Source organism: Odontesthes bonariensis, chromosome 19 (genome assembly GCF_027942865.1).
Source record: "Odontesthes bonariensis isolate fOdoBon6 chromosome 19, fOdoBon6.hap1, whole genome shotgun sequence".
NCBI lineage: Eukaryota > Metazoa > Chordata > Actinopteri > Atheriniformes > Atherinopsidae > Odontesthes > Odontesthes bonariensis.
Genome location: NC_134524.1, coordinates 468,100 through 539,574, shown reverse-complemented (window position 1 = coordinate 539,574; position 71,475 = coordinate 468,100). Strand labels below are relative to the sequence as shown.

At 51.3% G+C, this 71,475-nt stretch overlaps 3 protein-coding genes across 5 annotated transcripts in view; 1 reads left to right on the top strand and 2 right to left on the bottom strand.

The window, feature by feature from the left end:
- Positions 1-4,669, top strand: part of dlg4b (discs, large homolog 4b (Drosophila)) — a 69,334-nt gene extending 64,665 nt beyond the window's left edge. For all 3 annotated transcript variants that reach the window (XM_075450784.1, XM_075450783.1, XM_075450785.1), the window contains 3 exons: positions 2,878-2,987; positions 3,075-3,166; positions 3,990-4,669. In XM_075450784.1, coding sequence (XP_075306899.1) covers positions 2,878-2,987; positions 3,075-3,166; positions 3,990-4,096 — 309 coding nt within the window. In that variant the 3' untranslated portion in view covers positions 4,097-4,669. The remainder of the gene's footprint in view (positions 1-2,877; positions 2,988-3,074; positions 3,167-3,989) is intronic.
- Positions 4,670-10,785: 6,116 nt separating this feature from the next.
- tfr2 (transferrin receptor 2) lies at positions 10,786-33,626 on the bottom strand. The gene is made up of 19 exons (XM_075451792.1): positions 33,347-33,626; positions 29,430-29,531; positions 28,322-28,386; positions 28,039-28,249; positions 27,771-27,963; positions 26,315-26,455; positions 19,893-20,001; positions 19,580-19,822; positions 19,363-19,502; positions 19,120-19,295; positions 18,048-18,167; positions 17,892-17,974; positions 17,753-17,816; positions 17,594-17,661; positions 17,416-17,486; positions 17,247-17,331; positions 16,085-16,309; positions 15,865-16,005; positions 10,786-11,434 (listed from the first exon to the last, which is right to left on the bottom strand). Exons 1-19 carry the CDS (start codon positions 33,624-33,626, stop codon positions 11,189-11,191), a joined length of 2,763 nt encoding a protein of 920 aa, XP_075307907.1. The 3' UTR covers positions 10,786-11,188.
- Positions 33,627-33,772: 146 nt separating this feature from the next.
- On the bottom strand, positions 33,773-66,116 carry LOC142368543 (H-2 class II histocompatibility antigen, E-S beta chain-like). Its single transcript, XM_075450742.1, has 6 exons — positions 66,010-66,116; positions 64,906-65,178; positions 63,155-63,368; positions 62,112-62,179; positions 38,757-38,870; positions 33,773-34,275 (listed from the first exon to the last, which is right to left on the bottom strand). Exons 1-6 carry the CDS (start codon positions 66,062-66,064, stop codon positions 34,250-34,252), a joined length of 750 nt encoding a protein of 249 aa, XP_075306857.1. The 5' UTR covers positions 66,065-66,116; the 3' UTR covers positions 33,773-34,249.
- Between the last annotated feature and the right edge of the window lie 5,359 nt (positions 66,117-71,475).

Below are 71,475 nucleotides of genomic sequence, written 5' to 3'. Positions count from 1 at the left end.
GAGTCACCTGGGTTCTGGATCATCTGTGGGGGGTTCTGCAGCAGCAGCTGGTGTTAGATATAACCAGATTTACTGAGTCAGCATGGTCAGAGGAGGACTGGTCATTGAGAAACCTGAGGTGGGGGTTCATATTGTGCTGGATGGACCGGCTGGCTGGATGAGTCTCAGAGAGGTGAAGGCGGAGCTCCGACTTTAAACTGAAACAGTTAACGGGAACAGTTGGGTTTCGTCTGTAGAGCAGCAACACCAGGAGGTGGCGCCTGGTCCACAGAGCAGGGGTCCCAGCATGGAGCCCTGGGGCACCCCCCTTTGGAGAGGGGCCTCTCATGCAGTGCTGTTTGTTTCCATAGCGACACTTTGTTGTCACTCTCTGTTAGACTGCTTTTGTTGCCATGGTGACGCTATGATGACATCACAGTTTGTATCGTGAGGAGGCGTTGAGGCCGATGTTCCCTCTGATTTTTCATGTTTCTGGGCAAACACACTGTGGACCACTGTGAGCAGCATACTAAAGCATACACCTGTATCACACCTGTTCAAAACCTTGGATCATAGCAAGTTACACGGCTTATTAAAAGAATCAAATCACAGCAGCAGTTTTCATTAGTTTACTTTTAATATAAGTGATTTGGCCCACTTAAAATGAAAAAGACAAAAATCTTGTTGTTCATGAGATGTGTAGTATGTTATCTGTTATATGTGAGAGTCATGCGTGCAGCCTTGTTTTGCAGAGTAGACCTTTCTCAGATAGATAGATAGATAGATAGATAGATAGATAGATAGATAGATAGATAGATACTTTATTAATCCCGAGGGAAATTTAAGGATCCAGTAGCTTATACAGACAGACACAGAATACACAATACACTGATTACAAATCAGAATACAAAATACACAAAACAAGGAATGAACAAAAATGTAAAAGAAGAAGAGTGGGATGGTAGCGGATGCAAATGGTAGGGAGGTAAGACAATGTTTGTGTCGGTTGACTTGACTCGAAAAAGGAAAAATCTCCCCCAGTTTCACCGCTTCTGTTTGCACTCAGGCAGCCATTCCATCCTAAAAGAACCGCATTTCTTTTTTACTTTGGCTCAGTGAGTGGATGTGTCGCTGGCGCTGCCCGTTCATTTCGCCATGATAAGGGGCGTCTCTTAGCTCCTAACTCTGCCGCACTGTTGTTAGCTAGCTAACCTGCACGGCGCGTATGGGCAGGGCACATATGCAAGCACCATCAATGCTCTGATTGGCTGCATTGCGTAAGTAAACCGTATCGTATCATTGGCTGAACACCTGTCACTCACTGCATTACATTTTGTGTTTTATTGTCCTTTTTACCATGTATTTAGACTTAAGCTCTTCCTTAAATTGACCTTGGAATGTCATGATTTGTTTTCTATGTCCGATGAGTGCAGACTAACATATTTGTTTAGCGAAATAGTGTTTTATTTAGCCTAATATGTGTTGGAAGCTCACCAACTTTATGTCTGAGTGGGGTTGTTGTCTACTGAGGACCGTATATGTTGCATTAGCTATTATGGAGATGTTCTTTTGACTTTTGCTTTTTATTACTTATGGTGTGTCTTGTAAGCCCATGCTGGCTGGGCACCTTTTTGGTGTATGACACCGTTTAACAAAATAAACAAAAACAAAACAAACAAACAAAAACATATTGAAAAATGGTACAGAAAAATAGCCTGGGAAATCCCATGCTGCTTTGCGCTCGATTTCATTCTCACTGCAAAGTCAGCCTGGAAACCACCGCCCTTATTTTTGCCAGAGTTTGGGAACCAATCACAGACGGGGGGGGGGGGTGGCAGCAAGACGATGATGACGTCTATGCGCTACACCGAAGCTTGTAGAGTGTTAATCCAACATGACAGCGGACACAACGTTACCGTTCGATGCAGACTTAGAAAGTGTTTCGGAGTAGATTCACCCTGGGGTCATTTGAACCGTGACATCCAGCCAAGTAGCCCACCCGCAGTTTTTTCGATATTGGCCAAACATCAGCTGAGTTACTGAGTTATCCTGAATAGCTTCGTACAAGCGCTAACGGACCCTGGCAGTATCTCCAAAATTACCACACTAAAATCACATGCCATGACACCAAACTTCTACAGTTGTACAAATATGGTCTGTACTCACCAAACGATGCATTTGGAAGTTTGTACATAGTCCAGGAGTTTATTATTATCAACACAAGCCTGATAGCTTCTCTGCTGCTAAAGCTGCGTCGACGTCACTTCTGGGAGCTTTAAAGTAAGATGAGGGTTGATCTACTACTGTAGACAACAAAGCAAGGCTGCTCAATTTCTCCATTATTAAAATAAATTCACAACTCTACAGCATAAACATTCATGTAGAATATAGCATATAGGCCTACTTTGTTGTCAATTTAAGTAGCTTAGAGCGCAAGTTTACTTTTATTTTACTTTTTTTTCTTCTTCCTCGTCGAATTTCTGTCGTCATCTGGTATAAGTGATACAATTGGCTATGAATCGCGCGCAAAGCAGCATGGGAAGAACCTGACGTCATTTGATAGACATTCGTAGCGCCCAATAAACGGCTCTAGGCATTCGTAAACCACGCCTCAAATACGAGAAAATGCACACCTAGTTCCCAGACCACCATCTCATCGAGATTGTGGACGCGTCAGCCAGGCTAACAGAAAAACACATTTTTGGTCTAATTAATTAATTAGATCAGATTCGGTCTAGTATTGGATATTAATGAATACGTTTATGGTGAATCTTATTTTATTGTGCGCTGAGAATGTGCGAGCAGCTCAGAGGGAACGTTGGTTGAGGCGTGTGATAACTTGGTCCTGTCGTCTGAAACCGTTAGTTACCTTTGGCTTTGCTGCTGTGCGTTCGCCAGGGGAAGCACTGCATCCTGGACGTGTCGGCCAACGCCGTGAGGAGGCTGCAGGCCGCTCAGCTCCACCCGGTCGCCATCTTCATCCGGCCGCGGTCCCTGGAGAACATCCTGTAAGCTGACGCTCAAACCTCCCGGCACGACACCGATGAAACGCCCCGCATGAACGTGTGTGTTTACAGTGTGTGACATGTGTGCAGGGATCTGAACAAGCGTCTGTCGGAGGACCAGGCCAGGAAAGCTCTGGATCGAGCCATCAAACTGGAGCAGGACTTCCTGGAATGTTTCACAGGTAAAAACACACCTGTGGAAAGCAAACCAAACTACTACCCAGTCACTGAGATGGAAAGAATTTAATTGGAAGAATGTAATTCGATATTTTGTCACACCTAGAATCAAAAGTAAACAGATAAGTACCCACCAGCCACGCAGGAGATTGTGTAACCACGTAGATTCAGATCACACACACATCTTTTGGAAATGCACAGATATACGGCCCTTCCGGGGGAATGTCCACTCAGTTCTCTGCAATGTGTTGGGATATGTGATTCCTAAATCCTGTCTTGTTTTGTACCTCGGACATTTGGATGGATCGGTGCATGTAGGAGACTAATATCTGGCTAAGATTCTACTGGTGGCTGGAAAGAAGGCCACTACTAAAAACTGGCTCAAGACTGAACACCCCTAGCAACAAACAACGGATGTCAATTATAGACGATATACTAGCGATGGAACATCTCACATACAAGTTGAAAGTGAAAGAAGAACTATTCGCTAAAAGATGGGGAAAATGGTTGTCATATAAGGAAAAACTTGATTTTATATAATTACATACAGGCTCTGTTGAGGCTATTACTGCCTTTTTGTTTGTTTGTTAGTTAGAATCTCTTTTTGTTTGTTGTTGTTTATTCTCTCTGTCCTACTCCGCAATTCAGAGTTGATTGTCTTGCATTGTATTGTCAATATTGTAAACTAAAACTAATGAATAAAATTTGTTAAAAAAACAACAACACACCTGTGTGTGTAGCAGACCGGCTCGCAGCTCGCCGCTCACGCTAATCTCTGACGCTAATCTCTGACGCTAATCTCTGACGCTAATCTCTGCCTGTTTTCAGCCATCGTTCAAGGCGACAGCTTCGAGGAGGTCTACCACCAGGTCAAGCTGGTCATCGAGGACCAGAGCGGCCCCTACATCTGGATCCCCGCACGGGACCGACTCTGATTGGCTGCAGCCGCTGCCTCCGTAGGGCCGCCATCGACGCGCCCCCAGGTCCCGGTCCTCCCGGCGGCGCCACCTGACACGGATCAGACGCTTTGTTTTTATTAGTTTTGTTTCTTTTTACACGAGGAGGACGAGCGAGCTCAGTGATTGCATGAATGCCGTAACCACGGCAACCAAGAGATGTGTTTTTTTGTTGCGGGGAGCACAGATGTGTGTGTGTCCGTCACACGATTGGCTGATTGATTCTGTGTTCAGTGACTAATCCTGTATTATCAGTAAATAACACATCACAGACTGTAGAGTTCAGTTACTATCGAAGTATTTATATTAACCTATTTATTTATTGATTCATTTATCTATTTATTTATTTATGTGATGTGAAAATGGTGTGTGTGTGTGTGCGTGCGTGCGTGCGTGTGTAGTGTACATTAAGACTTGTGTGACTGTAAATAAAACGATGGGGCTCAAACACACAGTCTATTCAGGGCTTTAAGTATCAGAAAACCACTGGACTACATCTCCCTCAGTCCTTTTCTGGTGGACTACAAGAACCCACCCGTCTGGACTACATCTCCCACAGTCCTTTTCTGGTGGACTACAAGAACCCACCCGTCTGGACTACATCTCCCACAACCTTCACCTGTTTGGACTACAACTCAGTCCTTTTCTGGTGGACTACAAAAACCCACCCATCTGGACTACATTACCCATAATCTTCACCCGTTTGGACTACAACTCAGTCCTTTTCGGGTGGACTACAAAAACCAACCCCTCCATCTGGACTACATTACCCACAATCTTTACCCGTTTGGACTACAACTCAGTCCTTTTCGGGTGGACTACAAAAACCAATCTGGACTACATTACCCACACTCGTGCTAACTCAGACTGAAAGGCGTTCCTCTGTGACCGGGACTACAACAACCTTTTAATGGACTATATGACCCACAATCCATCTCTGCCTCAACATAAATGCTCATCATCCCTCAGTGCTGGGACAGACACCATAACCCCCCCCCCCCCCATTCTATGGACTACAGCTCCCACAATCCCATTCTGCTGCTGTTTGGATAATGCCTCCTCTTGGTTGCTCAGCAGCAACGAGGAGGTAAAACTAACTGAACCACTTTCAGTTTTCAGCAAAAAAGCTGAACTTCATTACCCAGAATCCCCAGTTTCTGTTGTAATCCCCCAGTTTACAACAGAGGCTTCATCTGATGGATGCTGTTGTTACAGGAAGCTTCATGTAGAATATGACTTTATTATCCGTTTGGAAGTGACAAATAAAGATAAAAAGGTGAATATAGTCACTCATCCTTCTGTCCTCATATTTAGGAATCAGCTAGTTTCTCTCCTAAAGGGCCCCGAAGGTTCTGAACACTCTGTTGGACCGGGCCCCAAAGGTTCTGAACACACTGTTGGAGCGGGCCCCAAAGGTTCTGAACACACTGTTGGAGCGGGCCCCAAAGGTTCTGAACACACTGTTGGACCGGGCCCCAAAGGTTCTGAACACACTGTTGGATCGGGCCCCAAAGGTTCTGAACACGCTGTTGGACCGGGCCCCAAAGGTTCTGAACACACTGTTGGACCGGGCCCCAAAGGTTCTGAACACGCTGTTGGACCGGGCCCCAAAGGTTCTGAACACGCTGTTGGAGCGGGCCCCAAAGGTTCTGAACACTCTGTTGGATCGGGCCCCAAAGGTTCTGAACACACTGTTGGATCGGGCCCCAAAGGTTCTGAACACACTGTTGGATCGGGCCCCAAAGGTTCTGAACACACTGTTGGATCGGGCCCCAAAGGTTCTGAACACTCTGTTGGATCGGGCCCCAAAGGTTCTGAACACTCTGTTGGATCGGGCCCCAAAGGTTCTGAACACGCTGTTGGATCGGGCCCCAAAGGTTCTGAACACTCTGTTGGAGCGGGCCCCAAAGGTTCTGAACACGCTGTTGGACCGGGCCCCAAAGGTTCTGAACACGCTGTTGGAGCGGGCCCCAAAGGTTCTGAACACACTGTTGGACTGGGCCCCAAAGGTTCTGAACACACTGTTGGAGCGGGCCCCAAAGGTTCTGAACACACTGTTGGAGCGGGCCCCAAAGGTTCTGAACACACTGTTGGAGCGGGCCCCAAAGGTTCTGAACACACTGTTGGACCGGGCCCCAAAGGTTCTGAACACACTGTTGGACCGGGCCCCAAAGGTTCTGAACACTCTGTTGGACCGGGCCCCAAAGGTTCTGAACACACTGTTGGAGCGGGCCCCAAAGGTTCTGAACACGCTGTTGGACCGGGCCCCAAAGGTTCTGAACACGCTGTTGGAGCGGGCCCCAAAGGTTCTGAACACGCTGTTGGAGCGGGCCCCAAAGGTTCTGAACACGCTGTTGGATCGGGCCCCAAAGGTTCTGAACACGCTGTTGGACCGGGCCCCAAAGGTTCTGAACACACTGTTGGAGCGGGCCCCAAAGGTTCTGAACACACTGTTGGATCGGGCCCCAAAGGTTCTGAACACACTGTTGGAGCGGGCCCCAAAGGTTCTGAACACGCTGTTGGACTGGGCCCCAAAGGTTCTGAACACACTGTTGGACTGGGCCCCAAAGGTTCTGAACATACTGTTGGAGCGGGCCCCAAAGGTTCTGAACACACTGTTGGACTGGGCCCCAAAGGTTCTGAACATACTGTTGGAGCGGGCCCCAAAGGTTCTGAACACGCTGTTGGATCGGGCCCCAAAGGTTCTGAACACACTGTTGGACTGGGCCCCAAAGGTTCTGAACATACTGTTGGAGCGGGCCCCAAAGGTTCTGAACACGCTGTTGGATCGGGCCCCAAAGGTTCTGAACACACTGTTGGACTGGGCCCCAAAGGTTCTGAACATACTGTTGGAGCGGGCCCCAAAGGTTCTGAACACTCTGTTGGATCGGGCCCCAAAGGTTCTGAACACACTGTTGGACCGGGCCCCAAAGGTTCTGAACACACTGTTGGATCGGGTCCCAAAGGTTCTGAACACACTGTTGGATCGGGCCCCAAAGGTTCTGAACACACTGTTGGATCGGGCCCCAAAGGTTCTGAACACACTGTTGGATCGGGCCCCAAAGGTTCTGAACACACTGTTGGACCGGGCCCCAAAGGTTCTGAACATACTGTTGGAGCGGGCCCCAAAGGTTCTGAACACACTGTTGGATCGGGCCCCAAAGGTTCTGAACACACTGTTGGATCGGGCCCCAAAGGTTCTGAACACACTGTTGGACCCAAAGGTTCTGAACACACTGTTGGATCGGGCCCCAAAGGTTCTGAACACACTGTTGGACCCAAAGGTTCTGAACACACTGTTGGATCCAAAGGTTCTGAACACACTGTTGGATCGGGCCCCAAAGGTTCTGAACACACTGTTGGACCCAAAGGTTCTGAACACACTGTTGGATCCAAAGGTTCTGAACACACTGTTGGATTGGGCCCCAAAGGTTCTGAACACACTGTTGGAGCGGGCCCCAAAGGTTCTGAACACACTGTTGGATCGGGCCCCAAAGGTTCTGAACACTCTGTTGGATCGGGCCCCAAAGGTTCTGAACACACTGTTGGATCGGGCCCCAAAGGTTCTGAACACACTGTTGGAGCGGGCCCCAAAGGTTCTGAACACACTGTTGGATCGGGCCCCAAAGGTTCTGAACACACTGTTGGAGCGGGCCCCAAAGGTTCTGAACACACTGTTGGATCGGGCCCCAAAGGTTCTGAACACACTGTTGGACCGGGCCCCAAAGGTTCTGAACATACTGTTGGAGCGGGCCCCAAAGGTTCTGAACACACTGTTGGACCGGGCCCCAAAGGTTCTGAACATACTGTTGGAGCGGGCCCCAAAGGTTCTGAACATACTGTTGGAGCGGGCCCCAAAGGTTCTGAACATACTGTTGGAGCGGGCCCCAAAGGTTCTGAACACACTGTTGGACTGGGCCCCAAAGGTTCTGAACACACTGTTGGATCAGAACTTCAGGGTAACACGCCTGGCAGAATGAGGCTATGACACCTGCACCCCAACCATTGGACTCCATTACCCACAGTGCATTGGGCTGATTGGTTTGCATTGGGCCTGCTGGCAGATCTGTTGGTTCTGGTGGGTTCTGGTGGGTTCTGGGCGGGTCGTGTGGATAGTTCTGATATTGATGATGCTCCATCTCCTCACCACCTTTGTCTGGCAGAAACACTCGTTCTCACAGTATTGGTTAGCTTTGACACGCGCACCTTGTCCAAAGGGGGCTGTTGGTTTGATGAATGACCTGTTGTATCATGAAATAAATTAGTTATAAATTAAATTCTACTGATGAAATATTGAAATAAATTCCTTATAAAAGCTGGACGTGGCTGCTGTCTGATTCGTGCACGATGCGACCCGCCTCAGCTCCTGCTGTTGGGGATAAAAACTGGCCGATTACCTCGTGGACCGATAAATCACAAGACTAATATTCACCACAGCCAAGTAAGTATTTACACCTGTTAAGTTAAAAAGTGTAGAAAATAAATCCGTTATTACAGTTTGTTTTCTAAAGGGTGGCTCGCCACAACCACTGAGGTTCCCCTCCATAGAAATGATATATTATGTCTAATGCTGTGTTCCAAACCGCATACTACTCCTACTACTCCTACTACTCCTACTAACTTTTTGAGTTAGTATGCGAGTTTGAGTAAGCAGAAGTTCCCGGATGCATCCTAGATTCTCCTAAATGTTGGGTATGCATCATGAGGTTACTACTCATACTCAAACTACCCAAGATGCAACGTAACGTGACGTCGCCGAGTATTCTGTCATGTTCATCACGTTCTCGCGCGGATTCTTTACAGAATACTGTCATGAACATGGGGTGCCATGTTTTTAGTTTTGTGTTTTAGTTTCTCATGCTTTGGTGGTTAGTCTTTAGTTTTCTAGTCCATGTTTAGTTAAGTTTTGCCATTTGCTTTTCCCTCACTTCCCATGCAATGCAATTTTATTTATAGAGCACAATTCATACACAAGGCAATTCAAAGCGCTTCACAGCTACATAAAATCACAAGAAGGCAATAAAATCATTAAAAAGAAATTAAAAAAATTTAAAAATTAAATTTTTTTTTTTTAAAAATTTAAAAATTTTTTAAAAAAAATTAAAAAACCCATTCAAAATAATCATGAATTAATTCATTTAAAAGTGAAGAGTGTAGATAAAATACTTTCAGGTGTCATATGCACTGCTAAATAGAACTGTTTTCAGCCTGGATTTAAACATTGTCAGAGCTGAGGCCTGTCTCACATCTTCTGGAAGACTGTTCCAGATGTTAGGAGCATAAAACTGAAACGCAGCCTCACCTAGTTTAGTCCTGACTCTGGGCCCCAGCAGGAGACCCCTCCCTGAGGTTCTCAGAGCCCCAGTTGGTTCATATGGCTTTAAAATGTGCCAGGTCATTAGTTTCATTCACGCCACCTGCACTCCTTTCCATCAGCTGCACTCATCAGTTCCCCACAGTACTCAGGTTCCCTGGTTGCTTTCGGTCATGGTGAGATCCTTGCGCCATGCACATGCACCTTCACGCCACGCCACGCCACGCCACGTCTTGTCTTTCTGAGTTAAGTATTTACCCATGCCATGCTTAGTTGTTTGTTTTAGCTCATAGTCCTGTTAATGTATTTTTTTATTCCACAGTTTAGGTTTCTTTGTTATCCGGCTCAGCTTCTGTTTAACATTTTGTTTTGTTAACATTTTTATCTCTAAACCAACACATCTATTTATTGATTCCTAAGATTTTAACCATTTTAACCATGTGAGACCATGTATTTAAAGACCTAGTAACCATGGTTACACACATTTATTTTAACCTACAGGACAGCGCTTCTGTCTCCGCCCTCAGGCAGTGAGAGGAATTACACTGTTCGTGTTTATCTGGATATCAGAAACATTTCAAAGATTCTTTAATGTTGTTAAAAACATCTGGAAGCCCAACAAAATTAAATAAAAAATGGAATAATAAGCAAGCTGTTTTTATTCCAGGTGCGTACCTGTGCACACCCAGGTACGCACAGCTGGAGGATGTGCAGGGAGGTGTTTATCCCCTCTGAAGTCTTCTTCAGGTTGTTCTCTCTGCGCCGACCCTCCAGCTGTTCCACCTCCTGAGGTGTTTATCCCCTCTGAAGTCTTCTTCAGGTTGTTCTCTCTGCGCCGACCCTCCAGCTGTTCCACCTCCTGAGGTGTTTATCCCCTCTGAAGTCTTCTTCAGGTTGTTCTCTCTGCGCCGACCCTCCAGCTGTTCCCCCTCCTGAGGTGTTTATCCCCTCTGAAGTCTTCTTCAGGTTGTTCTCTGCACCGACCCTCCAGCTGTTCCCCCTCCTGAGGTGTTTATCCCCTCTGAAGTCTTCTTCAGGTTGTTCTCTGCACCGACCCTCCAGCTGTTCCCCCTCCTGAGGTGTTTATCCCCTCTGAAGTCTTCTTCAGGTTGTTCTCTGCACCGACCCTCCAGCTGTTCCCCCTCCTGCCTGTAGTCGGACTCGTTGCTCCTGATGCGTCCAACCACAGCCGCAAACAATCAGACAGCTGCGATGTGTGTGTGTGTGTGTGTGTGTGTGTGTGTGTGTGTGTGTGTGTGTGTGTGTTTGTGCACGTCAGTGTGTGCGTGTGTGTGTGTGTGTGTGTGTGTGTGTGTGTGTGTGTGCACGTCAGTGTGCACGTGTGTGTGTGTGCGTGTCAGTGTGCGTGTATGTGTATGTGTGTACACGTCAGTGTGTGTGTGTGTACACGTCAGTGTGTGTGTGTGTACACGTCAGTGTGTGTGTGTGTGCACGTCAGTGTGAGCGTGTGTGTGTGCACGTCAGTGTGAGCGTGTGTGTGTGCATGTCAGTGTGCGTGTGTGTGTGTGTGCACGTCAATGTGTGTGTGTGTGTGCACGTGTGCACGTGTGTTTAACTGTGTGTGTGTGTGTGTGTGCACGTCAGTGTGTGCGTTTGTGTGTGTGCACGTCAGTGTGTCCGTGTGTATGTGTGTGTGTGTGCACGTCAGTGTGCGTGTGTGTGTGTGTGTGTGTGTGCACGTCAGTGTGTGCGTGTGTGTGTGTATGTGCACGTCAGTGTGCATGTGTGTGTGCACGTCAGTGTGCACGTGTGTGCGTGCTCCACACGTCCCCCCTCAGAGCGTTGGCGGCCCCCTGCAGCGTCCAGGTGAACAGAGCCAGCTGCCGTCTGAAGCGACCCTCGTTGAACCTGCCGGGGTCAGAGGTCAGCAGGGCCAGGTGCTCAGTGAGCGCGCTCAGAGTGTGGTTTCCACGGCCGTGGATCACATGACGGAACGGCGTCTCCATGACGGACACGTACTGAGACAGGAAGTAGTACTCCACCTGAGGAAACACACAGTACTCTGATAACTTCATGATGTGGGGGTTAAGGCACTCTGTAGTACTCTGTAGTACTCTGCAGTACTCTGTAGTACTCTATAGCACTCTGTAGTACTCTGTAGTACTCTGTAGCACCCTGTAGTATTCTGTAGTACTCTGTAGCACCCTGTAGTACTCTGTAGTACTCTGTAGCACTCTGTAGTACTCTGTAGTACTCTGTAGTACTCTGTAGCACTCTGCAGTACCCTGTAGTACTCTGTAGCACTCTGTAGCACCCTGTAGTATTCTGTAGTACTCTGTAGCACCCTGTAGCACTCTGTAGCACCCTGTAGCACTCTGTAGCACCCTGTAGTACTCTGTAGTACCCTGTAGCACCCTGTAGCACCCTGTAGCACCCTGTAGTACTCTGTAGCACCCTGTAGCACCCTGTAGCACCCTGTAGTACCCTGTAGTACCCTGTAGCACCCTGTAGCACCCTGTAGCACCCTGTAGTACCCTGTAGCACCCTGTAGCACCCTGTAGCACTCTGTAGCACCCTGTAGTACTCTGTAGTACCCTGTAGCACTCTGTAGCACCCTGTAGCACCCTGTAGTACCCTGTAGCACTCTGTAGCACTCTGTAGCACCCTGTAGTATTCTGTAGTACTCTGTAGCACCCTGTAGCACCCTGTAGCACTCTGTAGCACCCTGTAGTACTCTGTAGTACCCTGTAGCACCCTGTAGCACCCTGTAGTACTCTGTAGCACTCTGTAGCACCCTGTAGTACCCTGTAGCACCCTGTAGCACTCTGTAGTACCCTGTAGCACCCTGTAGTACCCTGTAGCACTCTGTAGCACCCTGTAGTACCCTGTAGCACCCTGTAGCACTCTGTAGCACCCTGTAGTACCCTGTAGCACTCTGTAGCACCCTGTAGTACCCTGTAGCACTCTGTAGCACTCTGTAGCACCCTGTAGTATTCTGTAGCACTCTGTAGCACCCTGTAGTACTCTGTAGCACTCTGTAGTACTCTGTAGCACCCTGTAGTACCCTGTAGCACTCTGTAGCACCCTGTAGTACTCTGTAGTACTCTGTAGCACCCTGTAGTATTCTGTAGTACTCTGTAGCACCCTGTAGTACTCTGTAGCACCCTGTAGTACTCTGTAGTACCCTGTAGCACTCTGTAGCACCCTGTAGTACCCTGTAGCACTCTGTAGCACTCTGTAGCACCCTGTAGTATTCTGTAGTACTCTGTAGCACCCTGTAGCACTCTGTAGCACCCTGTAGTACTCTGTAGTACCCTGTAGCACCCTGTAGCACCCTGTAGTACTCTGTAGCACTCTGTAGCACCCTGTAGTACCCTGTAGCACCCTGTAGCACTCTGTAGTACCCTGTAGCACCCTGTAGCACCCTGTAGTACTCTGTAGCACCCTGTAGTACCCTGTAGCACCCTGTAGCACTCTGTAGCACCCTGTAGTACCCTGTAGCACTCTGTAGCACCCTGTAGTACCCTGTAGCACTCTGTAGCACTCTGTAGCACCCTGTAGTATTCTGTAGCACCCTGTAGTACTCTGTAGCACTCTGTAGTACTCTGTAGCACCCTGTAGTACCCTGTAGCACTCTGTAGCACCCTGTAGTACCCTGTAGCACTCTGTAGCACTCTGTAGCACCCTGTAGTACCCTGTAGCACTCTGTAGCACTCTGTAGCACCCTGTAGTACTCTGTAGCACTCTGTAGTACTCTGTAGTACTCTGTAGTATCCTGTAGCACCCTGTAGTACTCTGTAGTACTCTGTAGCACCCTGTAGTACCCTGTAGCACTCTGTAGCACTCTGTAGCACCCTGTAGTACCCTGTAGCACTCTGTAGCACTCTGTAGTACTCTGTAGCACTCTGTAGCACTCTGTAGTACTCTGTAGCACTCTGTAGTACCCTGTAGTACTCTGTAGTACTCTGTACCACTCTGTAGCACCCTGTAGTACTCTGTAGTACTCTGTAGTATCCTGTAGCACCCTGTAGTACTCTGTAGTACTCTGTAGCACCCTGTAGTACCATGTAGCACCCTGTAGTACCCTGTAGCACTCTGTAGTACTCTGTAGCATCCTGTAGCACTCTGTAGCACCCTGTAGCACCCTGTAGTACCATGTAGCACTCTGTAGTACTCTGTAGCACCCTGTAGCACCCTGTAGTACCCTGTAGTACCCTGTAGCACCCTGTAGCACCCTGTAGCACTCTGTAACACCCTGTAGCACTCTGTAGTACCCTGTAGCACCCTGTAGCACCCTGTAGTACCATGTAGCACTCTGTAGTACTCTGTAGCACTCTGTAGTACTCTGTAGTACCCTGTAGTACTCTGTAGTACTCTGTAGCACTCTGTAGCACCCTGTAGCACTCTGTAGTACTCTGTAGTACTCTGTAGTATCCTGTAGCACTCTGTAGCACCCTGTAGTACTCTGTAGTACTCTGTGGCACCCTGTAGCACCCTGTAGCACTCTGTAGCACCCTGTAGTACTCTGTAGTACTCTGTAGCATCCTGTAGTACCATGTAGCACCCTGTAGTACTCTGTAGCACTCTGTAGCACCCTGTAGTACTCTGTAGTACTCTGTAGTATCCTGTAGCACTCTGTAGCACCCTGTAGTACTCTGTAGTACTCTGTGGCACCCTGTAGCACCCTGTAGTACCATGTAGCACCCTGTAGCACTCTGTAGCACCCTGTAGTACTCTGTAGTACTCTGTAGCACCCTGTAGTACCATGTAGCACCCTGTAGTACTCTGTAGCACTCTGTAGCACCCTGTAGTACCATGTAGCACCCTGTAGCACTCTGTAGCACCCTGTAGTACTCTGTAGTACTCTGTAGTACCATGTAGCACCCTGTAGTACTCTGTAGCACCCTGTAGTACCCTGTAGCACCCTGTAGTACCCTGTAGCACCCTGTAGCACCCTGTAGTACCATGTAGCACCCTGTAGTACTCTGTAGCACCCTGTAGTACTCTGTAACACCCTGTAGTACCCTGTAGCACCCTGTAGTACCCTGTAGCACCCTGTAGTACCATGTAGCACCCTGTAGCATCCTGTAGTACCCTGTAGCACACTAGCACCCTGTAGCACCCTGTAGTACCCTGTAGCACCCTGTAGCACTCTGTAGTACCATGTAGCACACTAGAACCCTGTAGTACCCTGTAGCACCCTGTAGCACTCTGTAGCACCCTGTAACACCCTGTAGCACTCTGTAGCACCCTGTAGCACTCTGTAGCACCCTGTAGCACCCTGTAGTACTCTGTAGTACTCTGTAGCACCCTGTAGTACCATGTAACACCCTGTAGCACCCTGTAGTACCCTGTAACACCCTGTAGCACCCTGTAGCACTCTGTAGCACCCTGTAGCACTCTGTAGCACCCTGTAACACCCTGTAGTACTCTGTAGTACTCTGTAGCACCCTGTAGTACCATGTAGCACCCTGTAGCACTCTGTAGTACCATGTAGCACCCTGTAACACCCTGTAGTACTCTGTAGTACTCTGTAGCACCCTGTAGTACCATGTAGCACCCTGTAGCACCCTGTAGTACCATGTAGCACCCTGTAGCACTCTGTAGCACCCTGTAGTACCATGTAGCACACTAGCACCCTGTAGTACCATGTAGCACCCTGTAGTACCCTGTAGCACCCTGTAGCACCCGGTAGTACCATGTAGCACCCTGTAGCACTCTGTAGTACCATGTAGCACACTAGCACCCTGTAGTACCATGTAGCACCCTGTAGTACCCTGTAGCACCCTGTAACACCCTGTAGCACCCTGTAACACCCTGTAGCACCCTGTAACACCCTGTAGCACCCTGTAGTACCCTGTAACACCCTGTAGCACCCTGTAACACCCTGTAGCACCCTGTAGCACTCTGTAACACCCTGTAGCACCCTGTAGTACCCTGTAACACCCTGTAGCACCCTGTAACACCCTGTAGCACCCTGTAGCACTCTGTAGCACCCTGTAACACCCTGTAACACCCTGTAGCACCCTGTAGCACTCTGTAGCACCCTGTAGCACTCTGTAGCACCCTGTAACACTCTGTAGTACCCTGTAGCACCCTGTAGCACTCTGTAGCACCCTGTAACACCCTGTAGTACCATGTAGCACCCTGTAGTACCCTGTAGCACCCTGTAGCACCCTGTAACACCCTGTAGCACCCTGTAACACCCTGTAGCACCCTGTAGTACTCTGTAGTACTCTGTAACACCCTGTAGCACCCTGTAACACCCTGTAGCACCCTGTAGTACTCTGTAGCACTCTGTAACACCCTGTAGCACCCTGTAACACCCTGTAGCACCCTGTAGTACTCTGTAGCACTCTGTAGCACCCTGTAGTACTCTGTAGTACTCTGTAACACCCTGTAGCACCCTGTAGTACTCTGTAGCACCCTGTAGTACCCTGTAGCACCCTGTAGCACCCTGTAGTACCCTCACCTTCATGATGCGGGTGTTGTAGAAGCGAGCGGTGGTCGGGTCGTGCAGGTCGCTGTAGTCGATGGCGCTCTGCAGCGTCTCGGCCGCTCGGCTGTAGTCTCCGCGGGCGCTGAACAGCCACTGAGGCGACAGACCTCTGGACTGAACGCACACAGACAGCGAGTGTGACATCATGAGTGTGACATCATGGCGGCTGAAGAGTGACGTCACAGTGAGTTACCTGCAGCTCGGCGGAGTGCTTGTTGAGCCGGGCGCTGAGCTGCAGCACCGTCTGTGCGTAGGAGGTGATGCGGAGGGGCAGGATGTGGTCGTGGACCAGTCGCAGCACCATCTCCCCGACCAGCTGCCCGGCGCTTCGCCCAGTGACCCCCAGACGACCACCGAGGACCTCCTGGAGGCGGGACACGCTGTCATAAGGCGTGTTGACGAACGGGTACGCTCGCTCCTGAACGCGCACGTGATCCAGCAAACAGAGACAAAATGGCTGTCAGCTGGAAGTTATGACATCACATGACCCTGTGTGTTTTAACTTTTGGAGGGACTGTGAACTTGCTATGTTGCTACACTTTGGCTGCTAAGCAGGCTTGCTGCTGTTAATCTGTGGGAGGGGTCTGCATGACCCAAGCTCTTTTTAGTCAGCCCAGGTAGTGTGTGCTGAGTCGCTGCCCACCTTTGGCCGCAGGCTGCAAACCCATCTCTTCAGGAAACACTACCCAGATCCGCCCTCTGAGGACATCACCTGTTTTGTCCCAGCTCCTTACGCACTTATTTGTTTCCTAAATTGTCCTCCCATTTGTCTCGGTACCTAACTTACTGCACTTACTCTAGCACTAGTTATGCTCTTAGCTGTTTGGTTTTGGAAGGAAATGCACTTATGATTTCTTGTGACCTGAAGTTCTTTTGCCTCCCGATGTGGAACACACTGATTGTAAGTCGCTTTGAATAAAAGCGTCTGCAGAATGACCGTAATGTGATGTAATGACGTCAGACTATATAACGTTTGATGGGACGTGACATGAAATAGTTTGACAGGATGTAACGGGACACGTGACCATTTACACATGATAAACCAACATGACCATGATGTCACATATGGTGACTTAACAGGAAGTGACTTAACAGGAAGTGACTTAACAGGAAGTGACATAACAGGAAGTGACTTAAAAGGAAGTGACATAATAGGAAGTCTCAACAGGAAGTGACTTTTTTTTCCAATTTTAGTTTTTTTAACATTACATATTCACAACTCCACATATAGAAAAAAATTGAAGGATCTTAAATGCACAAGATAAAAAAGGGGATAACAGGAAGTGACTTAACAGGGAGTCTCAACAGGAAGTGACATAACAGGAAGTGACTGAACACAGCAGCGGGAGGCCTACCTCAGAGAACCTGAGCTCCATGGCTGGAACTCCTGCAAACGCAGTGAAGCTGTAGGCGCCGCTGTTCAGATACAGAGGCTTCATTCTGAGGAGACACAGAGCGGCATCTCATCGGTCTGTCAGGTGAACCCACCTGAGCTCTTTGTGCTAAATGAGTTCGTGTCCTCACATCCTCCAGCTGCCTCCTTCCCTCTCAGCCTGGCTGTAGATGGTCTGCCCTGCATGTTTGGGATGTTCCACCTACGGAACACAGACCGGAACCAACGATCAGGGGGAAACAGAAACAGAAAAAGACTCAAATCTAAAGACGGAGAAGACGTTCTCCAGGTGTGGAAGCTCGGCGCCACCTGTTTGATGGCAGCGTCCAGCAGGTCGACCAGTAGCGGGCTGGTGTAGGCCGACAGGACGTCGTCTCCTGTTGATGGACAGGCAGGCGTTTGCTTAACTCTGCGTGATTGGCTGGCATAAAAAACGTGAGCTGTGATTGGCTGAGAGCCCAGTGTTACCCATGATGGCCTGATCCAGACTGAAGTAAGCCACCGCCTTCAGGTGCAGCATGGACAGGTAACCCTGCCGAGCAGAGGGCAGAGGTCAGACGCTTCCTGTGGCCACAGGACGGCGAAGCTTTCATTTCAGGGGACAAACCTCGAGCCATTCGGTCGCTCCCACGTTCCCGAAGTCTCCAGCGTCCCAGCTGACGAACAGCAGACTGCGTCTGGGGCTGAAACCTGAGGGGCGGACCGGTTACTGCTCTGAAACCCGTGGAACTGTCGCCCGCTCCTCCTGAGACCCCCGTCTTACCGTTCCTCGCCATGGCTGTGAAGGTTCGGGCCAGCTCTAGCAGGATCGCCGTTCCAACGCCGGACTTCACCGCTCCTGGACCCAGCGAGTCCCTCTGAGCTCCCAGTATGATGTACTGGTCTGACGGGGAGACACCGCGGTTAGCAGCAGAACAACAGAGTCGGACTGGGCGCTGTACAGCAGCTACCATAACAAGACATAACATGCCGTAACACGTCACGTTTTTAGACTGGCGTTCGAACTCTGATTAGAGGGCCACTATGCATCCATTCTATCCGCTCTTCTTTTTTAATTATCTTAATTTTATACAAATTTTATTCAATTCATTTTATTGCACTTGTGGAAGGCTTTTAATGCCCTGCAGCACTTTTAGCACTTTTAGCACTTTTACCATTTCTGAATCGTGTTGTTTTATGCTTTGTTGGCTATTGTAAAGGGCTATATAAATAAAGTTTGATTGATTGATTGATGTCATACCAAAAAAATGTACAAGACAGTAACAATAGATAGGCAATGTGGATACTACAATATACATTTTAACGCTAATTACAAGAGCTGTACTGAACATATAATACACATAATAGCCTATGTTATTCTAAGACCTATACTAACATAAGGTAAAATAAAAAATACGATATTGTGCAATATTGCAGGTTGCAGTGCAAACAGCAGTGGAGGTAGGCATGTGTAAAGTATAAAGTGTGTAAAGTATAAGTGTAAGTGATGAGAGTGCATTGTGGTGCATTTAGGAGCCTGATGGCCTTAGGATAGAAACTGTTCTCCATTCTGTGCGAGACCGGATGCTTCTGTACCGCCTACCAGAAGGCAGCATGGTGAACAGTCTGAAGGATGGTGAACAGTCTGAAGGATGGTGAACAGTCTGAAGGATGGTGAACAGTCTGAAGGATGGTGAACAGTCTGAAGGATGGTGAACAGTCTGAAGGATGGTGAACAGTCTGAAAGATGGTGAACAGTCTGAGGGATGGTGAACAGTCTGAAGGATGGTGAACAGTCTGAAGGATGGGGGATGGCAGTCTTTTAGGATCCTGCCAGCTCTACGAAGGCATCGTACCTGGCTCCACGCGGCCCTCCAGCGAGGAGAAGATGTTGTTGAGCTGGACCGGCGTCATCACGTTGTGGACCGACATCTGGACTCTGCGCCCGGAGCTGAACTCTGGCCCGAGCACGCAGCGCACGTACGGCAGCCGACCGCGCCAAGACGGAGGACAGGAGGGACCTGACAGCTGGCTGAGAGGGAACACGGTGAGGTCATCGTAACACACCTGGGCAGGTGACCTGAGGGGGCGGGGCTCACCTGAGCAACTTGGCGGCCACGGTGGCGGTGATGGGCAGCGCCGGGATCAGCGGCAGGCCAGAGGACTGGATGGGAGGGAACTTGGTGTGGTTGAAGGAGGGAAAGCCGGGGGTGAAGGGGTCACCTGACCCGAGGTGCACCTGCAGGGGGAGAAGCTGATTGGTTGGAGGCACAGAGCCGCGGTTCGTGCGTGTTGACGTGTGAGCGCGTGCGTTACGTGTTCGGACACGGCGGTGTGGGAGCTCAGTCCGAGGCGGCGGGGGTCCTGTGGCAGGTCAGCAGGGTCGGGGTAGATCAGAGCTCCGCCCGCCCCGTTCCTCTCAGCCAACCAGACCTTCTCAGCGAAACTGACCCCGCCCCCAACACGCATCACCGCCACATGACCAACCACAGACACGCCCACGCTCCTCAGCAAACTGAAATCCTCTGGGCGGCCGTAGTTGGCGTAGACCACGCCCCCCTGCAGAGAAACGGGTAAAGGTGAGGTCTGTGGTTTCCATGGTAACACGAGTCGTGTGCCGCGGCCTCACCGTGTAGTTTCCCGTGGCGCTGTACGGACAGAAGTCAGACGGGTTCAGAGGAATCCGCTCTGAGACCAGACCGGCAGAGTCCACGAGGTGCAGGGAGCTCCTCTGGGCCCTGCAAACAAACCACAGCGGACATGTTCACAACCAGGACTCACCTGCCGGGTACCTGCCGGACACCTGCCGGGTACCTGTCGGATACCTGCCGGACACCTGCCAGACACCTGCCAGACACCTGCCGGATACCTGCCGGACACCCGCCGGATACCTGCCGGACACCTGCCGGACACCTGCCGGACACCTGCCGGACACCTGACAGATACCTGCCGGATACCTGCCAGACACCTGCCGGATACCTGCCAGACACCTGCCGGACACCTGCGGGGTACCTGTCGGATACCTGCCGGACACCTGCCGGCTGCCTGCCGGACACCTGCCGGATACCTGTCGGACACCTGCCGGACACCTGTCGGATACCTGCCGGACACCTGCCGGCCGCCTGCCGGACACCTGCCGGATACCTGTCGGACACCTGCCGGACACCTGCCGGATACCTGTCGGATACCTGCCGGACACCTGCCGGATACCTGCCGGACACCTGCCGGACACCTGACAGATACCTGCCGGATACCTGCCGGACACCTGCCGGATACCTGCCGGACACCTGCCGGCTGCCTGCCGGACACCTGCCGGATACCTGTCGGACACCTGCCGGACACCTGTCGGATACCTGTCGGACACCTGCCGGACACCTGTCGGATACCTGCCGGACACCTGCCGGCTGCCTGCCGGACACCTGCCGGATACCTGCCGGATACCTGTCGGATACCTGTCGGACACCTGCCGGACACCTGTCGGATACCTGCCGGACACCTGCCGGCTGCCTGCCGGACACCTGCCGGACACCTGCCGGCTGCCTGCCGGACACCTGCCGGATACCTGTCGGACACCTGCCGGCTGCCTGTCGGACACCTGCCGGACACCTGCCGGATACCTGTCGGATACCTGCCGGACACCTGCCGGATACCTGCCGGACACCTGCCGGCTGCCTGCCGGACACCTGCCGGATACCTGCCGGATACCTGTCGGACACCTGCCGGATACCTGTCGGATACCTGCCGGACACCTGCCGGATACCTGCCGGACACCTGCCGGCTGCCTGCCGGACACCTGCCGGATACCTGCCGGATACCTGTCGGACACCTGCCAGACACCTGCCGGATACCTGCCGGACACCTGCCGGATACCTGCCGGACACCTGCCGGCTGCCTGCCGGACACCTGCCGGATACCTGTCGGACACCTGCCGGACACCTGTCGGATACCTGTCGGACACCTGCCGGACACCTGTCGGATACCTGCCGGACACCTGCCGGCTGCCTGCCGGACACCTGCCGGATACCTGCCGGACACCTGACAGATACCTGCCGGATACCTGCCAGACACCTGCCGGATACCTGCCAGACACCTGCCGGACACCTGCGGGGTACCTGTCGGATACCTGCCGGACACCTGCCGGCTGCCTGCCGGACACCTGCCGGATACCTGTCGGACACCTGCCGGACACCTGTCGGATACCTGCCGGACACCTGCCGGCCGCCTGCCGGACACCTGCCGGATACCTGTCGGACACCTGCCGGACACCTGCCGGATACCTGTCGGATACCTGCCGGACACCTGCCGGATACCTGCCGGACACCTGCCGGACACCTGACAGATACCTGCCGGATACCTGCCAGACACCTGCCGGATACCTGCCGGACACCTGCCGGATACCTGCCGGACACCTGCCGGCTGCCTGCCGGACACCTGCCGGATACCTGTCGGACACCTGCCGGACACCTGTCGGATACCTGTCGGACACCTGCCGGACACCTGTCGGATACCTGCCGGACACCTGCCGGCTGCCTGCCGGACACCTGCCGGATACCTGCCGGATACCTGTCGGATACCTGTCGGACACCTGCCGGACACCTGTCGGATACCTGCCGGACACCTGCCGGCTGCCTGCCGGACACCTGCCGGACACCTGCCGGCTGCCTGCCGGACACCTGCCGGATACCTGTCGGACACCTGCCGGCTGCCTGTCGGACACCTGCCGGACACCTGCCGGATACCTGTCGGATACCTGCCGGACACCTGCCGGATACCTGCCGGACACCTGCCGGCTGCCTGCCGGACACCTGCCGGATACCTGCCGGATACCTGTCGGACACCTGCCGGATACCTGTCGGATACCTGCCGGACACCTGCCGGATACCTGCCGGACACCTGCCGGCTGCCTGCCGGACACCTGCCGGATACCTGCCGGATACCTGTCGGACACCTGCCAGACACCTGCCGGATACCTGCCGGACACCTGCCGGATACCTGCCGGACACCTGCCGGCTGCCTGCCGGACACCTGCCGGATACCTGTCGGACACCTGCCGGACACCTGTCGGATACCTGTCGGACACCTGCCGGACACCTGTCGGATACCTGCCGGACACCTGCCGGCTGCCTGCCGGACACCTGCCGGATACCTGCCGGATACCTGTCGGATACCTGTCGGACACCTGCCGGACACCTGTCGGATACCTGCCGGACACCTGCCGGCTGCCTGCCGGACACCTGCCGGATACCTGCCGGACACCTGCCGGCTGCCTGCCGGACACCTGCCGGATACCTGTCGGACACCTGCCGGCTGCCTGTCGGACACCTGCCGGACACCTGCCGGATACCTGTCGGATACCTGCCGGACACCTGCCGGACACCTGCCGGATACCTGCCGGACACCTGCCGGCTGCCTGCCGGACACCTGCCGGATACCTGTCGGACACCTGCCGGACACCTGTCGGATACCTGTCGGACACCTGCCGGACACCTGTCGGATACCTGCCGGACACCTGCCGGCTGCCTGCCGGACACCTGCCGGATACCTGCCGGATACCTGTCGGATACCTGTCGGACACCTGCCGGACACCTGTCGGATACCTGCCGGACACCTGCCGGCTGCCTGCCGGACACCTGCCGGATACCTGCCGGACACCTGCCGGCTGCCTGCCGGACACCTGCCGGCTACCTGTCGGACACCTGCCGGCTGCCTGTCGGACACCTGCCGGCTGCCTGTCGGACACCTGCCGGCTGCCTGTCGGACACCTGCCGGACACCTGCCGGATACCTGTCGGATACCTGCCGGACACCTGCCGGATACCTGCCGGACACCTGCCGGCTGCCTGCCGGACACCTGCCGGATGCCTGCCGGATACCTGTCGGAAGCCTGCCGGATACCTGTCGGACACCTGCCGGACACCTGCCGGATACCAGTCGGACACCTGCCGGACACCTGCCGGACACCTGCCGGACACCTGCCGGCTGCCTGCCGGACACCGGCCGGATACCTGTCGGACACCTGCCGGACACCGGCCGGATACCTGTCGGACACCTGCCGGATACCTGTCGGATACCTGCCGGACACCTGCCGGATACCTGCCGGACACCTGCCGGCTGCCTGCCGGACACCTGCCGGATACCTGTCGGACACCTGCCGGACACCTGTCGGATACCTGTCGGACACCTGCCGGACACCTGTCGGATACCTGCCGGACACCTGCCGGCTGCCTGCCGGACACCTGCCGGATACCTGTCGGATACCTGCCGGACACCTGCCGGATACCTGCCGGACACCTGCCGGCTGCCTGCCGGACACCTGCCGGATACCTGCCGGATACCTGTCGGAAGCCTGCCGGATACCTGTCGGACACCTGCCGGACACCTGCCGGATACCTGTCGGATACCTGCCGGACACCTGCCGGATACCTGCCGGACACCTGCCGGCTGCCTGCCGGACACCTGCCGGATACCTGCCGGATACCTGTCGGACACCTGCCGGACACCTGCCGGCTGCCTGTCGGACACCTGCCGGACACCTGCCGGATACCTGCCGGATACCTGTCGGATACCTGCCGGACACCTGCCGGATACCTGCCGGACACCTGCCGGCTGCCTGCCGGACACCTGCCGGATACCTGCCGGATACCTGTCGGACACCTGCCGGCTGCCTGCCGGACACCTGCCGGATACCTGTCGGACACCTGCCGGACACCTGCCGGATACCTGTCGGATACCTGCCGGACACCTGCCGGATACCTGCCGGACACCTGCCGGCTGCCTGCCGGACACCTGCCGGATACCTGCCGGATACCTGTCGGACACCTGCCGGACACCTGCCGGCTGCCTGTCGGACACCTGCCGGACACCTGCCGGATACCTGCCGGGTACCTGCCGGACACCTGCCGGACACCTGCCGGATACCTGTCGGACACCTGCCGGACACCGGCCGGATACCTGTCGGACACCTGCCGGACACCTGCCGGATACCTGCCAGACACCTGCCGGACACCTGCCGGGTACCTGTCGGATACCTGCCGGACACCTGCCGGGTACCTGTCGGATACCTGCCGGATACCTGCCGGCTGCCTGCCGGACACCTGCCGGATACCTGTCGGACACCTGCCGGACACCTGCCGGATACCTGTCGGACACCTGCCGGACACCTGCCGGCTGCCTGTCGGACACCTGCCGGACACCTGCCGGATACCTGCCGGGTACCTGCCGGACACCTGCCGGACACCTGCCGGATACCAGTCGGACACCTGCCGGACACCTGCCGGACACCTGCCGGACACCTGCCGGCTGCCTGCCGGACACCGGCCGGATACCTGTCGGACACCTGCCGGACACCGGCCGGATACCTGTCGGACACCTGCCGGATACCTGTCGGATACCTGCCGGATACCTGCCGGACACCTGCCGGCTGCCTGCCGGACACCTGCCGGATACCTGTCGGACACCTGCCGGACACCTGTCGGATACCTGTCGGACACCTGCCGGACACCTGTCGGATACCTGCCGGACACCTGCCGGCTGCCTGCCGGACACCTGCCGGATACCTGCCGGATACCTGTCGGATACCTGTCGGACACCTGCCGGACACCTGTCGGATACCTGCCGGACACCTGCCGGCTGCCTGCCGGACACCTGCCGGATACCTGCCGGACACCTGCCGGCTGCCTGCCGGACACCTGCCGGATACCTGTCGGACACCTGCCGGCTGCCTGTCGGACACCTGCCGGACACCTGCCGGATACCTGCCGGACACCTGCCGGATACCTGCCGGACACCTGCCGGCTGCCTGCCGGACACCTGCCGGATACCTGCCGGATACCTGTCGGAAGCCTGCCGGATACCTGTCGGACACCTGCCGGACGCCTGCCGGATACCTGTCGGATACCTGCCGGACACCTGCCGGATGCCTGCCGGACACCTGCCGGCTGCCTGCCGGACACCTGCCGGATACCTGCCGGATACCTGTCGGACACCTGCCGGACACCTGCCGGCTGCCTGTCGGACACCTGCCGGACACCTGCCGGATACCTGCCGGATACCTGTCGGATACCTGCCGGACACCTGCCGGATACCTGCCGGACACCTGCCGGCTGCCTGCCGGACACCTGCCGGATGCCTGCCGGATACCTGTCGGACACCTGCCGGCTGCCTGCCGGACACCTGCCGGATACCTGTCGGACACCTGCCGGACACCTGCCGGATACCTGTCGGATACCTGCCGGACGCCTGCCGGATACCTGCCGGACACCTGCCGGCTGCCTGCCGGACACCTGCCGGATACCTGCCGGATACCTGTCGGACACCTGCCGGACACCTGCCGGCTGCCTGTCGGACACCTGCCGGACACCTGCCGGATGCCTGCCGGGTACCTGCCGGACACCTGCCGGACACCTGCCGGATACCTGTCGGACACCTGCCGGACACCGGCCGGATACCTGTCGGACACCTGCCGGACACCTGCCGGATACCTGTCGGACACCTGCCGGACACCTGCCGGATACCTGCCGGACACCTGCCGGGTACCTGTCGGATACCTGCCGGATACCTGCCGGCTGCCTGCCGGACACCTGCCGGATACCTGTCGGACACCTGCCGGACACCTGCCGGATACCTGTCGGACACCTGCCGGACACCTGCCGGCTGCCTGTCGGACACCTGCCGGACACCTGCCGGATACCTGCCGGGTACCTGCCGGACACCTGCCGGACACCTGCCGGATACCAGTCGGACACCTGCCGGACACCTGCCGGACACCTGCCGGACACCTGCCGGCTGCCTGCCGGACACCGGCCGGACACCGGCCGGATACCTGTCGGACACCTGCCGGACACCTGCCGGATACCTGTCGGACACCTGTCGGATACCTGCCGGACACCTGCCGGATACCTGTCGGATACCTGCCGGACACCTGCCGGGTACCTGCCGGACACCTGCCGGACACTCCTCCATCAGGGGGGAGGAGCTCCTCCATGGGTTTTATCTTTTGTGTGTTGACCTGAAAATGTGAAGCAGCCTCAGACGCTCTGACTGGGACTCGTACCTGTTGGGGAACTGCAGCGTGGCGTACAGAGACTCGGTCCAGGTGTGGTCCATCTGCAGCTGCCTGAAGCGCCGCAGGATCTCTGAGGCCAGAGCTGTTCCCTCCGAGGAGCCCGGAGGATGGTCCGCCCTGCTGACCCGGCTGAGCACAAACACAGCAGGTTCTGACTGAAAACAGCTCAGGTACCGTCCACATAGGGTTGCCAACCGTCCCTTGAAAAACTGAACCGGAAACAACAGCACCTGTCCCGTATCGAGCTGAAAAGGGACGCACTTTGTCCCGTATTACTGTGAGAGTCTAAAAATAGTCCGTATCATGCCAATGGAAGTGAATAATGTAAAATATTGTAAAATATGTAAAGTGCCAGCGGTAAGAACCACCAGAAAAAGCATGTGTGTGTCTGTGATCGGGGTTCGGCTCTGGAATGGGTTGAAGGAACAACTTAAGCAGTGTATTTCTATTCATCAGTTCAAGGCCAGATATAAAGTGGAATTAATGACAAAATACAAAACTGAAGAAATTTTGTATATTCACGGGATATTATGTCATCATCATATAAATTGTGATTAACATCAAATAAGAGATGAGAAGATATGTGTAAAATGTGTAAATATGTTAAAATTAGGTTGAAAGTTAAAAACTATGCCAATGCATGTAAGACGCATCCATATAAATTGTAATTTTTGAATGGGTGTGGGAGCAAATAAGTATTTTTACTTCAGCTCACTCCCTTTCGAGCGAGTATTGATTTCTGTTACCTTCGTTTTACATGAATATGTAAATTCATTTGTATTATGGAAATGTATTTATTTTGGAATCTGCCTGAAAATAAGCTCGAAATAAACACTCAATCAATCAATAACAGGGGGCTTTCTGTGTAAATGTACGGTAAATTTGTTCCTGCTCTGTGACCAATGAGCTGACAGCATATTGACACACAAGTATGACGATACAGAATACACTCATCCCATTGGTCGAGGAGTTATTTTTGCTCGCGGAGAAGATAGTGGAAGACACAAAACAAACAGAAAGTTTTCTACAGATTTTCTGTTTGCACTAAAAACGTGCACTATTACAGGATGAATCTTCTGCTTTCTATCTATTGTTTTATATTAATGTGTACAGTTTTAATTTAAGCAGGACAGCTTTCTGTTTAAGAAAAATACTGATTTTATTCAATTAATGAACAGTTATTTTTTTTACTAAAGTGAATTGCTGGATAATAATTTGTTTTCCTTGTGTTAATGTCACTCAAAAATATGCATCTAATTCGATTCAGGTTCGAGTCAAATAGTTAAAAAAATAATTTCACTCACAAAAAACAGGGCTAAAAAATTCACCGGGAAGAGTGAAGGCAAATGGGCCGGCCGGCCCTGCCAATGAGGGGTCCTTCATTTATTTTTCTGGGAGTTGGCAACCCTACGTCCACATAACCTGTGATCATGTGATATCTCACCTCACGGTGTTGTGGATATCTTCGTCCTGCAGCAGCCTCCTCATCATCTCCCGCAGCTCTCCCAGGTAAGGCCCCGCCCCCCCCTCTGCAGGTGTGTTGGCCCCGCCCCCCTGCTGTTCCTCCTCCTGCCCCAGCCCCCCGAGCAGGGAGCAGTGGTACCGCCCACTGAAGACGGCAAAGGCCAATAGGAAAGCTGAGAGAGAAACGCTCTGATCACATGACCAAACCGATCAATTCCATGGATTGATTAATGTGAGTGTTTGTTTACCTGCGGCGACGACCATCACGCCGCACGCACACAGCCCGCAGCCTCTCCTGTAACCATGGCAATGCCTCAGCACCAGCGCTCTGATGTCACACATAGGCCCCGCCTCCTCCTCCTCCAACGTCACAAACCTTAGCTCCACCCCCTGTCTGCCTCCCACCTCCTCGTCTTCGTCAGAAACCTCCGCTGAGCAGCGAAGAGACGCAGAGGGAGACTGCGGAACAAGAGACGTTGTAACCACGGTAACGGGCCGGAGGGGGCGGGGCCTGTGTCCGCTGTGACTCACCTGTGTCAGATGGGCGGTCAGCAGGTCCATGCTGCTCTGCAGACCAGAAGGGATGCAGGAGAAATCTGGAAAACAAACAGAGTCGGTGATTCTGATTCACCTCCATCATTCCTCTCTTTAGCTCCTCCCACCTGTGATGACGCAGGAGGAAGGAGGAGGAGTCACACCTGTACGACCTCCATATGAGATCTGTTAATGAGCCGACATCACAGGTCAGAGGCTACGGCTACACGAAAACGAAACGAGGTTTTTTTTTTTAAAACGGGTACGAAAATGATTGCGACCACACAGGAAAGCTTCTGTAAATAATCCGGTCCAGATGGAAACGCTGAAAACGCTGAAAACGATGCAGTACACACGCCACACCTCCAGGTGCGCTGTAAGACCCCCCCACCGGTTACACCAGAACAATAGAAGAAGCAATGCGCATGCGTGTACGCCCCTATTTCTACCAGCGCATCACCTGTAAATGTTCCTTCAACAACGCCGCTGTAGTCAGCAGTGTCTGCAGCAGTGCTGCTATCAGTGTTGTGGGGTCCATGATGATCGCTGTCTGTCCTTGTTGTGTTGTCTTCTTCTTCCGGATTTTGAATGGAAGCCGCTTTATGTTCTGGTCACTGGCGTATGTGTATACGTCACTGCGTTGGCCACGTGGCTGTGACGCAGATGTAAACGAATCCGTTCTGGCTGTAACAATGGAAACGAAACGACAGCGTTCTCAGATCTTCCCACTCTGGAACCCGTTCTCCAAAAATATCGTTTTGGGGTAGTGGGAACGCCGGCTCCGTGTGGCCGCGACAGCCCAACGATAAGAAAAAGTATCGTTTACGGTGAAAAACGTTTCTGTGTAGCCAGACCCAGAGAGATTTTACTTTGTGATTATTCTAATCATTCATCAGCTTCTGCTTCAAAAAGCTCTAAAACAACAACAAATGCAGACAAAACAACAATTGTGACATCTGGAAAACAAACTGGAACCAGCTCACATGAAGGTCCAGAACCTGGACCTGAGGTTCTGGAGTTCAGAGCGTCTTCACTGAGGCAGAACCACCTGGTTCCTGCTGCTGGGCGACTGAGCCGAGACTCAGGAAACAGAACCAGAACTCACCTTCAGTTGGGACCCGGGTCAGATCCAGAACTGCTTCGTGGAGCCTCTGAACAGGTCGGGGTGAAACCAGAAGTTTTGCCTCCCGCAGCCTGCTGTGATTGGCTGCTCGGAGGGGTCAGAGGTCAGCGTGAGCTCTCTGTTTGATCAGGCTAACTTTATTAACAGATGAGTAAACACACACCGGCTGTCACTCTGCTGCCACCTTAACTGCACCGAGAGTCCTCACAAAGGCAGACAGACCAACATCTGGGTCCTCTGTCCAATCAGGAGTCTGCTGTGAGTAAATAAAGTCTGTGACATCACGGGGAAGTCCAGTCCTGCCCCCCCCCCCGCAGGGGAAAGTTAATGAGCCCCTCCCTCACAGAAACAGCTGCCCAGCAGATGTTTGGAGTCCAACAGCAGGAAGAAGAACTTATTCAACAAAGTCTGCGATTCACCAACACTTCCCGGTTATGTTATTCTGTTATATCCATGGCAACGACAGAATCCGGGGACAAGAGTCCAAAAATCTTCAAACAGGGTGCATTTACTTAGCAAAGCATCGAGATACGCCGAAAAGATCTTGGCTCGGCTTGGCTCGGCTTTTCAAAAACATTTAAAAAACAGCGCACTTGCCTTTCTCAGCTTCCGCACAGGCGTGCGCACAAATTGATCACGGCGAAAATGGGTGTTGAAACGAGTCAGCTGTTCGATAGGAAACAATAACAAACATGGCAATGTGTAGTTCGGTCCCCGAGGGTCGTTTTTGGTGGACAAAAAGACAATTTTGGAATACTATAGTGTATGACTTCGGCGATCGATTAATGCGCACGCCTGTGGAACACGGAAGCTGAGAGAGGTAGGTGCGCTGTTTTTGAAATCTCAAAATGTATCATTTCTGTGCTAGCTAATGGTATGGTTAGCCGCTGGGTTGAATTGTATTGCTACTGACGCCACGTCCAATTCGGTAAAAAGTATTTTGATACACGTTAAGAGCCTCAGGAAAGGTTAAACGCTTGCCCGATAGAGCCCGCTTTCATGGAAATCACCGCAATCGGACAACTTTGCGCAGCGGGCATGAAAATTTCTCGCGTTTTTCCCTTTGGCCAACTTCCCTGGGTCTCCAACAGATGGGTAGCCTAGCAAGCCAGACCCGTACAGCAAAAAGCTGTACAGGGGTCTAGTGACGCTGGATAGCAGTGTGGGCGGGATAAACGGCTGTCTGTCAAGTTCAACGCCACGCAATAGGATGGCGCAACAACCAATCAGAGCGATGAAGGAGTTTTACGTAGTCAACGCGACGGAATGGTTTGTAGTCTATGGCCTGAAAAGCTGATTTCTCTTAAGCTCTAAACTCTGTAAACTTTAGCAACATTTGAAACATTTTCAGGAGAGAAAGTAGTCGTTTAGATCCCCAACGTGTTGAAAATCTGACAAAATACCGGCTATTTACGATTTTGTTCCCACGAATTCGGCGCTGCTAAAGCTAGCCGCAGTGAGCTAACGCACTTCCTGTTTCGCCGTTTTGACTGCTCTCGTCCCGTTAACGGAATTTGACCGTTCAAATGCCTTACCGGAGAGTTTTGTCAGCTCTGAGACGAAGATCGGTCCGCCGTCTCCGGTACATCATGCTCGCAATTGACTGATGTAAGTTTACTTCGTTTCCCTATAAAGCTTTCCCTATGAACTTTTTTTTTTTTTTAACCTCTCTCTGGAACTACACACTGAAACGTTGCACCTCTGTCGTCACTAGGTAGCCCGGCCTCCGACTCCGCTCCTCACGATTTGATTGGCTCGATCAAGTTTTGATTTTGATTTGGAACCTCGCAAAACGACCACAAGTGACTAGACTAGCCCCGGAGCAAATTCCATTTGCGGCCGCTAGGGGCGTCTAGATTTCGAGGCTAGTAGATGGGATATGTTTGTTAAAACGGCCGGAATTCTCCTTTAAGGCGTACAGTGTTAGCTTTCCTTTGCATTGCGCAATAAGATGTGACCTGTCCCCTTAAAGATGCCTTCAATGACTCCCAAACCATTGAGGACGACATTCCCGGGGTCTGATTATGGGCAAGAAAAAATTTGATTTCAGATTTAATGAAATTCACAAAAGCTTCTTCTGAAAGAAGCAAAGAATTAGGTTGCCATGGGCGATAACCAGGATCTGCACCGGGAATGCGCATCTTCATAGTCAAGGGGCCGCGGTCAGAGATGACTATGGACTGGTATTCACAAGCAGCTACCGTTGGGAGAAGTTTTTTATCGATAAAGAAATAGTCTATCCATGAGAACGTCTTATGGACAGGGGAAAAAAAGGAATAGCCCCTAGATGTAGGGTTGCGGAAACGCCAGACATCAGCCACACCATATGCCTGAAGAAGAAACTGGATTGATTGGGCCGATTTAGACTTGGATATAGTCTTAGAGGAGCTACGGTCCCAATCTGGAGAGAGCGCACAGTTTGTGTCCCCACCGAGAATGAGGTGATGTGTTTCCATGTTAGGAAGTCGGGAGAAGGTGTTGATTAAAAAAAAAAGCGCTGCCGTCCCAATTTGAGCATAGATGTTGGCCAAAATAACTGGGAATCCGTGCAGTCGACCAACTACAATAACAAAACGCCCCATGGGGTCAGATTCTATGCTAGGCATCACAAATGGTACATTCTTCCTGATTAGGATTGCTGCCCCCCTCGCCTTGGAGCCAAAGTTGGAATGATATGCTTGTCCTATCCATCCACCTCTGTCTGAATTGATCAGCAGTACGGAGACGGGTCTCCTGGAGGAATGCAATATCAGCCTTGAGATGATTAAGATGTGCGAGGACCCTTCTACGCTTCACAGGGTGATTTAAGGACTTGACGTTCCAGCTTACAAAGTTAACCAGGCAACCCATAGTCACTCCTAAGTTATTTGTTTCAGCCATTAGGAATGATTGTGAACGATACACCATAAATATACCCCAAGACTTCAAGACAGCGTACTTTAAGACACGTAAGACAGTTAACAAAACAAACAAATAGTATAACTATGGTGGGTCAATCAATCAATCTTTATTTATATAGCATATTTCATATCACAGGCAACTCAATGTGCTCAATGTGTCCCTAACCCCTGTCACCTGAGAGAACACGGTGACTGCCACACCCTTTGCAAACCAAACCACACATTCAGTGCTGGTAGTGGGGAACCGTTTAGTGTCCAGCGGGCCGGCTCCCGCCGAGCCTCCCGTCCAGGAATAGAAATAAAAAGTGCATCGAGGCATATAACATTCAGTAGTGCCAGTGGGACAAGCAAGGACTGCACATGAATAACCAGAGAAAATGATAGCTAGTAATATATATATATTTAAAAATAACTAAATAAAAGAGAGGGATTTTAGTTAATTAAAATAAATTATACATATATATATATATATACATATATATGTATATATACATATACACACACATAATAAAGAAATAAAATTTTAAAAAATGTTTTAAAAAACACACCCCCACCTTTCTAGGTACGTATCTGCACAGATAAAGCAAAACATAACGTATCCATAACTGCCATATATATGCGCATTAGCATGTACACACACCCCTACACTCCAATTAGAAGTGGCAAAATAGTCAAATAAAAACTGGTCTTCAGCATGAGAGTACACATACATGGGAACAAGCGTTAGCAGATGAAGTTTGGCAATAATAGGCCGAGGTTTCCCATTAGACTTTCTCGGCCTCTGTGCGAGCGATCAACCAGGATTTCTTTCTCCAAATGCAAAACTTCCTTCAGTAGTTTAGAAACTGAAGCAGTGGAGCTGGAACCGGGTTCCTCTGCAGCACCCACGATACGAACATTGCACCTCCGCATCCTCCCTTCCGCATCCTCATTCTTCTCCCTAAAATGAGCCATCTCAGCTTTAAGCTCAGCAACTGTAGCGCGGTTACCTCACCCGACCATGCTGACAGTCCATGTTGACGATGGTGGCCTTCATATCGTCCAGTTCAGAGCGAATGGCCGCTGTGTTGTTTACCATTTCAGACTTCACCTCTTTCAATTCACTTTTAAGAAAGTTAAAGTCTTCCTTGAGCGCGTCCTTTAGCTCTGACCTGATAGCAACAGAGATGTCCGCTCTCATGTCCGTGGCGTCCATTTCTGACTCCGGCCGTGTCGTGGAGGCGTCGGACCTCGAGCTCGAGGGGCCGCCGTATTTATATTTACGGAGCTTGGTCGTCATTGAAGTAACGTGCACAGCTCAAAGTGTGTCTCGTATGTGTTAGAAGGTGATATTCACATTCATTTTGCAGAAAGTGCGTGATAAAATAATATTTTTGGAAAAGCTAGACAGGAGCACGGCTAAAGACGTCCTACTCCATGTCTGAGTGAGAGTTTTCTGACAGTTTATTAAAGTGTGAAAAGGTTGAGTAAAAATGTATAAAGTGAATTAAAGGCGCTGTGAATCATGGACAGAACTGATTACATGTGATTGGTCAGCAGTTACAGATTCAGTCTGCAGACAGGAAGTGATCGATTCCACACGGAGAAGCAGCCGAGGCACCGGAACCGGATCAGACCCGATCCAGGACGGTCACGGTACACACCGCAGTCCTGGTGGAGAGCTGAAACCACCACCAGAACCACCGTGAGTCACTCTGTGCTGGTCCTGGATCAGGTTCTGACCTGCTGAGACTCCAGTTCTGGATCAGGTTTAGAGCAGTCCGGTTCAAAGGGATCATCTGTGTGCTGAGAAACAGGGAACAGGAAGAAGCAGCTGCTGTTTCTGCATCTGACAGAACCAGAACCAGAACCAGGACCAGAACCAGGACCAGGACCAGAACCAGGACCAGAACCAGGACCAGCTCAGTGGTTCGGAACCAGAATACGTCCTGTGAAAAAGACAAAAAAATGAACAAAAATACTGAAACCAGGTCATTCAAACTAGTCTGAACTGGTTTCAACTGGTTTCAACAGGTCTAAACTGGTTTAAACTGGTCTGAACTGGTTTAAACTGGTTTCAACTGGATTAAACTAGTCTGAACTGGTTTAAACTGGTCTGAACTGGTTAAAGCTAGTCTGAACTGGTTTGAACTGGTCTGAACTGGTTTAAACTGGTTTCAACTGGATTAAACTAGTCTGAACTGGTTTAAACTGGTCTGAACTGGTTTAAACTGGTTTCAACTGGATTAAACTAGTCTGAACTGGTTAAAGCTAGTCTGAACTGGTTTAAACTGGTCTAAACTGGTTTAAACTGGATTAAACTAGTCTGAACTGGTTTAAACTGGTCTGAACTGGTTAAAGCTAGTCTGAACTGGTTTGAACTGGTCTGAACTGGTCTGAACTATGTTTCAGTAGAGAACCATGTTTGAAGGTTTTAGGACAAACGGGTCAAAACCGGGTTTGAAATTCCTCTGAAACTGGACTTAAATGAGTGTGAATCCAGTTTGGGAAAATAAATGAAACGGGTCTAAAACCGAGTGGTCTGAAACTTAACTTTAGTGTTCTGATAGTGGACGTAGAGCCGCTGAAAGTGATGTGAAACTGGTTTAAACCGGCTGACCTGCAGTGACTCACATCAGCATGGAGGTAAAGTAAGTCATTTTAGAGAAAATGTTTAAAAACTCAGATGGTTGAATGGAAATCACTCAGTTTTTAGGGAAAGTTGTTTTAAAAAGAGCTGCAGGTCTGAATGGGTTCAAAACGTTAATGTCAACCGCAAACCAGTCGGTGTTACAGTTTCTGGTATCTTTCCAAGATGGCGCCGTTGTGTGTGGCTGCTCGTCTGTCATTTCCGCGTTTGTGTATTTTTATATTGTTTTTAACCTGCATTATCTATGGAACTGAATCGCTGCTGGTATACGATCGCAACACTCTACTGGAGCTCAAACCTTTGATCCAGGATATGGCGTTATTTGACTTTGTTGGCCAACAATCCCTGCCCCCACTTCTGTCGGGGATTCCGAGTCACCTGTGTCGGATTCCTGTGCAGCGTTCACGGCGGAGGCGTCGTCGCGGGAGGCGAAGCGGCCAGCTGGTGAAGCTGAAGCTTTCTCTAGCGCACTGTTCTGCTTCTACCCGTTCATCGCATGGCTTATCCCTGGACTTTCGGGTGCCTCGGCGTTTTTTGGACCCTGTTGATGTCTGCTTGGTGTCCGTGGTCGGAACAGGAGTCTTTCCAGGCCGCCACCGTTGCCCGCCCAAGCTCAACATGCGCCAACGGTGTCTCCAAAATCTGAGACCGCTTCGCCGGGTTTCTCAACCTGTGGAAGCCCATGCTACAGCCCCTGTCAGGATTGGACTGGTAAACGCCAGGTCGCTTGCCAATAAAACTTTTATTCTTCGGGACTTTTTCAGTCAACACAAACTGGATTTTCTATGTGTGACTGAGACGTGGTTGAGTGCTGGTGACTCCAGCGCTTTATCTGAGCTTTTACCAGTGGACTGTGCTTATTTTAACTCACCACGGGTTTCGGGGAGAGGGGGCGGCACAGCGACTGTTTACAAGCAGGGCTACAATTGTAAGAAGTGTTTTTTAAAGTCGTCCTTCTCCAGCTTTGAGTTTACGTCCTTTGAAGTAAGACACTTAAACCCAGTTTTTTGTGCTGTCGTTTACCGGCCCCCGAAATACAATAAGGGCTTCATAAGCGACTTTGCTGATTTTTTAACTTGGATTTTAATTAATTACGAATATGTTCTTATTGTTGGAGATTTTAATATACATGTGTGTTGTCCTGATAAGCCATTGGTAAAAGACTTTTTAAGCCTTCTGGACTCTTTTAACCTGGTTCAGGCCGTTTCCGGCCCTACTCATGAGCAAGGACACACTTTGGACCTGGTCATTTCCTGCGGTCTGCCTGTGACTAACCTGGAAATATGTGACTCTGTGTTCTCGGATCACTTGCCTGTCTTATTCAGTGTTAACTTGACACCGACTGCAGCTAAAACTCGTGCTGCAGTTCGGCGCTGTCGGATTATAAACTCTTCCACTGCCACTGAGTTTTCTACTGCCTTTCTCCAGCTCTGTGGATCATCTGACCTCGTTCACCCTGAGACAGAGGAGCTCTGCTCCTGGTTCAACTCTTCCTGCAAAACCATCCTGGACTCGGTTGCTCCATTAAAAACGAGGAAGCCAAAGATCAAACCCCAGCCCTGGTTTAATGACAGAACTCGTGCTGTAAGGAAGAAATGTCGTCAAGTTGAGCGGAGGTGGAAGTTGGATAAATTGCAGGTTACTTTTCAAATTTGGAAAGACTGTTGGCGTCGCTACCAGAGCACGGTCAAAGAGGCCAAAAGGGAATATCTGGCACACATCATCTCTTCAAACCGCCATAACCTACGTGTTTTATTTGACACCATTGACTCTGTGATAAATATTCCAGAGAATGTCTGCTTGGAAGCTTCTGTTGACATGTGTGAAAATTTTTTGCACTTCTTCATTGAAAAGGTTGGTAGTACCAGGGCTCTTATCACAGCCCCTGACTCTGACCCCTCTATTTCAGTCCCCTGCTCTGCTGTTTTCTCCCAGTTTGAGCCTGTGACTGTCTCACTCTTAGAGGACCTGATTGGTCATATTAAACCATCAGGTTCCCCTCGTGATCCTGTTCCGCCACGATTTTTTAAAGATGTTTTATCTAGCATAGGGCAGCCGGTCTGTGCAATTTTAAATAGCAGTCTGTCCTCAGGTGTGATCCCTGCTACTTTTAAACATGCAGTAGTGCAGCCACTGCTTAAGAAACCTGGCCTTGATCCTACTGTTCTGGCTAATTATCGGCCAATTTCAAAGCTGCCTTTTCTTTCCAAGGTTTTAGAAAGAATTGTATACTGCCAGCTGAAACAATTTTTAGACGAAAATGGCATACTGGAGGTTTTTCAGTCAGGTTTTAAAACTCTCCATAGCACTGAATCTGCTTTATTAAGAGTTTTTAATGATATTCTTCTTGCATGTGATTCTGGTGACCATGTGGTTCTGATTTTACTTGACCTAACTGCTGCCTTTGACACAGTAACCACAACATTTTAATATCGCGACTGCACCATGACGTAGGTATTGATGGCACTGCTCTGAAATGGTTCAGGTCTTACCTAAAGGACAGAACATTTTCTGTGAATATTAATGACTCTGAATCATCTGATGCTTCAATGCCATATGGTGTCCCACAGGGCTCAATTTTGGGCCCAATGCTTTTCTCTCTGTACCTTCTGCCTCTGGGTTCTATTTTCAGGAAATATGGGATTTCATTTCATTGTTATGCCGACGACTGCCAGATTTATTTGCCCATAAACCAGAAGGAGGTAAATCCCATCAAACATCTCCTGGCATGTCTAGGGGATATTAAAGCTTGGTTGGCTCTGAACTTTTTAAATCTTAACGAAAATAAAACAGAGGTGATTGTGTTTGGACCCAGTGGCTCTTGTGAGACCTCCTCTGACCTGGGACCTTTGGAGGAACATTTTAAACCTTTTATTACAGATTTTGGCTTTATGGTGGACAGTGATTTTAAAATGGACAGACAAATAAGAGCAGTGGTTAAATCCGGTTTTTATCATTTAAGGCGATTGGCGTCGGTGAAATCTTTTCTTTCTAGGCAGCATTTGGAAACAGTGATTCATGCTTTTATTTCAACTCGATTTGATTACTGTAACTCCCTTTATTTGGGAGTCAGTCAGTCGCTGCTCTCACGTCTGCAGCTGGTTCAGAACGCTGCTGCACGACTCTTGACAGTAACCCGAAAGAGAGAACATGTGACCCCTGTCCTGGCCTCACTTCACTGGCTGCCTGTAAATTTTAGGATTCATTTTAAAATTCTTATGTTTGTTTTTAAATCACTGCATAATCTTGCCCCGGTTTACCTCTCTGAGCTTCTCCATCCCTATAGACCCCATCGGTCTCTCAGGTCCGCTGATCAGCTGCTCCTGGAGGTGCCAAGAACTAGAAGGAAGCTCAGAGGGGACAGGGCTTTCTCTGTCATAGGCCCTAAGTTATGGAATGACTTACCTATGCAGGTCAGAGAGGCCCCTTCACTGCCCATTTTTAAAGTTCGTCTTAAAACCCATCTATTTTTTTTGGCTTTTAATTCCAGCAGGATCTAGTTTTATAATATATAATGCAGGAGTTGTTTCTTTTATTGTTGTGTTTTAATGTACAGCACTTTGTGTCAACGGTGGTTGTTGTAAAGTGCTCTATAAATAAAGTTGCTTTGCTTTACTTTGCTTTTAAAGTGGTTTAAAATGGTCTTAAACCGGTTCAAAACTGATGTATACTCATCTGAAATAGTTTTAAACTATGGACAGGTTTTACACTGGTTTAAACTGGTTTTAAGGTGTTTTAAAACTGGTCTGAACTGGTTTAGACTGTGTGTACTGCTCTGACCTCGGGCCTTCGTCTTGTAGTAGATGAATCCAGCCAGAGATAAGATCAGACCCAGGATCAGTCCTGAGGCTCCGATGGCGATCTTCTTTCTCTCTGACTCAGGCATGGACGGGTCTGAGGACAGGTGAGAGTCAGACAGGTGAGAGTCAGACAGGTGAGAGTCAGACAGGTGAGAGTCAGACAGGTGAGAGACAGACAGGTGAGAGACAGACAGGTGAGAGACAGACGGGTGAGAGACAGACAGGTGAGAGACAGACAGGTGAGAGTCAGACAGGTGAGAGACAGACAGGTGAGAGACAGACAGGTGAGAGTCAGACAGGTGAGAGACAGACAGGTGAGAGACAGACAGGTGAGAGTCAGACAGGTGAGAGACAGACAGGTGAGAGACAGACAGGTGAGAGTCAGACAGGTGAGAGTCAGACAGGTGAGAGACAGACAGGTGAGAGTCAGACAGGTGAGAGTCAGACAGGTGAGAGACAGACAGGTGAGAGTCAGACAGGTGAGAGTCAGACAGGTGAGAGACAGACAGGTGAGAGACAGACAGGTGAGAGACAGACAGGTGAGAGTCAGACAGGTGAGAGACAGACAGGTGAGAGTCAGACAGGTGAGAGTCAGACGGGTGAGAGTCAGACAGGTGAGAGACAGACAGGTGAGAGACAGACAGGTGAGAGACAGACAGGTGAGAGTCAGACAGGTGAGAGTCAGACAGGTGAGAGACAGACAGGTGAGAGACAGACAGGTGAGAGACAGACAGGTGAGAGTCAGACAGGTGAGAGACAGACAGGTGAGAGACAGACAGGTGAGAGTCAGACAGGTGAGAGACAGACGGGTGAGAGTCAGACGGGTGAGAGTCAGACAGGTGAGAGACAGACAGGTGAGAGTCAGACAGGTGAGAGACAGACAGGTGAGAGTCAGACGGGTGAGAGACAGACAGGTGAGAGTCAGACAGGTGAGAGACAGACAGGTGAGAGACAGACAGGTGAGAGACAGACTGGTGAGAGACAGACGGGTGAGAGACAGACAGGTGAGAGACAGACAGGTGAGAGACAGACAGGTGAGAGACAGACAGGTGAGAGTCAGACAGGTGAGAGACAGACAGGTGAGAGACAGACAGGTGAGAGTCAGACAGGTGAGAGACAGACAGGTGAGAGACAGACAGGTGAGAGTCAGACAGGTGAGAGACAGACGGGTGAGAGACAGACAGGTGAGAGACAGACAGGTGAGAGACAGACGGGTGAGAGTCAGACAGGTGAGAGGCAGACAGGTGAGAGACAGACGGGTGAGAGACAGACAGGTGAGAGTCAGACAGGTGAGAGTCAGACAGGTGAGAGTCAGACAGGTGAGAGACAGACAGGTGAGAGACAGACAGGTGAGAGACAGACAGGTGAGAGACAGACAGGTGAGAGTCAGACAGGTGAGAGACAGACAGGTGAGAGACAGACAGGTGAGAGACAGACAGGTGAGAGTCAGACAGGTGAGAGACAGACAGGTGAGAGTCAGACAGGTGAGAGACAGACAGGTGAGAGTCAGACAGGTGAGAGTCAGACAGGTGAGAGACAGACAGGTGAGAGTCAGACGGGTGAGAGACAGACAGGTGAGAGTCAGACAGGTGAGAGACAGACGGGTGAGAGACAGACAGGTGAGAGACAGACAGGTGAGAGACAGACAGGTGAGAGTCAGACAGGTGAGAGACAGACAGGTGAGAGACAGACAGGTGAGAGACAGACGGGTGATAGACAGACAGGTGAGAGACAGACAGGTGAGAGTCAGACAGGTGAGAGTCAGACAGGTGAGAGACAGACAGGTGAGAGTCAGACAGGTGAGAGACAGACAGGTGAGAGTCAGACAGGTGAGAGTCAGACGGGTGAGAGTCAGACGGGTGAGAGACAGACAGGTGAGAGTCAGACAGGTGAGAGACAGACAGGTGAGAGTCAGACGGGTGAGAGACAGACAGGTGAGAGTCAGACAGGTGAGAGAAAGACGGGTGAGAGACAGACAGGTGAGAGACAGACAGGTGAGAGACAGACAGGTTAGAGACAAACAGGTGAGAGACAGACGGGTGAGAGACAGACAGGTGAGAGACAGACAGGTGAGAGTCAGACAGGTGAGAGTCAGACAGGTGAGAGTCAGACAGGTGAGAGACAGACAGGTGAGAGACAGACAGGTGAGAGACAGACAGGTGAGAGTCAGACAGGTGAGAGACAGACAGGTGAGAGTCAGACAGGTGAGAGACAGACAGGTGAGAGTCAGACAGGTGAGAGACAGACAGGTGAGAGACAGACAGGTGAGAGACAGACAGGTGAGAGACAGACAGGTGAGAGTCAGACGGGTGAGAGACAGACAGGTGAGAGTCAGACAGGTGAGAGACAGACAGGTGAGAGTCAGACAGGTGAGAGACAGACAGGTGAGAGACAGACAGGTGAGAGTCAGACAGGTGAGAGACAGACAGGTGAGAGTCAGACGGGTGAGAGACAGACAGGTGAGAGTCAGACAGGTGAGAGTCAGACAGGTGAGAGACAGACAGGTGAGAGACAGACAGGTGAGAGTCAGACGGGTGAGAGACAGACAGGTGAGAGTCAGACAGGTGAGAGACAGACAGGTGAGAGACAGACAGCTGAGAGTCAGACAGGTGAGAGACAGACGGGTGAGAGACAGACGGGTGAGAGACAGACGGGTGAGAGACAGACGGGTGAGAGACAGACAGTCAGACGGGTGAGAGACAGACAGGTGAGAGACAGACGGGTGAGAGTCAGACAGTCAGACGGGTGAGAGACAGACGGGTGAGAGACAGACGGGTGAGAGTCAGACAGTCAGACGGGTGAGAGACAGACGGGTGAGAGACAGACGGGTGAGAGTCAGACAGTCAGACGGGTGAGAGACAGACAGGTGAGAGTCAGACAGTCAGACGGGTGAGAGACAGACGGGTGAGAGACAGACGGGTGAGAGACAGACAGGTGAGAGTCAGACGGGTGAGAGACAGACAGGTGAGAGTCAGACAGTCAGACGGGTGAGAGACAGACGGGTGAGAGACAGACGGGTGAGAGACAGACAGGTGAGAGACAGACAGGTGAGAGTCAGACGGGTGAGAGACAGACGGGTGAGAGACAGACGGGTGAGAGACAGACAGGTGAGAGACAGACAGGTGAGAGTCAGACAGGTGAGAGACAGACGGGTGATAGACAGACGGGTGAGAGACAGACGGGTGAGAGACAGACAGGTGAGAGACAGACGGGTGAGAGACAGACGGGTGAGAGTCAGACGGGTGAGAGTCAGACAGGTGAGAGACAGACAGGTGAGAGTCAGACGGGTGAGAGACAGACGGGTGAGAGACAGACGGGTGAGAGTCAGACGGGTGAGAGACAGACGGGTGAGAGACAGACGGGTGAGAGACAGACAGTCAGACGGGTGAGAGACAGACGGGTGAGAGACAGACAGGTGAGAGACAGACGGGTGAGAGACAGACGGGTGAGAGTCAGACAGGTGAGAGTCAGACAGGTGAGAGACAGACAGGTGAGAGACAGACAGGTGAGAGACAGACAGGTGAGAGACAGACGGGTGAGAGACAGACAGGTGAGAGTCAGACAGGTGAGAGACAGACAGGTGAGAGTCAGACGGGTGAGAGTCAGACGGGTGAGAGTCAGACAGGTGAGAGTCAGACAGGTGAGAGACAGACGGGTGAGAGACAGACAGGTGAGAGACAGACAGGTGAGAGACAGACGGGTGAGAGACAGACAGGTGAGAGACAGACAGGTGAGAGACAGACAGGTGAGAGACAGACGGGTGAGAGTCAGACAGGTGAGAGACAGACAGGTGAGAGACAGACAGGTGAGAGACAGACAGGTGAGAGACAGACGGGTGAGAGACAGACAGGTGAGAGTCAGACAGGTGAGAGACAGACGGGTGAGAGACAGACAGGTGAGAGTCAGACAGGTGAGAGTCAGACAGGTGAGAGACAGACAGGTGAGAGACAGACAGGTGAGAGACAGACAGCTGAGAGTCAGACAGGTGAGAGACAGACGGGTGAGAGACAGACGGGTGAGAGACAGACGGGTGAGAGACAGACGGGTGAGAGTCAGACAGTCAGACGGGTGAGAGACAGACAGGTGAGAGTCAGACGGGTGAGAGACAGACGGGTGAGAGACAGACAGTCAGACGGGTGAGAGACAGACGGGTGAGAGACAGACGGGTGAGAGACAGACGGGTGAGAGACAGACAGGTGAGAGTCAGACGGGTGAGAGACAGACAGTCAGACGGGTGAGAGACAGACGGGTGAGAGACAGACGGGTGAGAGACAGACAGGTGAGAGTCAGACGGGTGAGAGACAGACAGGTGAGAGTCAGACAGTCAGACGGGTGAGAGACAGACGGGTGAGAGACAGACGGGTGAGAGACAGACAGGTGAGAGACAGACAGGTGAGAGTCAGACGGGTGAGAGACAGACGGGTGAGAGACAGACGGGTGAGAGACAGACAGGTGAGAGACAGACAGGTGAGAGTCAGACAGGTGAGAGACAGACAGGTGAGAGACAGACGGGTGATAGACAGACGGGTGAGAGACAGACGGGTGAGAGACAGACAGGTGAGAGACAGACAGGTGAGAGTCAGACAGGTGAGAGACAGACAGGTGAGAGTCAGACAGGTGAGAGTCAGACAGGTGAGAGACAGACGGGTGAGAGACAGACGGGTGATAGACAGACGGGTGAGAGACAGACGGGTGAGAGACAGACAGGTGAGAGTCAGACAGGTGAGAGTCAGACAGGTGAGAGACAGACGGGTGAGAGACAGACGGGTGAGAGACAGACAGGTGAGAGACAGACAGGTGAGAGACAGACAGGTGAGAGACAGACAGGTGAGAGTCAGACAGGTGAGAGTCAGACAGGTGAGAGACAGACAGGTGAGAGACAGACGGGTGAGAGACAGACGGGTGAGAGACAGACAGGTGAGAGTCAGACAGGTGAGAGTCAGACAGGTGAGAGACAGACAGGTGAGAGACAGACGGGTGAGAGACAGACGGGTGAGAGACAGACGGGTGAGAGACAGACGGGTGAGAGACAGACAGGTGAGAGACAGACAGGTGAGAGTCAGACAGGTGAGAGACAGACAGGTGAGAGACAGACAGGTGAGAGACAGACGGGTGAGAGACAGTCAGGTGAGAGACAGACAGGTGAGAGACAGACAGGTGAGAGACAGACAGGTGAGAGACAGACAGGTGAGAGTCAGTCAGGTGAGAGACAGACAGGTGAGAGACAGACAGGTGAGAGTCAGACGGGTGAGAGACAGACAGGTGAGAGACAGACAGGTGAGAGTCAGACAGGTGATATACAGACAGGTGAGAGACAGACAGGTGAGAGTCAGACGGGTGAGAGACAGACAGGTGAGAGACAGACAGGTGAGAGTCAGACAGGTGAGAGACAGACAGGTGATATACAGACAGGTGAGAGACAGACAGGTGAGAGACAGACGGGTGAGAGACAGACAGGTGAGAGACAGACAGGTGAGAGTCAGACAGGTGAGAGACAGACAGGTGATATACAGACGGGTGAGAGACAGACAAGTGAGAGACAGACGGGTGAGAGACAGACAGGTGAGAGACAGACAGGTGAGAGTCAGACGGGTGAGAGACAGACAGGTGAGAGACAGACAGGTGAGAGACAGACGGGTGAGAGACAGACAGGTGAGAGACAGACGGGTGAGAGACAGACGGGTGAGAGACAGACAGGTGAGAGTCAGACGGGTGAGAGTCAGACAGGTGAGAGTCAGACGGGTGAGAGACAGACGGGTGATAGACAGACAGGTGAGAGACAGACGGGTGAGAGACAGACGGGTGATAGACAGACAGGTGAGAGACAGACGGGTGAGAGACAGACGGGTGAGAGACAAACAGGTGAGAGACAGACGGGTGAGAGACAGACAGGTGAGAGACAGACGGGTGAGAGACAGACGGGTGAGAGTCAGACAAGTGAGAGACAGTCAGGTGAGAGACAGACGGGTGAGAGACAGACGGGTGAGAGTCAGACAAGTGAGAGACAGTCAGGTGAGAGACAGACGGGTGAGAGACAGTCAGGTGAGAGACAGACGGGTGAGAGACAGACGGGTGAGAGACAGACGGGTGAGAGACAGACGGGTGAGAGACAGACAGACAGGTGAGAGACAGACGGGTGAGAGACAGACAGACAGGTGAGAGACAGTCAGGTGAGAGACAGACGGGTGAGAGACAGACGGGTGAGAGACAGACAGGTGATAGACAGACAGGTGAGAGACAGACGGGTGAGAGACAGACAGACAGGTGAGAGACAGACAGACAGGTGAGAGACAGACGGGTGAGAGACAGACGGGTGAGAGTCAGACGGGTGAGAGACAGACGGGTGAGAGACAGACGGGTGAGAGACAGACGGGTGAGAGTCAGACGGGTGAGAGACAGACAGGTGAGAGACAGACGGGTGAGAGTCAGACAGTCAGACGGGTGAGAGACAGACAGGTGAGAGACAGACAGGTGAGAGACAGACAGGTGAGAGACAGACGGGTGAGAGACAGACAGGTGAGAGACAGACAGGTGAGAGACAGACGGGTGAGAGTCAGACAGGTGAGAGACAGACGGGTGAGAGACAGACTGGTGAGAGACAGACAGGTGAGAGACAGACAGGTGAGAGTCAGACAGGTGAGAGACAGACAGGTGAGAGACAGACAGGTGAGAGTCAGACAGGTGAGAGTCAGACAGGTGAGAGTCAGACAGGTGAGAGACAGACAGGTGAGAGTCAGACAGGTGAGAGTCAGACGGGTGAGAGACAGACAGGTGAGAGACAGACAGGTGAGAGACAGACAGGTGAGAGTCAGACGGGTGAGAGACAGACGGGTGAGAGACAGACGGGTGAGAGACAGACGGGTGAGAGACAGACGGGTGAGAGACAGACGGGTGAGAGACAGACAGGTGAGAGTCAGACAGGTGAGAGACAGACAGGTGAGAGACAGACAGGTGAGAGACAGAAAGGTGAGAGTCAGACAGGTGAGAGTCAGACAGGTGAGAGACAGACAGGTGAGAGTCAGACAGGTGAGAGACAGACAGGTGAGAGACAGACAGGTGAGAGACAGACAGGTGAGAGTCAGACAGGTGAGAGTCAGACGGGTGAGAGACAGACAGGTGAGAGTCAGACAGGTGTGAGTCAGACGGGTGAGAGACAGACAGGTGAGAGACAGACAGTCAGACGGGTGAGAGACAGACAGGTGAGAGACAGACAGGTGAGAGTCAGACGGGTGAGAGACAGACAGGTGAGAGACAGACAGTCAGACGGGTGAGAGTCAGACGGGTGAGAGACAGACGGGTGAGAGTCAGACAGTCAGACGGGTGAGAGTCAGACGGGTGAGAGTCAGACGGGTGAGAGACAGACAGGTGAGAGACAGACAGGTGAGAGACAGACAGGTGAGAGACAGACAGGTGAGAGTCAGACGGGTGAGAGTCAGACGGGTGAGAGACAGACAGGTGAGAGACAGACAGGTGAGAGACAGACAGGTGAGAGACAGACAGGTGAGAGTCAGACAGGTGAGAGACAGACAGGTGAGAGACAGAAAGGTGAGAGTCAGACAGGTGAGAGACAGACGGGTGAGAGACAGACGGGTGAGAGACAGACAGGTGAGAGACAGACAGCTGAGAGTCAGACAGGTGAGAGACAGACAGGTGAGAGTCAGACGGGTGAGAGTCAGACAGGTGAGAGACAGACAGGTGAGAGTCAGACGGGTGAGAGTCAGACGGGTGAGAGACAGACAGGTGAGAGTCAGACAGGTGAGAGACAGACGGGTGAGAGACAGACAGGTGAGAGACAGACAGGTGAGAGTCAGACGGGTGAGAGTCAGACGGGTGAGAGACAGACGGGTGAGAGTCAGACGGGTGAGAGACAGACAGGTGAGAGACAGACAGGTGAGAGTCAGACAGGTGAGAGACAGACGGGTGAGAGACAGACAGGTGAGAGACAGACAGGTGAGAGTCAGACGGGTGAGAGTCAGACAGGTGAGAGTCAGACGGGTGAGAGTCAGACAGGTGAGAGACAGACAGGTGAGAGTCAGACGGGTGAGAGTCAGACAGGTGAGAGACAGACAGGTGAGAGTCAGACAGGTGAGAGACAGACGGGTGAGAGACAGACAGGTGAGAGTCAGACGGGTGAGAGACAGACTGGTGAGAGTCAGACGGGTGAGAGACAGACTGGTGAGAGTCAGACGGGTGAGAGACAGACAGGTGAGAGACAGACAGGTGAGAGACAGACAGGTGAGAGACAGACAGGTGAGAGTCAGACAGGTGAGAGACAGACGGGTGAGAGACAGACGGGTGAGAGTCAGACAGGTGAGAGACAGACAGGTGAGAGACAGACAGGTGAGAGTCAGACAGGTGAGAGACAGACAGGTGAGAGACAGACAGGTGAGAGTCAGACAGGTGAGAGACAGACAGGTGAGAGTCAGACAGGTGAGAGACAGACGGGTGAGAGACAGACAGGTGAGAGTCAGACGGGTGAGAGTCAGACAGGTGAGAGTCAGACGGGTGAGAGACAGACGGGTGAGAGTCAGACGGGTGAGAGACAGACGGGTGAGAGACAGACGGGTGAGAGTCAGACGGGTGAGAGACAGACGGGTGAGAGACAGACGGGTGAGAGACAGACAGTCAGACGGGTGAGAGACAGACGGGTGAGAGACAGACAGGTGAGAGACAGACGGGTGAGAGACAGACGGGTGAGAGTCAGACGGGTGAGAGACAGACAGGTGAGAGACAGACGGGTGAGAGTCAGACAGGTGAGAGACAGACAGGTGAGAGACAGACGGGTGAGAGACAGACGGGTGAGAGTCAGACGGGTGAGAGACAGACAGGTGAGAGACAGACGGGTGAGAGACAGACGGGTGAGAGTCAGACGGGTGAGAGACAGACGGGTGAGAGACAGACGGGTGAGAGACAGACGGGTGAGAGACAGACAGGTGAGAGACAGACAGGTGAGAGACAGACGGGTGAGAGACAGACGGGTGAGAGACAGACAGGTGAGAGACAGACGGGTGAGAGACAGACGGGTGAGAGTCAGACGGGTGAGAGTCAGACAGGTGAGAGACAGACAGGTGAGAGTCAGACGGGTGAGAGACAGACGGGTGAGAGACAGACGGGTGAGAGTCAGACGGGTGAGAGACAGACGGGTGAGAGACAGACGGGTGAGAGACAGACAGTCAGACGGGTGAGAGACAGACGGGTGAGAGACAGACAGGTGAGAGACAGACGGGTGAGAGACAGACGGGTGAGAGTCAGACAGGTGAGAGTCAGACAGGTGAGAGACAGACAGGTGAGAGACAGACAGGTGAGAGACAGACAGGTGAGAGACAGACGGGTGAGAGACAGACAGGTGAGAGTCAGACAGGTGAGAGACAGACGGGTGAGAGACAGACAGGTGAGAGACAGACAGGTGAGAGACAGACAGGTGAGAGTCAGACGGGTGAGAGTCAGACAGGTGAGAGACAGACGGGTGAGAGACAGACGGGTGAGAGACAGACAGGTGAGAGACAGACGGGTGAGAGACAGACAGGTGAGAGACAGACAGGTGAGAGACAGACAGGTGAGAGACAGACAGGTGAGAGTCAGACGGGTGAGAGTCAGACAGGTGAGAGACAGACGGGTGAGAGACAGACAGGTGAGAGACAGACAGGTGAGAGACAGACGGGTGAGAGACAGACGGGTGAGAGACAGACAGGTGAGAGACAGACAGGTGAGAGACAGACGGGTGAGAGTCAGACAGGTGAGAGACAGACAGGTGAGAGACAGACAGGTGAGAGACAGACGGGTGAGAGACAGACAGGTGAGAGTCAGACAGGTGAGAGACAGACGGGTGAGAGACAGACAGGTGAGAGTCAGACAGGTGAGAGTCAGACAGGTGAGAGTCAGACAGGTGAGAGACAGACAGCTGAGAGTCAGACAGGTGAGAGACAGACGGGTGAGAGACAGACGGGTGAGAGACAGACGGGTGAGAGTCAGACAGTCAGACGGGTGAGAGACAGACGGGTGAGAGTCAGACAGTCAGACGGGTGAGAGACAGACAGGTGAGAGACAGACAGGTGAGAGACAGACAGCTGAGAGTCAGACAGGTGAGAGACAGACGGGTGAGAGACAGACGGGTGAGAGACAGACGGGTGAGAGTCAGACAGTCAGACGGGTGAGAGACAGACGGGTGAGAGACAGACGGGTGAGAGTCAGACGGGTGAGAGACAGACGGGTGAGAGTCAGACAGTCAGACGGGTGAGAGACAGACAGGTGAGAGTCAGACAGTCAGACGGGTGAGAGACAGACGGGTGAGAGACAGACGGGTGAGAGACAGACAGGTGAGAGTCAGACGGGTGAGAGACAGACAGGTGAGAGTCAGACAGTCAGACGGGTGAGAGACAGACGGGTGAGAGACAGACGGGTGAGAGACAGACAGGTGAGAGACAGACAGGTGAGAGTCAGACGGGTGAGAGACAGACGGGTGAGAGACAGACAGGTGAGAGACAGACAGGTGAGAGACAGACAGGTGAGAGTCAGACAGGTGAGAGACAGACGGGTGAGAGTCAGACGGGTGAGAGTCAGACAGGTGAGAGTCAGACAGGTGAGAGACAGACGGGTGAGAGACAGACAGGTGAGAGACAGACGGGTGAGAGTCAGACAGGTGAGAGACAGACGGGTGAGAGGCAGACGGGTGAGAGTCAGACAGGTGAGAGTCAGACGGGTGAGAGACAGACAGGTGAGAGACAGACAGGTGAGAGTCAGACGGGTGAGAGACAGACAGGTGAGAGTCAGACGGGTGAGAGACAGACAGGTGAGAGACAGAGAGGTGAGAGTCAGACAGGTGAGAGTCAGACAGGTGAGAGACAGACAGGTGAGAGACAGACAGGTGAGAGACAGACAGGTGAGAGACAGACGGGTGAGAGACAGACAGGTGAGAGACAGAGAGGTGAGAGAAAGACGGGTGAGAGTCAGACAGGTGAGAGTCAGACAGGTGAGAGACAGACAGGTGAGAGTCAGACAGGTGAGAGACAGAGAGGTGAGAGACAGACGGGTGAGAGTCAGACAGGTGAGGGGCAGACAGGTGAGAGTCAGACAGGTGAGAGACAGACAGGTGAGAGTCAGACAGGTGAGAGACAGAGAGGTGAGAGACAGACGGGTGAGAGTCAGACAGGTGAGAGACAGACAGGTGAGAGTCAGACAGGTGAGAGTCAGACAGGTGAGAGACAGACTGGTGAGAGACAGACAGGTGAGAGACAGACGGGTGAGAGACAGACAGGTGAGAGACAGACAGGTGAGAGTCAGACAGGTGAGAGTCAGACAGGTGAGAGAAAGACAGGTGAGAGAGGTGAGAGACAGACAGGTGAGAGTCAGACAGGTGAGAGACAGACAGGTGAGAGTCAGACAGGTGAGAGTCAGACAGGTGAGAGACAGAGAGGTGAGAGACAGACGGGTGAGAGTCAGACAGGTGAGAGACAGACAGGTGAGAGTCAGACAGGTGAGAGTCAGACAGGTGAGACACAGACAGGTGAGAGTCAGACGGGTGAGAGACAGACAGGTGAGAGACAGACAGGTGAGAGTCAGACAGGTGAGAGTCAGACAGGTGAGAGACAGACGGGTGAGAGACAGACAGGTGATAGACAGACGGGTGAGAGACAGACGGGTGAGAGTCAGACGGGTGAGAGACAGACGGGTGAGAGACAGACAAGTGATAGACAGACAGGTGAGAGACAGACGGGTGAGAGACAGACAGGTGATAGAGAGACAGGTGAGAGACAGACGGGTGAGAGTCAGACAGGTGAGAGACAGACAGGTGAGAGACAGACAGGTGATAGAGAGACAGGTGACAGACAGACGGGTGAGAGACAGACGGGTGAGAGACAGAGACGGGTGAGAGACAGACGGGTGAGAGACAGACGGGTGAGAGTCAGACGGGTGAGAGACAGACGGGTGACAGACAGACGGGTGAGAGACAGACGGGTGAGAGACAGACGGGTGAGAGACAGACAGGTGAGAGTCAGACGGGTGAGAGACAGACAGGTGAGAGACAGACAGGTGAGAGACAGACAGGTGAGAGTCAGACAGGTGAGAGACAGACAGGTGAGAGTCAGACAGGTGAGAGACAGACAGGTGAGAGACAGACAGGTGAGAGACAGACAGGTGAGAGTCAGACGGGTGAGAGACAGACGGGTGAGAGTCAGACAGGTGAGAGACAGACGGGTGAGAGACAGACAGGTGAGAGACAAACAGGTGAGAGTCAGACGGGTGAGAGACAGACAGGTGAGAGACAGACAGGTGAGAGTCAGACGGGTGAGAGACAGACGGGTGAGAGTCAGACAGGTGAGAGACAGACGGGTGAGAGACAGACAGGTGAGAGTCAGACAGGTGAGAGACAGACAGGTGAGAGTCAGACGGGTGAGAGACAGACAGGTGAGAGACAGACAGGTGAGAGACAGACAGGTGAGAGACAGACAGGTGAGAGTCAGACAGGTGAGAGACAGACAGGTGAGAGACAGACAGGTGAGAGACAGACAGGTGAGAGACAGACTGATGAGAGTCAGACAGGTGAGAGACAGACAGGTGAGAGTCAGACAGGTGAGAGACAGACAGGTCAGAGACAGACGGGTGAGAGTCAGACAGGTGAGAGACAGACTGATGAGAGTCAGACAGGTGAGAGACAGACAGGTGAGAGTCAGACAGGTGAGAGACAGACAGGTGAGAGACAGACTGGTGAGAGACAGACAGGTGAGAGACAGACAGGTGAGAGTCAGACAGGTGAGAGACAGACAGGTGAGAGTCAGACAGGTGAGAGACAGACAGGTGAGAGACAGACGGGAGAGAGACAGACAGGTGAGAGACAGACGGGTGAGAGACAGACGGGTGAGAGACAGACGGGTGAGAGACAGACGGGTGAGAGTCAGACAGTAAGACGGGTGAGAGACAGACAGGTGAGAGTCAGACAGGTGAGAGTCAGACAGGTGAGAGACAGACAGGTGAGAGACAGACGGGTGAGAGACAGACCGGTGAGAGTCAGACAGGTGAGAGACAGACAGGTGAGAGTCAGACAGTAAGACGGGTGAGAGACAGACAGGTGAGAGTCAGACAGGTGAGAGTCAGACAGGTGAGAGACAGACAGGTGAGAGACAGACGGGTGAGAGACAGACGGGTCAGAGACAGACGGGTGAGAGTCAGACAGGTGAGAGTCAGACAGGTGAGAGTCAGACAGGTGAGAGACAGACAGGTGAGAGACAGACAGGTGAGAGTCAGACGGGTGAGAGACAGACAGGTGAGAGACAGACAGGTGATATACAGAGAGGTGAGAGACAGACAGGTGAGAGACAGACGGGTGAGACACAGACGGGTGAGAGTCAGACAGGTGAGACACAGACGGGTGAGAGTCAGACAGGTGAGAGTCAGACAGGTGAGAGACAGACAGGTGAGAGTCAGACGGGTGAGAGACAGACAGGTGAGAGACAGACAGGTGATATACAGAGAGGTGAGAGACAGACAGGTGAGAGACAGACACGTGAGAGACAGACAGGTGAGAGACAGACAGGTGAGAGTCAGACAGGTGAGAGACAGACGGGTGAGAGTCAGACAGGTGAGAGACAGACGGGTGAGAGACAGACAGGTGAGAGACAGACGGGTGAGAGACAGACAGACAGGTGAGAGACAGACAGACAGGTGAGAGACAGACAGACAGGTGAGAGACAGACGGGTGAGAGACAGACAGGTGAGACACAGACGGGTGAGAGACAGACGGGTGAGAGACAGACAGGTGAGAGACAGACAGGTGAGAGTCAGACAGGTGAGAGACAGACAGGTGAGAGTCAGACAGGTGAGAGACAGACGGGTGAGAGACAGACAGGTGATATACAGACAGGTGAGAGACAGACAGGTGAGAGTCAGACAGGTGAGAGACAGACAGGTGAGAGTCAGACAGGTGAGAGACAGACGGGTGAGAGTCAGACAGGTGAGAGTCAGACAGGTGAGAGACAGACAGGTGAGAGACAGACGGGTGAGAGTCAGACAGGTGAGAGACAGACGGGTGAGAGACAGACAGGTGAGAGGCAGACAGGTGAGAGACAGACAGGTGAGAGACAGACGGGTGAGAGACAGACAGGTGAGAGTCAGACAGGTGAGAGTCAGACAGGTGAGAGTCAGACAGGTGATAGACAGACGGGTGATAGACAGACGGGTGAGAGACAGACGGGTGAGAGACAGACGGGTGAGAGACAGACAGGTGAGAGACAGACGGGTGAGAGACAGACGGGTGAGAGACAGACGGGTGAGAGTCAGACAGGTGAGAGACAGACGGGTGAGAGTCAGACGGGTGATAGACAGAGAGGTGAGAGACAGACGGGTGAGACACAGACAGGTGAGAGACAGACAGGTGAGAGACAGACGGGTGAGAGACAGACGGGTGAGAGACAGACAGGTGAGAGACAGACGGGTGAGAGACAGACAGGTGAGAGTCAGACAGGTGAGAGACAGACAGGTGAGAGACAGACGGGTGAGAGACAGACGGGTGATAGACAGACGGGTGATACACAGAGAGGTGAGAGACAGACGGGTGAGAGACAGACGGGTGAGAGACAGACGGGTGAGAGACAGACAGGTGAGAGACAGACAGGTGAGAGACAGACAGGTGAGAGTCAGACAGGTGAGAGACAGACAGGTGAGAGACAGACAGGTGAGAGTCAGACAGGTGAGAGACAGACGGGTGAGAGACAGACGGGTGAGAGACAGACGGGTGATAGACAGAGAGGTGAGAGACAGACGGGTGAGAGACAGACGGGTGAGAGACAGACGGGTGAGAGACAGACAGGTGAGAGACAGACGGGTGAGAGACAGACAGGTGAGAGTCAGACAGGTGAGAGACAGACGGGTGAGAGACAGACGGGTGAGAGACAGACGGGTGAGAGTCAGACAGGTGAGAGACAGACGGGTGAGAGTCAGACGGGTGATAGACAGAGAGGTGAGAGACAGACGGGTGATAGACAGAGAGGTGAGAGACAGACGGGTGAGAGACAGACGGGTGAGAGACAGACGGGTGAGAGACAGACGGGTGAGAGACAGACGGGTGAGAGACAGACGGGTGAGACACAGACAGGTGAGAGACAGACAGGTGAGAGTCAGACAGGTGAGAGACAGACGGGTGATAGACAGAGAGGTGAGAGACAGACGGGTGAGAGACAGACGGGTGAGAGACAGACAGGTGAGAGACAGACGGGTGAGAGACAGACGGGTGAGAGACAGACAGGTGAGAGTCAGACAGGTGAGAGTCAGACAGGTGAGAGACAGACAGGTGAGAGTCAGACAGGTGAGAGACAGACAGGTGAGAGACAGACAGGTGAGAGTCAGACAGGTGAGAGACAGACAGGTGAGAGACAGACGGGTGAGAGTCAGACAGGTGAAAGACAGACAGGTGAGAGACAGACGGGTGAGAGACAGACGGGTCAGAGACAGACGGGTGAGAGTCAGACAGGTGAGAGACAGACGGGTGAGAGACAGACAGGTGAGAGACAGACGGGTGAGAGTCAGACGGGTGAGAGACAGACGGGTGAGAGACAGACAGGTGAGAGACAGACAGGTGAGAGACAGACAGGTGAGAGACAGACGGGTGAGAGACAGACGGGTGAGAGACAGACGGGTGAGAGTCAGACGGGTGAGAGACAGACAGGTGAGAGTCAGACAGGTGAGAGACAGACAGGTGAGAGACAGACGGGTGAGAGACAGACGGGTGAGAGACAGACGGGTGAGAGTCAGACGGGTGAGAGACAGACAGGTGAGAGTCAGACGGGTGAGAGTCAGACAGGTGAGAGTCAGACGGGTGAGAGACAGACGGGTGAGAGTCAGACAGGTGAGAGACAGACAGGTGAGAGACAGACGGGTGATAGACAGACAGGTGAGAGACAGACGGGTGAGAGACAGACGGGTGAGAGACAGACGGGTGAGAGACAGACGGGTGAGAGACAGACGGGTGAGAGACAGACAGGTGAGAGACAGACAGGTGAGAGACAGACAGGTGAGAGACAGACAGGTGAGAGACAGACAGGTGAGAGTCAGACAGGTGAGAGTCAGACGGGTGAGAGACAGACGGGTGATAGACAGACAGGTGAGAGACAGACGGGTGAGAGACAGACGGGTGAGAGACAGACAGGTGAGAGACAGACAGGTGAGAGTCAGACGGGTGAGACACAGACAGGTGAGAGAAAGACAGGTGAGAGACAGACGGGTGATAGACAGACAGGTGAGAGACAGACGGGTGAGAGACAGACGGGTGAGAGACAGACAGGTGAGAGACAGACAGGTGAGAGTCAGACAGGTGAGAGATAGACGGGTGAGACACAGACAGGTGAGAGACAGACAGGTGAGAGTCAGACGGGTGAGACACAGACAGGTGAGAGACAGACAGGTGAGAGACAGACAGGTGAGAGACAGACAGGTGAGAGACAGACGGGTGAGAGACAGACGGGTGAGAGACAGACGGGTGAGAGACAGAAAGGTGAGAGTCAGACAGGTGAGAGACAGACGGGTGAGAGACAGACAGGTGAGAGACAGACGGGTGAGAGACAGACGGGTGAGAGACAGACGGGTGAGAGTCAGACGGGTGAGAGTCAAACAGGTGAGAGACAGACGGGTGAGAGACAGACGGGTGAGAGACAGACGGGTGAGAGTCAGACAGTCAGACGGGTGAGAGACAGACGGGTGAGAGTCAGACGGGTGAGAGTCAGACAGGTGAGAGACAGACAGGTGAGAGACAGACGGGTGAGAGACAGACGGGTGAGAGTCAGACAGGTGAGAGACAGACAGGTGAGAGACAGACGGGTGAGAGACAGACAGTCAGACGGGTGAGAGACAGACGGGTGAGAGACAGACAGGTGAGAGTCAGACGGGTGAGAGACAGACAGGTGAGAGACAGACGGGTGAGAGACAGACGGGTGAGAGTCAGACAGGTGAGAGACAGACGGGTGAGAGACAGACGGGTGAGAGACAGACGGGTGAGAGTCAGACAGGTGAGAGACAGACGGGTGAGAGACAGACGGGTGAGAGACAGACGGGTGAGAGACAGACGGGTGAGAGACAGACAGGTGAGAGACAGACAGGTGAGAGTCAGACAGGTGAGAGACAGACAGTCAGACGGGTGAGAGACAGACGGGTGAGAGTCAGACAGTCAGACGGGTGAGAGACAGACGGGTGAGAGTCAGACAGTCAGACGGGTGAGAGACAGACGGGTGAGAGTCAGACAGTCAGACGGGTGAGAGACAGACGGGTGAGAGACAGACAGGTGAGAGACAGACGGGTGAGAGACAGACGGGTGAGACACAGACGGGTGAGAGTCAGACAGGTGAGAGTCAGACAGGTGAGAGACAGACAGGTGAGAGACAGACAGGTGAGAGTCAGACAGGTGAGAGTCAGACGGGTGAGAGACAGACAGGTGAGAGACAGACAGGTGATATACAGACAGGTGAGAGACAGACAGGTGAGAGACAGACAGGTGAGAGACAGACAGGTGAGAGACAGACAGGTGAGAGTCAGACAGGTGAGAGACAGACGGGTGAGAGTCAGACAGGTGAGAGACAGACGGGTGAGAGACAGACAGGTGAGAGACAGACGGGTGAGAGACAGACAGGTGAGAGGCAGACAGGTGAGGGGCAGACAGGTGAAGTCAGACAGGTGAGAGACAGACGGGTGAGAGTCAGACAGGTGAGAGACAGACGGGTGAGAGACAGACAGGTGAGAGGCAGACAGGTGAGAGACAGACAGGTGAGAGACAGACGGGTGAGAGACAGACAGGTGAGAGTCAGACAGGTGAGAGACAGACGGGTGATAGACAGACAGGTGAGAGACAGACGGGTGAGAGACAGATGGGTGAGAGACAGACAGACAGGTGAGAGACAGACAGACAGGTGAGAGACAGACAGACAGGTGAGAGACAGACAGGTGAGAGACAGACAGGTGAGAGTCAGACAGGTGAGAGTCAGACAGGTGAGAGACAGACGGGTGAGAGACAGACAGGTGAGAGACAGACAGGTGATATACAGACAGGTGAGAGACAGACAGGTGAGAGTCAGACAGGTGAGAGACAGACAGGTGAGAGTCAGACAGGTGAGAGACAGACGGGTGATAGACAGACAGGTGAGAGACAGACGGGTGAGAGACAGATGGGTGAGAGACAGACAGGTGAGAGTCAGACAGGTGAGAGTCAGACAGGTGAGAGTCAGACAGGTGAGAGACAGACAGGTGAGAGACAGACAGGTGAGAGTCAGACAGGTGAGAGACAGACGGGTGAGAGTCAGACAGGTGAGAGACAGACGGGTGAGAGACAGACAGGTGAGAGGCAGACAGGTGAGAGACAGACAGGTGAGAGACAGACGGGTGAGAGACAGACAGGTGAGAGTCAGACAGGTGAGAGACAGACAGGTGAGAGACAGACGGGTGAGAGACAGACAGGTGAGAGTCAGACAGGTGAGAGACAGGTGAGAGTCAGACAGGTGAGAGACAGACAGGTGAGAGACAGACAGGTGAGAGTCAGACAGGTGAGAGTCAGACAGGTGAGAGACAGACAGGTGAGAGTCAGACAGGTGAGAGACAGACAGGTGAGAGACAGACGGGTGAGAGACAGACAGGTGAGAGTCAGACAGGTGAGAGACAGACAGGTGATATACAGACAGGTGAGAGACAGACGGGTGAGAGACAGACAGGTGAGAGTCAGACAGGTGAGAGGCAGACAGGTGAGAGACAGACAGGTGAGAGACAGACAGGTGAGAGACAGACAGGTGAGAGTCAGACGGGTGAGAGACAGACGGGTGAGAGACAGACAGGTGAGAGACAGACAGGTGAGAGTCAGACAGGTGAGAGTCAGACGGGTGAGAGACAGACGGGTGAGAGACAGACAGGTGAGAGACAGACGGGTGAGAGACAGACGGGTGAGAGACAGACGGGTGAGAGTCAGACAGGTGAGAGACAGACGGGTGAGAGTCAGACGGGTGATAGACAGAGAGGTGAGAGACAGACGGGTGAGACACAGACAGGTGAGAGACAGACAGGTGAGAGACAGACGGGTGAGAGACAGACGGGTGAGAGACAGACAGGTGAGAGACAGACGGGTGAGAGACAGACAGGTGAGAGACAGACAGGTGAGAGACAGACAGGTGATATACAGACAGGTGAGAGACAGACGGGTGAGAGACAGAGAGGTGAGAGACAGACGGGTGAGAGACAGACGGGTGAGAGACAGACAGGTGAGAGACAGACGGGTGAGAGACAGACAGGTGAGAGACAGACAGGTGAGAGACAGACAGGTGAGAGACAGACAGGTGAGAGTCAGACAGGTGAGAGACAGACAGGTGATATACAGAGAGGTGAGAGACAGACGGGTGAGAGACAGACGGGTGAGAGACAGACGGGTGAGAGACAGACGGGTGATAGACAGAGAGGTGAGAGACAGACGGGTGAGAGACAGACGGGTGAGAGACAGACGGGTGAGAGACAGACGGGTGAGAGACAGACAGGTGAGAGACAGACGGGTGAGAGACAGACAGGTGAGAGTCAGACAGGTGAGAGACAGACGGGTGAGAGACAGACGGGTGAGAGACAGACGGGTGAGAGTCAGACAGGTGAGAGACAGACAGGTGAGAGTCAGACGGGTGATAGACAGAGAGGTGAGAGACAGACGGGTGAGACACAGACAGGTGAGAGACAGACAGGTGAGAGTCAGACAGGTGAGAGACAGACGGGTGATAGACAGAGAGGTGAGAGACAGACGGGTGAGAGACAGACGGGTGAGAGACAGACAGGTGAGAGACAGACGGGTGAGAGACAGACGGGTGAGAGACAGACAGGTGAGAGTCAGACAGGTGAGAGTCAGACAGGTGAGAGACAGACAGGTGAGAGTCAGACAGGTGAGAGACAGACAGGTGAGAGACAGACAGGTGAGAGACAGACAGGTGAGAGACAGACGGGTGAGAGACAGACGGGTGAGAGACAGACGGGTGAGAGTCAGACGGGTGAGAGACAGACGGGTGAGAGACAGACAGGTGAGAGACAGACAGGTGAGAGACAGACAGGTGAGAGACAGACGGGTGAGAGACAGACGGGTGAGAGACAGACGGGTGAGAGTCAGACGGGTGAGAGACAGACAGGTGAAAGACAGACGGGTGAGAGTCAGACAGGTGAGAGACAGACGGGTGAGAGTCAGACGGGTGAGAGACAGACGGGTGAGAGACAGACAGGTGAGAGACAGACAGGTGAGAGACAGACAGGTGAGAGACAGACGGGTGAGAGACAGACGGGTGAGAGACAGACGGGTGAGAGTCAGACGGGTGAGAGACAGACGGGTGAGAGACAGACGGGTGAGAGTCAGACAGGTGAGAGTCAGACGGGTGAGAGACAGACGGGTGAGAGTCAGACAGGTGAGAGACAGACAGGTGAGAGACAGACGGGTGATAGACAGACAGGTGAGAGACAGACGGGTGAGAGACAGACGGGTGAGAGACAGACGGGTGAGAGACAGACGGGTGAGAGTCAGACAGGTGAGAGTCAGACGGGTGAGACACAGACAGGTGAGAGACAGACAGGTGAGAGTCAGACAGGTGAGAGACAGACGGGTGATAGACAGACAGGTGAGAGACAGACGGGTGATAGACAGACAGGTGAGAGACAGACGGGTGAGAGACAGACGGGTGAGAGACAGACGGGTGAGAGACAGACAGGTGAGAGACAGACAGGTGAGAGTCAGACAGGTGAGAGACAGACGGGTGATAGACAGACAGGTGAGAGACAGACAGGTGAGAGACAGACGGGTGAGACACAGACAGGTGAGAGACAGACAGGTGAGAGTCAGACGGGTGAGACACAGACAGGTGAGAGACAGACAGGTGAGAGACAGACAGGTGAGAGACAGACAGGTGAGAGACAGACGGGTGAGAGACAGACGGGTGAGAGACAGACGGGTGAGAGACAGAAAGGTCAGAGACAGACAGGTGAGAGTCAGACAGGTGAGAGTCAGACAGGTGAGAGACAGACGGGTGAGAGACAGACGGGTGAGAGACAGACAGGTGAGAGTCAGACAGGTGAGAGACAGACGGGTGAGAGACAGACAGGTGAGAGACAGACGGGTGAGAGACAGACGGGTGAGAGACAGACGGGTGAGAGTCAGACGGGTGAGAGTCAGACAGGTGAGAGACAGACAGGTGAGAGACAGACGGGTGAGAGTCAAACAGGTGAGAGACAGACGGGTGAGAGACAGACGGGTGAGAGACAGACGGGTGAGAGTCAGACAGTCAGACGGGTGAGAGACAGACGGGTGAGAGTCAGACGGGTGAGAGTCAGACAGGTGAGAGACAGACAGGTGAGAGACAGACGGGTGAGAGACAGACGGGTGAGAGTCAGACAGGTGAGAGACAGACAGGTGAGAGACAGACGGGTGAGAGACAGACAGTCAGACGGGTGAGAGACAGACGGGTGAGAGACAGACAGGTGAGAGTCAGACGGGTGAGAGACAGACAGGTGAGAGACAGACGGGTGAGAGACAGACGGGTGAGAGTCAGACGGGTGAGAGTCAGACAGGTGAGAGACAGACGGGTGAGAGACAGACGGGTGAGAGACAGACGGGTGAGAGACAGACGGGTGAGAGACAGACGGGTGAGAGTCAGACAGGTGAGAGACAGACAGTCAGACGGGTGAGAGACAGACGGGTGAGAGTCAGACAGTCAGACGGGTGAGAGACAGACGGGTGAGAGTCAGACAGTCAGACGGGTGAGAGACAGACGGGTGAGAGTCAGACAGTCAGACGGGTGAGAGACAGACGGGTGAGAGTCAGACAGTCAGACGGGTGAGAGACAGACGGGTGAGAGTCAGACAGGTGAGAGTCAGACAGTCAGACGGGTGAGAGACAGACGGGTGAGAGACAGACAGGTGAGAGTCAGACAGTCAGACGGGTGAGAGACAGACGGGTGAGAGACAGACGGGTGAGAGACAGACAGGTGAGAGTCAGACGGGTGAGAGACAGACGGGTGAGAGACAGACGGGTGAGAGTCAGACAGGTGAGAGACAGACAGGTGAGAGTCAGACAGTCAGACGGGTGAGAGACAGACGGGTGAGAGTCAGACAGTCAGACGGGTGAGAGACAGACGGGTGAGAGTCAGACAGGTGAGAGACAGACAGGTGAGAGTCAGACAGGTGAGAGTCAGACAGTCAGACGGGTGAGAGACAGACGGGTGAGAGACAGACAGGTGAGAGACAGACAGGTGAGAGTCAGACGGGTGAGAGACAGACGGGTGAGAGACAGACGGGTGAGAGTCAGACAGGTGAGAGTCAGACAGGTGAGAGTCAGACAGTCAGACGGGTGAGAGACAGACGGGTGAGAGACAGACGGGTGAGAGTCAGACAGTCAGACGGGTGAGAGACAGACGGGTGAGAGTCAGACAGGTGAGAGACAGACAGGTGAGAGACAGACAGGTGAGAGTCAGACAGGTGAGAGTCAGACAGTCAGACGGGTGAGAGACAGACGGGTGAGAGACAGACGGGTGAGAGTCAGACAGGTGAGAGACAGACAGGTGACAGTCAGACAGTCAGACGGGTGAGAGACAGACGGGTGAGAGACAGACGGGTGAGAGACAGACGGGTGAGAGACAGACGGGTGAGAGACAGACGGGTGAGAGACAGACGGGTGAGAGACAGTCAGGTGAGAGACAGACGGGTGATAGACAGACAGGTGAGAGACAGACAGACAGGTGAGAGACAGATGGGTGAGAGACAGACAGGTGATAGACAGACAGACAGGTGAGAGACAGACGGGTGAGAGACAGACGGGTGAGAGACAGACGGGTGAGAGTCAGACGGGTGAGAGTCAGACGGGTGAGAGACAGACGGGTGAGAGACAGACGGGTGAGAGACAGACAGACAGGTGATAGACAGACGGGTGAGAGACAGACGGGTGAGAGACAGACGGGTGGGAGACAGACGGGTGAGAGACAGACGGGTGAGAGACAGACGGGTGAGAGACAGACGGGTGAGAGACAGACAGGTGAGAGACAGACAGGTGAGACACAGACAGGTGAGAGTCAGACAGGTGAGAGACAGACGGGTGAGACACAGACGGGTGAGAGACAGACGGGTGAGAGACAGACAGACAGGTGATAGACAGACGGGTGAGAGACAGACGGGTGAGAGACAGACGGGTGAGAGACAGACGGGTGAGAGACAGACAGGTGAGAGACAGACAGGTGAGAGACAGACGGGTGAGAGACAGACAGGTGAGACACAGACAGGTGAGAGTCAGACAGGTGAGAGACAGACGGGTGAGACACAGACGGGTGAGAGACAGACGGGTGAGAGACAGACAGGTATTTACCCCAGTCAGTAATCAGAGGTTCCTGCAGGCTGGCGTGTTCCACCTTACAGGAGATCTTCTCTCCTGACCTGCAGCAACACAAACCAACATCACTGATTCTGACAGAACTCTGTAAACTGGATCAGACTGGATCCAACCGGACCTGACCGGATCAGACTGGATCTAACCGGACCTGACCGGATCAGACTGGATCTAACCGGACCGGACCTGATCAGACTGGATCTAACCGGATCAGACTGGATCTAACCGGATCAGGCTGGATCTAGCTGGACCTGACCGGATCAGACTGGATCTAACCGGACCGGACCTGATCAGACTGGATCTAACCGGATCAGACTGGATCTAACCGGATCAGACTGGATCTAACCGGACCGGACCTGATCAGACTGGATCTAACCGGATCAGACTGGATCTAACCGGATCAGGCTGGATCTAGCTGGACCTGACCTGATCAGACTGGATCTAGCCGGACCTGATCAGACTGGATCTAACCGGATTAGGCTGGATCAGACTGGATCTAACGGGACCTGACCTGATCAGGCTGGATCTAACTGGACCTGACTGGATCAGACTGGATCTAACCGGACCTGATCAGACTGGATCTAACCGGACCTGATCAGACTGGATCTAACCGGACCTGACTGGATCAGACTGGATCTAACCGGATCAGGCTGGATCTAACCGGACCTGACTGGATCAGACTGGATCTGGCCGGACCTGATCAGACTGGATCTAACCGGATCTGGCTCGATCAGAACTCTCAAACTGAACAAAAACTGATCTTTTAAGTATTTTAACTCTTTAAACTAAGTCAGAAACATGTTGTAATAGTTCTGAATTCCAGTCAGAATTAATGCTTCTGGTCCTGGTTCTGGTTCTGGTCCTGGTTCTGGTTCTGGTTCTGTTTCTGTTTCTGTTTCTGGTTCTGGTTCTGGTTCTGGTTCTGGTCCTGCTCCTGGTTCTGGTTTTGGTTCTGGTCCTGCTCCTGGTTCTGGTTTTGGTTCTGGTTCTGTTTCTGGTTGTGGTCCTGGTTCTGGACTCACCTGGGCGTGTACTCCAGGTGTGACTGGATCTGGTAGTACCAGTCACCGTCCTCCATCTCCTCGGTGGAAGTGACATCAGAGGTGACTTCCTGTCCGTCTCTGAGCCAGCTCACCTTGATGGTTTTGGGGTAGAAGTCGTAGACTCTGCAGAGCAACATGGCGGCATGGCGCCCAGCAGAGGGCGCCGTGGAGTACAGCCTGACAGTCGGCTTCACTGGACACACAGAGGAGGTTTATTGGACCGATGAGGTCACTGATCGGGTTCATGTGCTGACAGACGTGCACAGTTTATGGATCCCAACGCAGATAAAAGTGCACGAGGAGGACAATAAAGTTTAGTTTGAATCCACAGAAGCATCAGCAGGAGGCGACAGAAACAATGAGAGGCTGCATGAGCCTCGTCAGTTTAATAAAGTTTAATAATCTGAACAAACTCATCTGTAAACATCTGGAGAATAAAGATAAATACATGTAAACACATGTAAATAAAGATATATAAAAGTAAATAAAGAAAAATAAAGATAAATAAATGTAAATAAAGATAAATAAATAAAGATAAAAAAAATGTGAATAAAGATAAACATTAACTCAGTTCAGCTGATATAAAACATTAATTATGTTTAATTCACATTTTCCTGAGTATGAACTATTGATCAGGTAACATTTAATCACTTTATTGTAGCTTTTATTCATCGTATTTAACATGATTTCTTTGATCTTTTTGAATAAATCTGGACTTTAATGAAAGTTTCTGTCAGTGCCAGAGTCCGGCCACCAGGGGGCGACGCACACCTGCAGATATGTGTAATAAATCCGGTGCAGAAGAAGAGAAGCTGTAGAATATGTGAGTGTGATCACAGCCCTTTTACAGACAGCCGTTCCACTTCCTATTCTCCCCATTATAAAAAATTTGGCTGCAGTTCAGTTGATTTTCTCTGGGGGCGCTGGCGAGCAAGTGCAGAATGACCATTTTCCATAGGGCTGGCGCTAATAACTCAAAAAATGTCCCCGCTAACGGATGAAACCTTAAAATATTACTGTGGTTTCTGACAGAGGGATGTGGATTTATATCGAAAGTACAATAACCTGGGAGTTATAGCTTTCTGTTTTCTTACAGGTCTGGCATTTGCGAGTCAGTCTCCACTAGCATCTAGCTAACGGAATCTGAAGAACGCACGGCAGATTACGACCGGCTGCTTTACGGCACTCGTCCACTGTGCCAGAGTGCTAACCTGGTGCTGCTAACAACAACCAAAGCTAAACCAGAGGCTAGTCAGAGAGTATGTAAAAGGGCTGTGCTGAAATCTGTAACTATTTGAGCTAACCCCTCTCTGCTAGCTCAGCGCTAGGACTGACCATGCCGTAAAGTGATGCCACATGCGTGACGTCACTCGGGATGCAATACTGACAATCAATGTGTATTTTAAACAAATCTTGTGAGTCTAAAAAATCAAACCAAGTGCCGATTGAAAGGATAATTTATCCTGCCTTTAGGAAAATGAAAATGAAAAAATATAAAAAATTCTATCAAAAGCAATGGCTGGATCTAAGGTGGATCTCATAGTATCACCATAGAGTTCGGCGTGCTCTGCACTGCTTCGTTGGCGCCCCTAGAGTGCAGTACCACCCGGAAATAGCCGCCAGTTTTCCCTCTCCTCATAATAGAGACTCTCTGATGTGATTGAACTCAGCAGCTGATCTGCAGTCAGTTCAGTCTGAGGAAGAGAAGAAGATCTCACACAAACACTCACCTGATTTAGACAGAATGTTCCTGTACCAGTTCCCAATGTTGTGTAGGCAGTACCTCTCCTTCTCACCCCTCATCCCAGCCAGGTATGCTTTATCATTGTTCCAGTAATCGGCCTGTTTCATTCCGTATTCAGTGTATCCGACAAACTTCCCCAAACTGCTGCTGAACCTGTTGATCTCCAGCTGGTTGTAGAAATATGACCTGATGAACTCGATGTCCTTCAGCTCAGTCGAGTTAAACACACAGCGATCCACACCATATACCAGAAATCCATCTGAGGAACAGATCAGAGTACTGATCAGTAATCAGAGTATTGATCAGAGTATTGATCAGAGTATTGATCAGTAATCAGAGTATTTATCAGTAATCAGAGTATTAATCAGAGTATTGATCAGAGTATTGCTCAGTAATCAGAGTATTGATCAGAGTATTGATCAGTAATCAGAGTATTGATCAGAGTATTGATCAGTAATTAGAGTATTGATCAGTAATCAGAGTACTGATCAGTAATCAGAGTTTTGATCAGTAATCAAAGTAATAATCAGTAATCAGAGTATTGATCAGAGTATTAATCAGAGTATTGATCAGTAATCAAAGTATTGATAAGTAATCAAAGTATTGATCAGTAATCAAAGTATTAATCAGTAATCAGAGTATTAATCAGAGTATTAATCAGAGTACTGATCAGATTATTGATCAGTAATCAGAGTATTGATCAGTAATCAGAGTATTGCTCAGAGTATTGCTCAGTAATCAGAGTATTGATCAGTAATCAGAGTATTGCTCAGAGTATTGATCAGTAATCAGAGTATTGATCAGAGTATTAATCAGTAATCAGAGTACTGATCAGAGTACTGATCAGAGTATTGATCAGTAATCAGAGTACTGATCAGAGTATTGATCAGTAATCAGAGTCTTGATCAGAGTATTGATCAGTAATCAGAGTATTAATCAGTAATCAGAGTATTGATCAGTAATCAGAGTATTGATCAGAGTATTAATCAGTAATCAGAGTACTGATCAGAGTACTGATCAGAGTATTGATCAGAGTATTGATCAGTAATCAGAGTATTGATCAGAGTACTGATCAGAGTATTGATCCTACCTGCTGTGTAGACGGTGATGAAGAGGAGGCAGAGGCAGAGGAAGGGTGAAGCCATGTCTCTCTCTGTGTGTTCAGCTGACAAACACTGACTCGGTGTGACTGAGAGCTGCTCTATAAGCGGAGGAAACGGTCACATGACGCAGCGTCATCAGTTGCCAGGTAGAGCACTCTGACAGAAGTCTGCTGAGCTGCAGATCAGATGAAGGCGACTGTAACGTCCTTATAAACTCCTTTAATGTTGCTGTGGGAGTCACACAGAGAAACAGCTGACTGTGGGAGACATTACGGTCATTTGCAGACGCTTTTTTTTTTTAAACTCTCTTTATTGAATTTTCTCTTTTTGAACACACAACAGAACAGTCATACAGACACCATACACATTTACACATACACATTTACATATAAAAGTAATTTAAGTAATATTGGCTTACACATCTCATCAATTTAGAAATAAGATTATACATATTTATATATATCCAATCATATATACACAAAACAAAATAATAATAATAATAATAATAATAATAATAATAGCAATAGTAATAAAGAAATCTGATGAAAGAAAATAATTAAATAAATTAACATAACATAAATAAAAAAATAAATAAAAATTCTTTCCTTCTATTGGGGTTTAAGAGCACATCAAAAGCTTGCTGTCAGACTAAGTGTTGTGGTTAAAATAGTCAATAAACGGCTGCCAAATTCTGTAGAACTTTCTTTCCTGATTTTTCAGTGAGAATCTGATTTTCTCCAGCTCTAAATGTCTCATAACATCTGTCATAAGATTTGAATAAGTTGGGGGTGTCTTATATTTCCAGTTGAGTAGTATCAGTCTTCGTGCAAGTAAACTGACAAAAGAAACCATACTATGTTCTATACTGTTTTTCGCCACACTTGAATCAATAATTCCTAGAACCGCCACTAAAGGATCTTTATTAATAGGTCTACGTAATATATTTGATAGCATCTGAAAAATATTGTCCCAGTAATTTGACAGCTTTTGGCAGCTCCAGAACATATGACCCAGTGTTGCAGGTCCAAGTCCACATCTGTCACATGAAGGATCTACTGAGGGAAATATTTTATGAAGTTTTTGTTTTGACCAGTGTAAACGGTGCATAATTTTAAATTGCAGGAGACCATGTCTTGCACATATTGAAGAACTATGAGTTTGTGCTAGGGCTGACTGCCATTGTTCTTCCGTGATCCCCTTCCCAAGGTCATCCTGCCAAGCTATCTTCAGATGATCCATGGTAGGTTTACCTGCCAGGTTTGACAAACTTTCGTATATATTGGATATCCCTCTCTTTTTAACAGGGTCTTGCATAAGTATCAAGTCCTTGCAGACGCTTTTAACCAAAGCGACTTACAATAAGTGCGTTGAACATCGGTAGGCAAAAGAACTTCAGGTCACAAGAAATCATAAGTGCATTTCCTTCTAATACCAAACAGCTAAGAGCAAAACTAGTGCTAGAGTAAGTGCGATAACCAACCAGCCTCTCACCAACTGCACACCAGTCACAGCGGGGTGGGGATGCAAACCCTGGTTCGGGTAGGGGGAGAAATAAATCAGGTAAGATAGGCAGGAATGGGATGCAAACCCTGGTTCCCTGGTACCCTGGAGACCAGATAAAGGAGCATTACACATAAATCAGTGTGTAGAACATCAGAAAGTTTCTTTATTCAGCAGTTTTTATTCAGGTTTCTGCTGTTTGTTTCTCTTTGGTGATGATTCATCTTTTTGTTCATACTTCCTTGTTGGCAGCTCTCTGTTGTTTTTCTGTTTTAGCTCAGTTTGGCTTCTTTAGTCTGTATAAATCTAGTCTTTGGTTGTCCCCCATAATGTGATTATAACTCCTGAACCTCCCTGTAATAAGACAGCTGCAAATAAGAAATAATGAACGAGTGAATTTATTAATATAATAATTATAAAGACTAATAATGGGCTCATCAGGAATAAACAGAGCTCATAGAGTTTTAGTGGCTAAAAATGAAAATTATAAATAAATATGAATATATGTCCAAATATGAGAAGAGTTTGAAAACAGTCAGAGGCACTGAGCCTTAGGAAAGCCCACAGATGATGGATGGCCTGTCTGTAGGTAATTGTAATTCCTGAAACCTCTGCCTGGTTTTTGCCTCGACAGATAAATTTGGAAAATGCCTTCTTCAAGTCCAGGTTGATTTTTTTGGACAGATATAATGGGGGCCTTAGTAAAGGGTATATATGTAACAGAGACAGTTATGCAGTGTGTATAGCACTGTCGACATGTTGATGTATATTTCTTTTTTATATAATTACCCAAAATATGTTTAAAACGTTATAATTTATGTGTGTGCCCCATATTTGTCATGTGGGACTGTTCTCCTTTGTCCTTGTACCTGTGGGTCTCTTTAGCCCCTTTCACACTGCGACCCGCTACCTTAGCGGGTCCAAATTGCACCTTCGACCCGCGTCGAGCAATGGGAACGCTTGGCGTGTTGGTGACCCGTGTCGCCTGAAGCCGAGTTCAGGGGGCGTGGCCTAGTGGCAGAGCGTCACACGAAACACATGAAATGCTGGGCGTGTACAATGACGTAGGCACAAGCCATGCGTCGGAGGTAGGGTGAAATACACCTTGAGGACTCGTTTTTGCAATTGTATATGCAGTTCATGGAGATGTTATTTTACGGGGTGTGGATGGTTACAACGTGGGATGCCGCCGAAGAACATATGCGGAGAATACAAGAGCACTATAGTCCCCGACATGTGGCGGTAAATAACGTCCTCTGCTCGGAGGCTGAGGAGCTCGCGGACCTCCTTGTCTCCCCAGTTGGCCATCTTCAAAAATGTCTCCAACTTGATGTAGGCTAAAACAGAGAAAAACTTCTCCTCACCTGTCGCTGTTGTTCTGAATCAGTTGTCCATTCTGTCTTTTAAACTCCTCACGTCACGTCACGCCCACGTCCGACCCGCGTCAATTGCGTTCACACCAAACTCGGCTCGGCAAAAAGACTAGGGTCCGACGCGGGTCGGAAGGCGAGTCGAGTTGACGCGGCAGCCCGGGTCGGCAGTGTGAACGCAACAGCGGACACGCTAAATTCGTGCATTAAACGCGGGTTATTCCTCAGTGTGAAAGGGGCTTTTGAGTGCAGCACCCCCCTTTATAAGCCATCCCATGAGGATTCCAAATCTGACATCATTTTGATATTACAACTTTGTTTTGACCGCAAAATTCAAGATGACTGAGGACAACTGCCTGAACTTTACTCCAGCAGCACTTGACTCTCTTGTTGACAGCACTGTAGTTTCAATGCGTACAGCACTGGACAATGTTGCCCCTCTGAAAAGGAAGGTAATCAGTCAGAAGAGGCTGGCTCCTTGGTATAATTCACAGCTGCGTGCTTTAAAGCAGACTGCAAGAAAGCTGGAGAGACAGTGGCGTTCCTCTAATTTAGAAGAGTCTCAGTTAGTCTGGAAAGATAGTTTAATAACGTATAAGAAAGCCCTTCGTAAAGCTAGAACTGCTTATTATTCATCATTGATAGAAGAGAATAAGAATAATCCCAGGTTTAGCTTCAGCACTGTAGCCAGTCTGACTAAGAGTCCGAGCTCTGCTGAGCCAGTTATTCCTTTAACTCTCAGCAGTGATGATTTCATGAGCTTCTTTATTAATAAAATTGTTTCTATCAGAGAGAAGATTGATGGAGTCCTTCCCACTATTATCAGTGATGTATCATCAAGTACAGCAGCCTTAGAAGTATCTTTAGAACCTGATTTATATTTAGACGGCTTCTGCCCAGTTGATCTCTCTGAACTAACAACAGCAATAGTCTCTTCTAAACCATCAACTTGTGTTTTAGACCCAATCCCAACCAGACTGTTCAAGGAGGTTTTCCCCTTAATTGACACTTCCATATTGGATTTGATCAATCTGTCTTTGTTGACAGGATATGTACCTCAGACTTTTAAGGTTGCTGTAATTAAACCTTTACTTAAAAAACCTACTCTTGATTCAGAAGTGTTGGCTCATTATAGACCTATATCCAATCTCCCTTTTATGTCTAAAGTTCTTGAAAACATAGTTGCAGCTCAGCTTTGTGATCACTTACACAGAAATAATCTGTTTGAAGAGTTTCAGTCAGGATTCAGAGTGCATCATAGCACAGAAACTGCACTGCTGAAAGTTACCACTGATCTCCTCTTAGCCTCTGATAGCGGACTTGTGTCTGTGCTTGTCCTGTTGGATCTCAGTGCTGCATTTGATACGGTCGATCACAGTATCTTATTACACAGACTTGAACATGTTATTGGGATTAAAGGAACTGCATTAGGCTGGTTTAAGTCATATTTATCTGATAGATTTCAGTTTGTTCTTGTAAATGAAGAATCTTCCTCACACACCAGAGTAAGTCATGGAGTTCCCCAGGGTTCTGTGCTTGGACCGATTCTTTTCACTTTATACATGCTTCCATTAGGTAACATTATCAGACAGCATGGTATAAATTTCCATTGCTATGCTGATGATACTCAGCTGTACTTATCTATAAAACCAGATGAACCCAATAGGTTGGTCAGACTACAAGCATGTCTTAAAGACATAAAGACCTGGATGACTCAGAACTGTCTGCTTCTAAATTCAGACAAACTGAAGTCGTTATCTTTGGACCTGAGCGTTTCAGGGAGAAATTGTCTAGCTATATAGTTACTCTAGATGGTATTTCCTTGGCTTCTAGTTCTACAGTGAGGAACCTTGGAGTTATTTTTGACCAGAACTTATCATTTGACTCGCATATAAAACAGGTTTCTAGGACTGCCTTCTTTCACCTTCGTAATATTGTTAAAATCAGGAACATCTTGTCTCAGAGTGATGCAGAAAAACTGCTCCATGCATTTGTTACTTCAAGATTGGACTACTGTAATTCTTTATTATTGGGCTGTCCCACATATTCTCTGAAAAGCCTTCAGTTGATCCAAAATGCTGCAGCCAGAGTTCTGATGAGAACTAACAGGAGAGATCATATTTCTCCAGTTTTAGCTTCTCTTCATTGGCTCCCTGTTAAATTCAGAATAGAATTTAAGATTCTTCTCCTTACATATAAAGCTCTTAATGACCGAGCTCCATCATATCTTAAAGATCTCATTGTAAGATATTTTCCTAACAGAGCACTTCGTTCCCAAACTGCAGGTTTACTTGAGGTTCCCAGAGTTTCTAAAAGTAGAATGGGAGGCAGAGCCTTCAGTTATCAGGCCCCTCTCTTGTGGAATAAACTGCCAGTAAATGTCCGGGAAGCAGACACCCTTTCCACTTTTAAGACCAGGCTTAAAACTTTCCTTTCTGATAAAGCTTATAGTTAGGGATGGCTCATTATTATGGTCATTAACTTGTGTTTCCCTGTTCCAACAGATATCCTTTGAATGGTGTTACAGTGCCCCCCCCCCTTTCTGTCTTCTCAAACCCCAGCTGGTGGAGGCGGATGGCCACC

Bases quoted from the DNA above. Each gene is read 5' to 3' on its own strand.
- tfr2 (XM_075451792.1), bottom strand. From the start codon at position 33,626: ATGACGACCAAGCTCCGTAAATATAAATACGGCGGCCCCTCGAGCTCG. The intron at 28,387-29,429 runs GTGAGTTCTGGT...TTTGTTTTCCAG, and splicing joins GACCCGGGTCCCAACTGAAG to ATTTCTCCTGCATCCCTTCT. The intron at 20,002-26,314 runs GTACGAGTCCCA...GTTTGTTTGCAG, and splicing joins ACGCTGCAGTTCCCCAACAG to GGCCCAGAGGAGCTCCCTGC.
- LOC142368543 (XM_075450742.1), bottom strand. From the start codon at position 66,064: ATGGCTTCACCCTTCCTCTGCCTCTGCCTCCTCTTCATCACCGTCTAC. The intron at 63,369-64,905 runs GTGAGTGTTTGT...CTGTGTGTCCAG, and splicing joins GAACATTCTGTCTAAATCAG to TGAAGCCGACTGTCAGGCTG. The intron at 62,180-63,154 runs GTGAGTCCAGAA...GTGTTGCTGCAG, and splicing joins CACCTGGAGTACACGCCCAG to GTCAGGAGAGAAGATCTCCT.